This window comes from Phasianus colchicus, chromosome 3 (genome assembly GCF_987193195.1).
Source record: "Phasianus colchicus chromosome 3, bPhaCol1.hap1.1, whole genome shotgun sequence".
In the NCBI taxonomy this organism is placed as follows: Eukaryota; Metazoa; Chordata; class Aves; order Galliformes; family Phasianidae; genus Phasianus; species Phasianus colchicus.
In genome coordinates this window covers 22,086,907-22,158,995 of record NC_143438.1, presented here as the reverse complement: position 1 = coordinate 22,158,995, position 72,089 = coordinate 22,086,907, and positions in this window count along the sequence as shown.

Here is a 72,089-nt window from a genome sequence, read left to right as displayed (position 1 = left end):
ACCTGCAGATCCTGTTAGGAGAGATTACTGGATTGCACACATACTCACAGTGAGGTCTAACTAAAAATATCCATAACCATTTTAAACATTTGTTGAATCTTCTCGTGTTTAGTGATATAACTTAAATCATTCTGCAGATGATGTAAAATCTTTTTTTTTTCTTTCTGGTCTAGTTGTAGGTGTTCCTGTTCATTGCAGGACAGTTGGACTAGGTGACCTTCAAGGGTCCCTTCCAACTCAAATGATTCTGTGATTCTATGATTAATGTCTATTTAGAATCTTCTTCCCTGTAATTATTTTAGAGACTTGTCTGTGTTCCAGATTAAATTATCATTAAATGACTCTGCCCTTGGTAGTACTTCACCTATGTCTAAGAGATACATATTTATGAACATGTTTGAATCTATTTTTTTAGTTTATTTAATTGTGCAGTGATATGTACAAAAAGTTCTAGTGAGAATAGTACCCTGGAAATTCTAACTTTGTGGAACTCCATGGCTGATCTGAAGCTCAGCTACTACTGCTTCTGATAAACCACCAAGCTTTGCCTCACTGCATTCTAAGGGTGATATTTCTCTTCATGATTGTGTATTTGGGGAAAGTTTAAGTTTCCCTTTCACTTGCCGTAAAATTACTGCCGACAGTTTCAGTTCTTAACATAAGCTGTTTTAGGAAAATGAGAACCTTAAAATAGCTCTAAAATGTTGCATTGGCAAGTTTTTAAAAAAGTGAACTGAGTTCTGTGGTTGCTTTCAATATTTGGGCACTCTTTTCTATATACCAACATAGGTTGGGAATGTTGAGAAAATTCACAGACTGTTCTTTCAGCCCAACTGGCAGGACTCTGTTCCGGCAAGGAGGAGGGGCAGCTTGGCTCTTTTGATGGTGTGAAGTTGGGAAGCACACAGATCTAGAGCTTGTAGAGTTCCCATGTCCTGTAGTGTACATGTATTCCATGAACCAGACTTTCCAGATGTTGAACCTGTCTGCATGTTGTGCTGTGGTCCCAGTTGTTGAACCACAGATGTGTTGAATCCTTTTGATCCTGAAAAGTGACTAAGCATTTTTCACACATGTGGCTTGTTTCTCAGCAGTTCCTTCTTTAATTGGAAAACCACTTCCTGACACTTTTTTTTTTTTTTTTTTTTTGTGGCAGAAGATCTGTATAATGGCATTATACAGACTTTGTAACTAATACTACTGCCCTCATCTTTGTTGCATTTTTTATCTTACTGGAAAATCCTGATTCAGTTTTACACTTGAAGCAAGATACCTCTTCTGGCTTTTTTTTTAATTTCTTTTTTCTTTTTCTTTTTTTAATTTGACCTTTGATCTAAACCTAAAGCTTTTGGTTACGTATTGGTTTCTGTTATCTGTCCATATACTTCCAGACAGGAAATGCCAGCCTGGGGCAATCCTTTTTTCTTCTTTAGTATTTTGGCAGACATTCAGAATGAATAGATTTACTAGTACTAGGGTTTTAACTAGGATGGAATGACTTAGTAGGTTCTCTTTGATTGTTCCACTGTAATTTCTTAGCTAGTGTCAAGGTGTCAAGCTTCAGCTTCAAAACGAACTTCTAAAGCTATCCTGATGATTTAAGTGTAAACATAACATGCCATCCACAAAACTGAGGTGGGACTTTAAAGCAAATTACAAAGATATGGAACTCTGTTTCTTTAGATGTTGAGAGAGAGGCTGATGGAGTAGTAGAAAATATACAAAAGAAATAATTTGGGCTGACAGGGCTAGATGACCAAATAATATTTTCTATTTCTGACTAGTGAAAACATAAATATCTCCATATATGAGAGAAACCTAACACCATTAACCTGAACATAAACTCATGAAGGGCACAACAGAGTTGAGATTTCGCATCTGGTTGAAGTGGGGGTGGTGGGTCTGTATTAAAACAGTACTTTGAGCTTATAAATCATATTTCACCCTAATATTTATACATAGCTTGTTTTTCCAAAAAGGTTTTCTGAAAAAGGGAGAAAAAAAGGAGGAAAAAAAATGCTTTACATAAAAGGAATCCAGCTGTACATTCAAAAGAGTTGGCCATCTCATCAACTGGTTTAAATCAGGGTAATTCCATGGATTTGTAGCAGCTGGGAATCTGGCCCAGAGATTTGTCTAATCTCAGACCCAAGTGCTGATAGATAAGGAATTCCCATCAAAGAATTTGAAGCTCATGTTCTTTTTTTTTTTAATTATGAAAGTTCTGCAAAAATAGGCTGGAGAAAGATCTAAAACATTCAGCTTTTCCTAATTATGTTTTCCTTTGTTCCAGCTACTTTTAAAGGAACTTCTGTGTTTATTTCCTATTTGATATCTAACACATACAATTACTTACTAAGCAGAACAGTAAAATGTGTGTATTTTCCCTCTGGGGACTTTGTGTCCAGAATTGGACACAAAGACAACTGTGTTGCAAAGAGCTTTTAATGCCATAAGTTCAGCTGGAGGATTTGGTTCATGCTTTCTCATTCTGCTAGCCATCACTTACAAATCTCTATTTGATTTCTTATTCTGTTCTCTTTTCCTTCTTCCTGTAGACATGGTCTCACTGAACCGTGGAAATGATATATCTTCTACTGAATCAATTTCTTCTGCAATTTTTATAATAAACTGTGTAAATAGCTGTGAAATGGCAGTATTGTTTGTCATATTTTGGTGTAGAATGCTGGATTTGTCAGTCAAGTGAGAGTTTATGTGTGTTGTCATACACAAATATACTACATGCCAAACAGGATTGTCTGGGTGTAGCAAAAATGAAAATCAAAAAGTAAAGTAAAAAGATCCAAACTATATTTTTCCCTTGAGGTGCTGAATTCTCACAGTGACAGGGATGTTACAAGTGTTTTGAATTAAGAAAACTTAAGTGAAAAAGATGTGCTGATTCGCAATGATTTTGAAATGACAGGGAAATAGGGATTTCTTAGAAGCTTAGAAATATATTTAGAGACATTTTGAAATAATTTTCAACCAATTGTGTATGTCTTTCCTCCTGGACACAGCTATATATTAATATTGCAACTTATGTTTTACATGCGTACTCATTTGTATGTAAAAATATAGAAATATTGTTCCATAAAGTTACTTTCCTCAGAAAAAAAAGATACTCTTAAGGTAAGCTTAAATATTGTATCCAGTGACGATGGTTGAATTCTCAAAGTTCTTTTCTTTTGGCTTGGATTTATAGTATACAGATACGAATGTTTTATGACATCGAGTTAAGAATTGGGACAGCTGAGGAATCAACTCATATCTGTTCTGCCACCCCCATTACAGCTGGAGGTCATAGCATTCTGAGTCTGCCTAAACTCATCTTTAAACCCTATTATTATTAGAATTTAAACATGTGCTCGTGTGTCAAATCAAGCACTAGACAAGCCAGTGGGGTGGCTTACACTATGGAAAGGTAAACAGGTGTGTAAATATTCTCAGTATTGGGTTCCTTGTGGAGGAATGTCCTTTTTTTTTTTTTTTTTTTTCATGGGGAAGGTGATAGAATGAGCACTGGTATGTTAATTTTCTAGTCATTCTTCTAAACAAGTTGCAATATATCTCTGGTACATGATAGATATATCACTGAGAAATGTTTGGGTAATATATCTGGAAAAGGGTAGTATTGCTTATAAGAAAAGGGAAAGAAGGAGTGAATTGCCATAGGCACATGTGGAGGAACTGTTGACTGCATTTTCAGTACTTGAGAAGTTCTGGGCAGCTGATGTTTGAATAATTTTGAGAGCTTTGCTAGAGTATGTGTCAGCCTCTATGACACATTTTATCTTGGAGCAATGTCAGAGAAGGATGTCTTGAAAGAAAATTTAGCTGCTGTGATTAAACGAATCATACAGCTAACATAAAAGCAGGTACCATGAGACTTAGCACAGCACTGAAACATACAGTGAAAAGGAATACATAAAAAGGCAAGGAATTCTATTTCTAATCTACCACTAAGATTATGTTTGAAGAATGCTTATTTGTGACCCTCGCTGGCCTACTAAGATGATTAAAGGTGTTAGGAATATAATTGCAGATTGCTACTCCATAAGTTATGGCTGTTGGTTGACTGAAGAAGCCAGGGATGTTCCACTTGTATGGGTACAAATCCTCTATAGGAGTAATTTTGCAAGCTTTCATGTGGAAAGCATTAAAGAATTAAGGCTCTTTTAATTTATTTTGTTAATGAAGGAATATTTTCTTCAATGTTTATATTGCTGCTTCCACAAAACTTTTGGTGAGAAATCTAGAAATTAAATATTTGGCTGAAGCTTATCTTTGTTTTAACAAATCTTTTTATTTTATGGCTAGTTGTTTGTAAAGTTCCTTTGCAGCTTCTTTTCTGATTCCTTGATCTTAGTGAAATCTGAAGTAACCTCTTGCCTTCTACCTTCTCACACTGGGTGGAGTAAAATGCTTGTTCCCTTATGCTTACTGTAAAGGAATAGATAGAAGAAAAAGTGCTCTTTTATATTCTTCTTTTCCTGTGACAGAATTACATTAATTCCTACACTCCCAGCATTGCAGCTTTGTACGTTCTTCCTTGATAAATCAGGACAATAAAAAATATATTTAATTATGAACTTTATTTTAAAATATTTTCCAGTCTTAGGAATGAAGAAGTATATTAATCAGCTCATCATTACTTTTGAAAGCTTGTTGTCAAGTGAAAGGTCTATTAAATAAGAGAACTGCTCAATAACACATCAGAAGTAATGTCATATGTACTGTCATCAAGGCGTCAATCACCAGATCAGCTTTTGTCCATTATTTTTTTTTAACAAACAGAGTGTGAGTGGCACCTCAATTTCTCAGCTACAAGTATCTGAAATACTATTTGGAGTTTGACTACTATTGAGAATTAAAATCAGGGCGCAGCGGAGCTGGCTAAACACAATATTAGGAAAGAGATACCTACTGAGAGAAAAGCAGAGTTGCCTGTTTTTTCAGTAGTTTCTAGGACCTTTCTGGTGGTGTCCAAGTCAGGAAAGGGTGATTCCAATGTTCAGCAAGTGTTGATGAATGTCAGTGGGTGCCTTTTTTTCCACATGGAGGAATTCAATTATATATCTTTGCTTCATATGCACTTGCACATCAAATGCCATTCTGTCAGACTGCCCCTCAGCTGCTGTCCATCACACAGCAACAAAATGTAACTGAATATTGATGGGAGGTTTCAGCTTCTACTGCAGTGCCACCAACATAGCTCTGACAACATGGGCTAATATAATAAAATTGAAGGCATTACTTTTGGAGCAGCCTTCGTCTAATACTGCACATAACTTAACTTTCTTTTCTCTCATCACCTCTCATTTTGTGTGATATTTAAAAGATTTTATTAAATGTTAATGTGTAGTTATTCTTCCTTCTGTTTTATCAATCTTTTTTAAACTTTTTTTTTTTTTTTTTTTTTTTTGTCTTACAAGTTTATCAGAGCCCTACAGCTCAGTCAGTTTTCCTTCCTTTCTTTCTTCAAATGAATGCTGGCTTGCATAAATCACTATATGTCCCCCAGCTCTGGGATGTATTTGAAAATGCCATTGTCTTTTTTTTTCTGTAGAAAAGTGACAGACATTGCTTTCTTGAAGATTTCTGGCTTTTTTTTCTATTAAGGATTTCAGCCTAGTCTCCTGGCATTCCTATGGGTGGTAAGTTTGCTGGGAAAAAAAAAAAAAAAAAAAAAAAAAACCTGAAGGTACATTCAATTTCCTTGAGAAGAGAATTTCATAAGGAGAACTTGCTCTTTGAAAAACTCAGGTATGTGCCCCTAGACAAAAGCTCACATCATGGAGGAAAAAAGAGTCACGTTAACACCAGTTGCTATAACAATGACTCCCACTGTTTCACCAGAGATAACATTACTTTAAATATATCATGAATGTTACAGAAGTGTCATTAATCTCCATTGGAGAGAAAGATTTTCTATCACCAGGATAAGAATCTGACTGTTGTCCCCATTTTAACACCATTTAATGCAGATATAAGTAATTCTACTAAAACATTATGTTTTACACTAGGTCTGTCTTAAGATGTACTGCATGGCTAAAATTCCGTATTTCTTCATATAATTCTTTCTCAGAATGACCATTAAATTCTGAGGTTCTTAGAAGAAGACACAGTTGTTAATGGGCATTTCCCTGAATAACAGCTCACAGATTTGTCATGTTAGGAATGCCAATTTAGGTAATCAGTATTATATATATATTTGTGGAAGAAAAGCCCTGTTGCTCAGAAATAGTGAAAGGCCAATCTTTTTTTGATGGCAATACTACCATCCATTTTAGCAGTTGTGAGTCCACTATGCAAAAATGTAAAGACTTATTTCTTGTCTTAGGGAGTGGATAGATATTGGCTTAGTTTTGAACAAGAGTTATTCCTTCATGTGGTTTTCATTAAAGGAGTTACATCATAGAAGACTGTCAAATCCTTAATGTGACTTCAGCAGAGTTCATAGTGTGGAGAATTAGGTGTGAAGGTCGTCCGTCTGTCAGGTAAATAGCAGACAATCTCCACAATAAAATGGTAAGACAAATAAAAAAGAAAAGTTTTTTTTTTAAAAAAAAGGAGACTACATGAGTGTACAAGATTATTTATTTCTGATTGGAAGTAGGTGAGCACTCAATCTTATGTTACCTTAGAAGCATATTTGGCAGAATAAGTTTTTTTCCTTAAGTGTAGAGTACCAGTTTGCATCATTTAATTCCATTTTAAGAGCTCTAAACAACTTGAAAAGATTTTCAGCTTAACTAGAACACTTTTTTCTTCTACTTTACCTCTTAACTTGCATGTATTGGAAAAATTAAAGATTATTTTTAAGTATATTTATTCCAAAAAATGAAGTGTTAGCATTTAGGATTAAAACAAACAAACAAACCCAAAAAACTAAGGCTATTTTTTAAAAAACTATTTTTTTTTTTTTTTAACTGAAGAATTTAAAGCCACAACTATTTGTTTCGGTTTTCAGAGACTTCTCTGAAAGACACTGTAGGCTGCTCCATAGGAGAAGATTGTCAGATTGATTATTTTTGATTTTGTGCCATATGGACATCAGAAAATGGCTTGGAGTGAACAGCAATATGGTCACTGGCTTCTCTGAACAAATAAGATCCCTCCTATGGAGTTGTGCATCAGACTACATTTCAGGCAAGACCTCCTACTATTCCCAGAGTGATAAAAATACATGGAAACCTCACTAGCTACTGAAAAGTCTTGTAATAACTCTTGCCTTACTGTGTCAGTGCACTTAGAAGAGACAGTCTTGGCCTTTCACTGATGTGCAGCAAGTCCCTTCCACAGCCAGTTCTCTGTCTAAGAAAGACATCCAAGGTGGTTCACCTTTATGTGATTAGATGATCAGATTATTAGAGGACCATCAGGATAATTTATAATGCCAGTAGCCCAATCCTGAGCAAAGAAACTGGCAGAAAGCTGTGGCTGGATCTATTCTCTTGCTGCTGCTCTGAAAATGATACAGAGGTGTTAATATGAATAGAAATCAGGCATGTATCTCTTTTTCTCTTACAGTCTCAGAAAGAAAGAAGCAGGTCTCCTTTATTATCTTTTTCCTGCTCATATAATAAATAGGAAGAATCTCAAAAGGCGCCATGAGTTGTCAGCCAAAAAAATTATTTTCAGTCTATTTATAATCTTAAAACCATACAACCAGAAATGATAGGATGTACTAATCTAAATCATTATCTTAGCCACTGGTAGGTGCTTCTAAGCCACCTCCTCTGTTCAATAAGAATAAAGAATATATAAATATATACATCTTGAGACACATTCTTTACATATATACCTGTGATTAACTTTAACTTCTTTAAAGGACAATGAATCTAAAGTTTATGAGGAGCAGCAGTATTCAAAAGTAATTCGCCTAGCACAGTGTGTAATGCTTTTGCTGACAGAGAAGTTTGTCACTGATGCTCTTAACACTTTTGACAAAACTGCTGTCTCTGAGAGATTCTGTTTTATAAATCATCAGTTGCCTAATGGAAGTTATTACCTTTTATTTTTCTGTCAACTTTATCACAGCAGAACCGGCAGATTTGCAGAACTGACAAGCTCGGGGTCAGGCTCTAGATTCTCCTTTGTGTCTCTCTGTAGGCATAAACAGCTGCTTTGGTACATATGTGCAAGCAACCTGGGAATTTATGGTAAGCCCAGAACCTTTTGACAACTTAATCTGCTTGCTATCATATCTGTGAATATTTTTGTCATGGTTTTATGATTTTTGGTTATTGGTATTCCACATCATAACATCATGTAATGCACTGGGGGTTTGACTGTTGATGCTCAAGTTCTGGATGCCTGTCCGGAGGAGAAGAACTACATTCCCCAGGGAGCTTTGCGGTCAGCGAGGAGATGTAACTTCCAGCAAGGTCACTTGATGCTCTCTTCTTTGTCTGCTCTTCTTCTCCTGCACTCCGTCATCTGCTCTTCTCCGTCTGCTTTTCTTCATCGGCTCAACTGGACTGCACTTCTCACCTCAGCGTTGTGATGAGGCCTATCCACCTTTTGGACACACTCTCTCTCTCTCATTATATTTTGATTTATTAGCTTCAATTCCATTATATCGCATTATCTTACATTCTGATACTATATTTAGTAAATTAGTTGGTTTCACCTCAGATCGTTGCCACTGTTTTCAATTATTTTGGGGTCCCCTGTTTCCCTTTTCCAGAGGCACAGATTTGCAGATCCCTCCGCCCTGCTACTTATGGAACCGGGCCGAACCAGCCCGTAAACTGTTGACAATTTTACAGGTTTGCAATGAGCTTATTAGGAAAATATGTGAGGGAGATAGGTTCTGTTTTGTACATAGCATCCAAAACCAGAAGCTCATAACAAGGATGTTCATTTCTTAGATACATCCTGAGCAAGTTCTTCTTGCTCAGTTTTGGAGTTTTGGAGAGGAAATAGCTTGTTAAAACACAGATTGTAAAAGGCAATGATTTCACTAGATTTTCATATAGAAATGGTCATTAGTGGATCATGCCAGATGTATCAAGAACTTATCTTGTAAAACAGCAGATGATAAGCCCAGATTAATTTTTCTTTCCCAGGCACTTGGACATTTGTTGTGCCATGTGAGTTAAAGCAAACACCACTGCTGGGAGAAAAGATAGTTGAATCATCAGGGCACTAGCCTGCTTTTGATCTTACTTATATTTGTACTTGTGACCTTGATTAAACTATTTCTTTCCATTCTGACTACGAATCATAAGCTATAATTTAGTTTATAGACAGTATTTTTTTGTGCCAAATCTGAAGTTTTTACAATGATCTCTTGTAGCTTCATGATGTCACATAATTATATTGGCAGTACCTGAGATGCACCAGTTATTAGACTGCTCAAGGAAGAAGGAAAAATGTTCCCCTGCAACATATATCATATTCTTGAGATTCTTTCAGAATTCCAGTCAATTCTTGCTATAATCAGATTAACAAGTGTAATAGCTCTCCCTTTAAGTATTATTTAACTTTAAACTATGATCAACCAAGTGGTTTTTCATAGTTCTCTTCTGTCTGTAGACTTACAAGCCTGTGTCTAAAGCTTTTATGATGAAATTCCTTGCTTGGTAACACCACATTAAATCTAGTGCAATTGTACTACACCATTACAACCAAAATGAGAATATACCTTCTAGTATGCAAAAATTATGAAGTTTAATGAACATAGATTTTTTTCCCATGAAAGATCACTTTCTAAAGCAATGATATTAGTTAAAAAAATCATTTGAGATGAAGCAGTAGTCTAGTGGACAATAGCAGTTTCACTGAAATTCATACACTGTGAGACACTGCAATTCATGTACAGCTTCTGAAGTACAATACACCATTCTCTTTAGCAGAGAGTAGTAATTTCTTTGCTCAGAGTTTATTATGTGCAAATGAAAAGTCTGTTTGGAAGCAGTTGTTTAGCTATTGCATCTAAACTGAGATATCTGTGGACACCTGTTAAAATCAGAATTGTTATATGTATAATTGCACTGTGCCATATCATCCTTCCTACCACCGCTCAGTAGAGTTATTTTTGTAATGTTCCGGCTTTAGACTGCTCTCTTCATTAGCGTTGTTGTTTGAAGAATTATGGGAAGTTAGCAGTGGCTTCAGCCAGTTAAATCAAAGTAATCTTGGATTAAAATTCTACCTTAATGTCCTGTGCTGTGCTGCTGTTAAGTGTTGAGTGCTTCATTTAAAAGGAACTGAGTGCTTAATGTGTGTTCTCCTATCAGAAGCCTTCATCTCCTTCTTGTTGACAACCTATGTTTGTATTTGTATGTGAAATATAATTTCAGTTTTTGGCAAAATCAAAGAAGCATCACTAGTTCATTCTCTTTAAGGTGTATACAGTTTTCTAGCAATTATTTATGTATTTTCCCCTCTGTATGGCTGCCTCAAATAATTTGCAGCTGTTACTTGAACAGAGTAAAAATGTTTCTCTTTTTTCAGGCATCTTGTTCTCATGTCACTGTGATGAAAAGACAATATTTCTTATCTGGTTTTACCTAACATACCTCTGTTTGTACTTGTAGGCTTCTACCAGAGGTCTCTTGAACTTAAGTAAGACTGTATGGAGTATAATAACAAATATATGAAGAGCTTTAGAAATATTTCAGGTGGTATTTTCTTCAAACAGATTTCTTTATTTTGAAAGAATTTAAAGTAGCTTTAGAAGATTCCTGTGGTTCTTTGTGTTGCTCTGCATGTTAAAGCTTTTTCCTCTCCATGGTCTCTGTGGCTCTATCTGGAAGGAGTTGAGTAAGTATTCAGCTTCAGTTTGAAGTATATTATTTGCATTTATTGTGTTCAGGTGGGCACAGCTCTCTTTTCCTGAGTTGTTTGCCCAGCCATACACCAAAACAATTCAGTAAAACAATAGGAAAATTATGTTTATGTGATCCTGTGTTAAGTACAAGCAAGAGTGTCTAGATTATCCAGAAGAATGTACTAAAGTAACAAACTGTGAGTTGCGTTTTCCATGGAAACTAGTTGTCAATATTCTCTTTGATATTTCTGGGTATTTTTTAGTCTCGGATGGTTGACTGTGATCCATCTCTCTTTGAGGGAGAGAAGCCATTCTGAAAGAAAAGTCTGTCCCTCCAAAGACTGGATGAATTACCTTCCATTGTCAAGTGATGAAGTGAGATGGAGAGGTCTTAGGAGTGCTGATGAGGAGCTTAAGCCAGGCCTGTAATATTTATGCAGTTAGCAGTAAAAGAAATGAGCTTTTACACCCATGTGCAAGAATACTATAATGCTGGTTGAATAAGATTTTTCTATTCCTTGTTCCACTGTAACTTTCAATACACTGTGTGGGGACTTTCCATCTGCCAAAGGTCAGTGAACTCGTTTTGGTAAGGAATGTTAATCAGCCAGAGGTGGAAAATGATGAAAATCTTTTTTTTTTTTTAGGATGCACAGTAATATTAGATGTGAATTGTGAAGAGATCTATGCTACTGGAGCAGAGACAGTGATAATAAATGTGTCTGTCTGACATTTGCATGTTCCAGAAATTCATAATTACCACAAAATAAAATCATCTGAATTTTTTTTCTTCCCAGAGAAAAAAAGAAAAATGAAGATCAGGCCTGGCTTCTGTTAAAGCAACCAAACAATTGTAATGGAGTTAGAGGAAGGGAAATTTTACATTATAATAGATTAAGCAATTGTTGTGCCTTCAAAAATCTGATCTGCATTGCTGTTCACCTAAAAGTGGAAATAAGCATGTGACTAAAGCAGCTCATGGGATAGATAAGCATCAGATGATTTTACTTCTGCTTCTATATTAGACTTTTAGGCACTAAATTACTGTTTCCTGGTGTATTTTTAGGAAATTGCAGCTTTTGGATAGTTCCTCACAGAGCTAGATCCTTTTTTACAATGTGAAAAGTTCACTCTGTTTCTTCAGTAAAAGGAATTAGATTTTATTATCGTGAACTTTGAAATCTCTGAATTGTGAGTTTTAAATTTTTTTTTTTTGTTTTAGAGACTAACAACTGAGAGCTGATTACATTTTCTTTTTGTCACAGTTTCTGGCGAAGGGAATATTTCCTAAAATATATAAAAATAATATCATGAAAATGATACTACAAGGAAGTCTAATAGCAGTGTGCTGTTCCTTTCAGCAGGAAGATACTTTTCAACTGGAAACTTGAGAGAATCCATACTAAGAACGGAAAACTTCCTCTCTTTCTTTCTCTCATACTGAAACTTTTGCATTCCTAAAACAAATCCTACAGGTAATATTCAGGGGGTGAAATACAAGAGACCCATTGACTGAAGAAAAGCTGTAAGAACAGATATCGCAAACTGCTCTGTCTAAACTGTAATTCAAACTAATTAGCTCAGGTATTTTCATCATCTCCTTGTAGGCACCTCTCCAGAGGATAAGGCAGGGCTGAATAAAGACAGTCTCTGTGGTCCTGGGAATAGGATGGCTGTGCCAACATTGCTTCAAGCTTTGCAATTGGCTTGTATTTTGGCACTAGTCTTGCTGTGTAGTAAAGACTTGACACTGGTATTCTGTCTATGCCTACTGTGGGCCGTGCACAGCCATTGGCATAATACTCTGGCTGATATTCTCATCACTGTTAGCCAGTCTTCTGGCTTTTGAGTGGAGTAAGAAGAGGAAGCACAATCACAGCTTCCTATCTCACATCTTGCATGTAGCAATGATCACGCTGTTCACTCCAAGTGAGACCAGGTATGATCAGTCTGCATCAAGATGAGGTAATGTGAAGAAGGCTTACTTCTTTCTTGACTATTACATTTTTCTCTTCACTGTCTTGCTACTTGAAATTTCAGAACATTTAGATGGTCTTTTTTTCCTGGAAAGTAATCTTGGTCTTGTAGACTTTGCTTCTCTTCCCTTGTTGCTTCCCTCCTTGGAGTGAGAGAGAACATTTCTAATAACGGTCAGTGCTGAAGAAGGAAACAAAGCAGATATGAAAATCAACTCTGAGAATGAAGACAAAAAGAAGTCTTTCAAGGTCTCACTCTGACCTCAGAAAATACTGGAGTCACACTATTCCTTTTTTAATTTGTCTTGATATAATTTTCTCATCTTCTTCCCTTTTTCCAATCCATATAAACTAAAAAAGTAGATGTGAAATCATGGAATTGCATATTATATTTAAAGCAATGCAGATCTAAGTCTGCCTAAAAGCTTTTGGCAGGTACAGGAGGTTCATAGAAGCTGAAGCTGTCAGTATAAAGCCTTCTTGTCAAGGCTAGAGCTATGTTGCCAAGAACTGTTGAGTGAATAATGTTGGTGTTGGATAGAAAGGAAAGATCCATTTAAAACTTTATTCCTCTGACTACTTTTGTTTTGTATTCAAGGGTGCTTTTAGTATGCTGAGGCCTCTGGATCCTTAAATCCAACTGGTACTCAAGGATGCTATAGTCATGATTTCAGTATACAGTAGAAAGAAGTGCCTATGCAGAGAGTGCCCCTGTTGGCAGGCATGTATGGGAATGAACAAGCTCTGCCTTCCCTGCTCCTGCCAACTCTAGTTTGAAAAGCATGTCAGGCCTTGCTGAGAAGTACTTTATCACTATGCCAAAAGCCACAAAGCTGCATTAACTCTCATCCATGTGTCACTTGGGCTTATAAGAATGCACGTCTTTGTACATTCCTGCAGCTTTCTACCTTTAGAGACATATTTATTATCTATGCCTTTATGTGTGTGTGAAGATCATTTTGTCTGAATTTTCTTATTCCCTGCATATTCTTATCATTGTGGTGTTGTACTCTTGTGAAATGCCTGGCCTTTGAGAGTCATTATGATAGGGGGGATCTATTCAGTATAACAGATATTGAGATGCAGGAGAGACTATTGATTTCTCTCTCCTGCATCATAAATTCAGGATGCTGTTGGGACTCAGACCTCAGGTTCTTCCTAACTCTAGACTTCTTTGAGTTATTGTTGTTTTATAATATGATTAATAAACTCTTCTTTATAGAAGTAACATTTCTTTATAAAAGTAACATGTCCTTCCAGCACCAAAAGTCATGAGCAGAATCAAGGTTGAGATTACAATCATTTATGATTGCTCCCACTTTTTACTCATTGTTACTTCCAAGTAATTAAACTGTTCAATCCAATTTTGGCTCTAATTGTTATTACTAGTACTGTGGTGCAGTGTTTTACAGTTTGCTTACAGTCATCTATCACATCTTCTGAAACACGCAGGATGTGGTTTTAGGCTGTGGTAAAGTTTAGCAACTTTAGAGAAATTGCTCATTTTAGAAGATAGGAGGTATTTTCCTTTAGATAAAGTATAAAATAATAAATACATACACAGAGTTGCAATATTTTAAATTATTTTTACTAATACCATGTATTTATAAATGTGGAACCTTCTGAAGGACATTATGCCATTTACAGAATGTCAGAGTTCCACCTAAAGTCAGGAGTGTAGTGTTTTCTTTCAGCAGGCCCCAAGTATCTTTCTAGTTAAGAAGGAACCTAGCCTTCCTTAATTAAGCTCTTTGAATTATTAGTTGTGTTCTTTTCTGCCTTCTGACCAGAATCAGGAATGTAGATGAAATTAAAGCCAACTGATTATTTTTTCAAGCCAGAAGTATAAATTTACAATAAATTCACAAATTTACAATTGTGTCTACAATGTATCTAGATGTAATATGTTTCAGGAAAGAAAAGCTCTGGATAGCTTTCTTTCAGGAAAGAAAAACACTGGATAACCCATCTAGAATAAAAAGGCAGTAGGCCTGATTTTTTTTTCCCCTAGTTTCATTTTTAGTATCTTCATGTTCAGTGCATAGGAGAGTATGCATAATACTCAAGAAACACACTGAGGGCCAAAATAAGAAATTGCTTTAGAAATAGCCTGAATAATGTAGCTTGAATTGTGATGTGGATTCTGAATGTGAGGTTTGATCAAAACAAAGAAGTAACAGATCAAATGTGAACTCTTGCTATTCTTCTCTTCAGATTTGTATTTGCTTAAATTCTTACATTCCTTTTCCCATAACATTTCTTCCTACCTTTACTTAAGTCTCAAATTCTTGTTTTTCCCAGAGAATTTTTAGACCACTTGTGTCTGCTTGGATTAAACAAACTCTCTGCTACTTTGAAATTTCTGAGTACTGCTGGGCTTTCACCACTATGAGAAAAAAAATCCAGCCTGCTGACTGTAAAAATGACATTGAAAGGGAGTCAACACCTGTTCAGGATTCTAGAGAGAAAAGGGAGCTTCTATGGTGTTTAAGTTAGCAACTTTTGAAGTGTGGCTGTTTTTTTTTAAACTGCAACCTAAGATCTGTCTGGCTCATCCCCCTGCTAACTCTCCTATTCTACTTCTCAAACTCATATTCTGTCTTGCAAGGATAGATAACATATCTGTGAAGCCAGGTGCTTCCTTAGGAGAATAGCTGCTACTTAATAAAATTATCTTCTCCTACATTTTTTATGTCATGTTGACCTACAAAATAAAAATGGCAAATGGCCACGTTACAGATTGTGCTGGATACTTGCAACTCTGCCAAGATCAGTGCTGTATAATATTCATTCATCAGTGCATGAGGTCCAATAATTTCAATTTATTTCTTTGAAGTGGCATATCTTTTGTGCCAACTTACTAAACTAGTCATAAATGTTTTCTGTAAATACTGGTGTATTTACACATCCACATAAAATGTGTTGTTTGAATGTGGTAGACCAAAAAAAACCCTAAACTTACAGGTTCACAGTGAAGCACTCCTTTAGGAAACTTTATAGATGGCCAGCTGTATTCACGGAATTTTTACTGCAAAAACCTTGATAATTCGAATTGCTGTAATTGCCACTGGAAATTTTATCACCAGAAACAGTTCTAAAACAGAAGTTGGTGTGGAAGCATTTTTCTTAACTCCCTTACTTTTTAGTGGTCACTGCTTTAAAAAGTTAAAATGATTGCTTTTGACTTAACTAAAGGAAGACTTTTTTTAAAGAAAAACAATTCTGTTTGAACAAAAGAAAATAAGCTATTGTTCAGTATTGAGTTTAAAGGATATAGATATTTTCTTAGATCACTTTAATCTGAAAATATCTCAGAAAAGGTTTAAGATTCATACCACTTTAGGTAATATGCTGAATATATATGTAGTAGATATACTTTTCATCATCTTTTTCAGTTTCACAGCTGTTTTTTGTTTTGCGTCATTTCAGGCCTTGGCTTACTCTAGCTGTAATCTACTTTGAACATTTTCTCTGCCTGAAAAACAACCTTCTATTCCCTTGAAGTAAAGAACTTTTTTCCCTCTTGCCTTTAAACTTGAGGTCCTGGCACTTTGTCTATTTATTTTATTTATTTCATCTATGCTTTCTATTCAGAACGAAATGATTTTTTTTTTTTCTTTCATAAAATGCTGGAGCCATTTCTGCCAAATTACATTACAGATGGAGAATCCAGTGGGTAAGGAAGTTCAGGTTACACGTGTTTTTGTCTTGTGAAACTTAAGACCATCTCAACTCATGGTGGTTCCCCAGTCCCTTTTAAAAATGGAATGTTAAATATTTTTCTTTCAGGAGGGGAAAAAAAAAAAAAAAAGCCTGACAGAAAATCACTTTACCTCAGTTAGCCAAATAGCTGCTGTAAAAGTCAAGCAGATACATGTGGACTGCAATGTACTGTCTTGTTAAGTGTTTCTCTGCTTTGGTACTTTCAGCCTGTAATCTGCAAAATTTGTATTTTGTTTCTTTTCTATTTCTCATGGGAAGAAAAAAAAAGTCTGTTTTTAAATTACTCTTCTCATAGCTGTAGAGAGAAATCAATCGCCTCAGTTTGTGAGAATATCTAAATATTGCTCTACTGAGCAATGAAGTTTTTCCATAGTGCATTTGATATCCCTCATCCCTCAATGAATGGAGACTTCCGACTTACAAAGATGTCCCCAAAGACTTACAAACAAACTGGGTGCTGCCATTGATTGCTGTGAGATTCAAGGGAAAGGGCAATCCTTAGTCCAGTACTTCCCAAATGGAAAAATCAATTTCAAGTGGAATTGCAGCCAAGTGGGCAAATGTCTGCTGAGAAGAGATTGTGATTATGGTAGTAATCTGGAAGGGAGGTTGCTATTAGAGAAGTTCTGTTTCTGCTAAATTCCCTCAACATCATTCTGTAGCCTGTATAATGCATAGTTTATAGAAGCACATTATTATGGTTATTGTGGACCTCAGAAAGGCCAGAGACTGGAACCAGATCTTTCATTATTCTTTTTCCTCAGAAACCATCCCACAAGGATAAGGTTGAAACATGCTTGAACAATGGAGTCAAGTTAGAACTGGCTGTACCATGGAAAAATAGATCTATAGTTTTTTATGTTGTCAGTCTTATTTATTTCATCAGCAGTGAAAGAAAAACAAACATGAAAGGTAACTGCACTGCTAGTTTGCTTCATGAACGATCTTCAAAATCATTTTAATTCCTGTCTTTGCATTCTGCTTGCTGATTTCTGGCAAGAAATACATTTTAAAAAAAGAGATTACTTTGCCTATTTATAAAGAGAGCTGCTGCTCTATCTATTAACCAAATAGTGTTTATTCTCTTGTTTTAGGACAAAGTTAGAGGTTTAAATCATATAAGGTGACAATATGTAGAGCACTCTACTTAAGGACTTTGTCAATGAATACGTTCCTTGCATCATATTACCCTTTAATAAATAGTAGTTTTGTGAGTGCTTTCACATGACTATAGTTATTTTTCATTGGACTTAGCAACAGATTTTCAAGTTGTTTAATAAATAAAATAACAACAGTAGTAGCCAAAGTGGAGGTTTCTGAGTACAGAGCAAATAAGGACAATGCTTTCTTTGTGGTACGTATTTCAGTTGCTTTCAAAAGAAGCAGTGCTTCAGAACTTCTTTAGCAATTACAAGTGTTGGGATAGTCAGCAAGGGTGAATTTTGTGCTTTTGAAGGGCCATGTTTCATTGGCGATTGGAATTCAAATAATATTTGCAGTATGCAGTAGTGTATCCTGAAAACTCCTAAGTAGCATCTGAAAGGGAAATTAGGTTTTTTAAAAATGAGATTTTAGATAGAAAAAAGGTTTTGATTCCTTTCTTTTTGCAGCTGAGAGAGCTTTCAGATATTGCACAAGTTAAAATGTTGTCAACTGCTTGACTGAAAACTTCAGAGTACTCCTCAAATCAAGATAAATATGAAATGATAGACTGAAATTGAAACTAGATGTGAATTTTTTCCTCTGACTCAACCTGTATTATGGGATAGAAGCTGTATCAAAGGAGTAAAATCCAGCAAAGAACAAAAGCAAAATATGATCTAGAAGCATTTGCTTAAAATCACCCTGTAGAAACAGCAATATACTTACTGATTTGGGGTGTTCATGTAATTTTGCAGAATACTCACCTAAATGTTCATGCATATGTTGAAGCCTAAAGAGGGTTTGATCCAGATTCAAGGCAGATGTATACAGTTACTTGCATTGCACATATCAGGTGATTTTTTTTATCAGACTATGTTGTCAGAATGACCTTTTCCTGAGAATATTTTATAAAAATGAGCTAGTATTTGGTCAGTGTGTCTCTCAGCACATTTTATTCAAATAGATTAAAGACTGATGTTTAGTATAGAGCAGATTTTCAGAAGCAATCAATCTGCAGTTCCGTGTCAACTTTTCATGGAGGAACTTAGTAACTACATGAGTGGATAGATCTCTAGAAGGCTCCTATTGCGCTGTGAGATTTTCCATATAATGTGATTGAAAATGTGACAATGTGAATATCTGAAATTTCTTTAAAACTCTCTCCTTGTTTAGAAGAATTGGACTAATTTGAAAATCTTGTCCTGCATTTTGTTGTCCTGATTACATGGAGGGTGAACACATTTTACTTTATTGAAGCTCATTTTGCTGGTTTTGGTAGATGGATAGGTTTGAATATGCACTTTAATATGGCATGAGATCCTTCTGAAATCAGGGATGGAACTGTCATACAGAAGTGTGCTTACAGCTGTAATTAATATTTACAGAACACTTGAAAATCAGTGGATCGAAGTAGTTCAAAGCATTACCATTTGTGCTTAAGATATGAACATGTTTACTCATCTCTCTGACCTGCTCAAGGTTACACTGCAGTCTTGATGAGCTGAAGGTGTAGGCAAGAGAAAACTCCCTTTAGTAAAACACAGAGCATGGATTAATCTTACCTCTGCTCTGCACTTTCACTCATGCCTGAACACTTTTCCTATCAAAGGTGAAGCTGCAGTCCCTTGTCTACTAAGTACACAATTTCTCTGAGGTTTATTCTTAATGATAACATGGGCAGTTTAGAAAAGTAGGAGGAAAAACCTCACTTTTGCCTGGGTAACTACTGAAAACACTCTCAAATTGCTGATGAAAAGAGTGCAGAAGTTCTCTCTTTAAGGGAAAGTACAATTCGTACCACGACAAAGTAGAATACAGTAACTCTGAGCATGGAATACATGAAAACAAAAAGACCTTTACTGATTGTGTTTTTAAACAGTGGAATTATATTCAGCTTGGCTGCATTTCCAGCAAAATAACTTCAGTGGTTTCTGGCTAGATATAAATCAGTCTTCTGCTGGATGGGCTAATACAGGTACTGTGATTTCACTTAATGTAGCAACTTGTTATTGAAATTGGAGATCATGATCTATCTGCCAAAGCTCCACAAAAATCTTGAGCAAAATCACTGATTTTTTTTCTTCACAAGAGTCTGGTATGTTTTTCTTTTGATACAGAAGAAAAATAGGCTAAAGTATGGAGGAAGCTGCATATGGTAATTAATTTTTTGGCCTTTTCTTAACTCATTTAAATGCCTTTTAAATATTCCAAATTATTTTCTTTTTCTTTTGTGTAAAATAATGTTCATCCAGATAAACAAATGAATAAGCAGCAAACCAGGCGCACTTCACATGTGGTCCTAAACAACAATTCTCAGAGAATTTCCAAATTCCCAGAATTTCCCTCTGGAGATCAGCAGCGTTTATGCATATGGATCACAGAAAACATAATACTTCATTGCCAGTTTGTCTTAGTATTTTGTCTTTAACTTTTTTTTCTTCTGGAAGTTGACATTTTCTTCTTTGGTATTGATTTATGGGCATCATTTTGATTAAAAGTCTTCTAAGGGCAACAAACTGGTTGTTGGGGCAGGCTTCTTCCAGGTATCCTCAGAGGACAGGGTGAAATTTCTCATCTTCAAATCCAACTACTGATAATGTTCTTCCTTGTTCTACCTTGTGCTCACCATGTCCACAACACTGTTAGAAGTCATGTTCTGGGGAGTTTCAGGAGCTTGAGGCTGCCTTTCAGATACGTTGGTCTTGGTTCCACCAGCAGTTGCAACTAAACAGTGACTAGATGTTAAACTGACTCCGGTAGATGGTGTGGAAGGGTTGCAGAGCCAATTTAGTGGCTTATTTTTGGCTTCCTGTGTTCAGATGAAGCAGGATCTGTTGATTTCTTGAGAATATTTTGTTAGGAAACAATTTAGTGTAGCCCTCATCTTCTTGAAAGTTCATCTTGAAAAGTGAACTGGCAGAATCTTTCTATGCATAGAAGGTACTTTTTATGACATTCATCAGCATTCACCCTTTCTTGACTGAAGAGAAACCAAGCTGGGAAGGTCTCTCATTGCTGTCACACACAAAACCAGAATCATGGCTGACTTTACTTGATCTAATGGGTGAGTTTGTACTTTTCAAAACCATTTTCCCAGCTGTCCACTTAAGGAAATAGTATTTTTGGAAGTTAAATATTTTAAAAATCATCTTGCCTGCAATTTCATTACTTTTCTACCCCCAAAACCTGTAGCTTGCCTCAACTGGCTGACTGGAAATGGTTGATCCATATTTTATGGTCAGTCCATTCTAATTGTAAAACCAGGAAATTGTTGTGGTCCCCACATCAGGTCAGGCAAGGATGTAGAGTCTCACTGCATTCAGTCTTATATTTATAAGCATTTGTACAGGTCCACTCATAGTTGTGGTTTAATCTACACTATATTTTATAGACCCATACTCCATGAGAAATATCACTGAAATCAAGCAGGAATTCTTAAAACACAGGAGACTATATAAAAGACCTTAAAAATGTACAAGACCTTATGCATCATTTTTCTGATTCTGTGCCAGTGCTGTGGTTCTTGGACATCATTAGCATACCTATGTGGTGAGGTTACTTTAATTGCCTTCCTTTTGCAGACTTCAAACTAATGAGATCACTACTCAAATAACACATCTCCTCAGAATTCTGGGAACCAACCAGTCAGCATTTTAATTTAGGTAAACAGGGAGATATTGTCACATCTGGTGCATCTTTTGGTTCTTTTGTGGTTGTGTGAGGTGATGTTTTTGCTTTTATTTTAATTCTGTCTTAAGTTCAGGAGAATTTGTTTGGGGGTTAATACAGTTCTCACCTTCTACACAGCCCAGAACCTCATTTCATCCTAGCTTGGGGACATTAGTCAGAACCTGCGCCAGAACTCTTTTAGGTCTTAATTCTCTCTCCTTCTGCCCTGGCTCAGAGTAGATTTGCTCAGTGGACCTGATCTGCCTTGTAGGCATATTTCTCTCTAGAAGTATTTCCAGTCTTCTCTCCTGAATGGACCTTGAACCTCTTTTCCAGACCTGTCTCTATATATGGCCTCTAAGAGAAGTGGAGACTGTTGCTGGAAGTATTCCTCAGCCATCTTTCTCCACAGTGTTTTCAGTTTTGGGTATATTTGTTGGGACCACTAATGTTTGCAGTGATATTTCATAAACGTACAATTAGAAAATGAAATATGGTCAGTTTGGATTTTTTTTTTTTTTTGTCAGTTCAGCACACACAAGAATATGTATTATCTAATGTAAATGTGCTGTGTCACCATCTGAGTCACTGTTGCTAGGATTGTTTGTATGAACAACACTCCACAAATTGGATCTGATTTATACTATTGCATTCTAACTGAAGAACACTGTAGACAAGGAATAAGATCATCTCTGATTCTAAAGAAATTACTGTTGCTGACGATTTGAGACTTGCTATTGTATCAGCAAGGCTCTGGTGTAGAGCACCACAATTAAGTTAATAGCTTACATTAAGTACTCCTTTTTCATATCCTGTGTTGTATTAAAAATGAAAAAAAAAAAAAAAAAAAAAAAAAGGCAGTATAGCTAGACTCTAGTACTAGGAATTTAAGAGGTGTAAGATCAGTTAGCTGAATAATAAGGTTTAAAAAGCCTCAAACAACCTGATGTGCTCTGCTTCAGGTTATGATTATACAGGACAGAAGCATTAGGGATTTTCACTTGTGATGATGATCGTACTTGTATGTAACAAAACTCAGATCTCACCAAGATGCTCCACAATCACTGTTCAATTATTCTTTAATGTTAGAAGGGACAAAACCAGATTAAGCCTTTCCAGAACAGAGAAAATCCATCTTCTCTCTACCAGGGAAGTGGTGAAGTCACCGTCCCTAGAGATGTTTAGGACGTTGTTGCTGTGATGGACATGGTTAGTGGGCATGGTAATGATGAGTTGGACTAATTGATTTTAGTAGTCTTTATTAACCTTAATAATTCTATGATTCTACCAACTCTGATTTATAAATCCTGAAAATATACAATAAAGGAACTAATTCTTTTGCACATTTTCTGATGCCTACTTCCATAATGCATTATATTTTAAAGTTTTTAAAATAAAGTTGCTTACTGAAAGGGTATCAGCAAAATTAGAAAAAGTAGGCTATGTTTTTAAACTACCTGCCAAGATAAGCATGGTCTCTGAAGCTTAATTTAAGAGTACATGAATTTTGACAAACTTTTTTATTCTTCTCCTCTACCCAAGAATTTTACCAATTTATCTATGGTTTTGAAACGAGAGGAGGAAAAAAACAAACAAACAAACAAACAAAAAAAAAAACACAACAAAGCTGCCAGCTAGTAAGACATTGCGTTTTTGCAGTTCTATTTTTATTTTTAATTGAATTTCAATTGATTGGTGGAAGTGCAACAGAAATAGAAGTCCACTCAATAAAGCAAGTACAGAATCACATCAGAAATGAAAAAAAAAAGAAAAAAGAAAAGAAAAATAACACCACCACCACCATCAAAAAAACATCAAAGTATTTATTTTACTTTTTGCTAGTGTGTGCATGTGCTTTTATTAATGGCAGACTTGCCATGTAATTCATTCTCTGGTTTATTTATCACGTGTGTCAACTGTGATAGTAATTAGGATAGATTGTAATAGTGAGTTTAACTATCTGGATGCTTGTATATTAGGAAGGGGGTAATGTGATTAATAATTTCTGTTTGCTAGTGATCCAGTGTTTTGTATTACTTAGAGCTTTAATTTTTATCTACCATTTTTGAGCATGATGAGTCCATTTAAACCATTATGCCTTTCAGTGGAATAATCAATGCTAAAAGTTTCAGGAAATGATTTATCTCTCATGTACAATTCTTGTTTTCTGGAAACACATTCCACCTCTGTCCCTTTTTGTCTATATAGATTTGCATGTGATTAATTCTCATTGCCTTTTTTTTTTTTTTTTTTTTAATTATTATTATTATCAGTATGATTTATTGTATTTTAAGGTATAATAGTCTGCAGGCCTGTTTTGAGGAACTGAAGTAGACTAAAGTCTCTCTGGACAAGAAAAACTGAATAGGTATTTTTCCCTGTTTGTTGTCACCATGCTACTCCATTTTTATTGTGTGCAATTACTGTGACTTTAATTAGCAGAAAAAGAAAACCAGAAATCAGCACATCTTAGATGCTCTAAACATCCGTAACAGAGGTGCTCATGCATAGTAAAATGGATGAAGTGTTTCTCTGCTTGTGCTTACTAACTAAACCTATGTTTCAGAACATAAAATCTTTATAAGATAGACTCAACATAAAACAGATGGTGCCTAATTCAGACAACTCCTATTCAAAGCAGTCATTGCGTGGTTTTATAAAGAGAATGAGTAGACACGTGGACAGAAGGGAAAAGAAGTGATGAGTAAGGACCTGTAATGCGATGCCACAAAGTAACAGCCTGCTAAGTGGGTTGGTATTAGTTCTGTCACAACAGTTTGAACATGTAGTTATAGGATCTCTCTCTCCTTCTGGAAATAGCCATAAGCAGATCAGGTCTTTAGTTATATTCAGAGTTGTAATTTAACATTTAAAAAATCTTTTCTTAGTGTTCTGTACCTGGGAACTCTATTAGCTCTCTTTCACTTGTCAACAATGTGACACAAAGGAGTTTCTGCTCTGTGACTGAATGGATACATGATATTTCTTGTAAAAATCTTAGATACATTGCTGGTTGTGAACAATACGTATATGCTTTTTTATTAACTTTTTCTGGGTAGAAAACTTAGAAATATGTCATTCACAGAAAGTAGGCACAAGACCTATATGGCTACGGTAAACAGACATTTAAATGCCTGGCAGTTATTTTTGTCATTCGTCCAACTTTAATTATACACTTTAGCCTTTGAAAAATAAGTATGCCTCTAGAACAAAGTGAATATGTGTATCTATAAGTGCACTACTGAGTGATATGTTCACATTTTCACATAAGTAATGAACCTAATATTCAAGAAGATGTAGAAATAGCAACTTTCAGTTTTGCTGTTTTAAGCTGTACATAGATGTGCAGTTAAGTTCAAATTTGTGACAATCGTTGTGGAAGGAGAGAGTGTTCAGTCTTGTGTCGTGCAAGCTAATGCTGAAGATGCAGAAGGTAAGGGCAGTTACCCCTAGAGCTTCCATAGAGACTCCATCTTTTCTCCAAAGGGCTTATAATCTCCATGAGAATCTATTTTAGGAATAGATAAAACTATAAAAGCTGGAAGAGTCTGTTTGGATCTAAGCAGGTGCATCTGTGAATTGAACTGAACTGCTTGGGAACTGTGGCTCAGGAACTTCTTCAAACAAGATGTTTGGAAGTGACTGGACCTACAAAACTGCTGGCATCCTGGAAAAAGCTCTTCTATTTGATTTGGTACCTTGCTATGGACTTCATGTAGATTGAAGATCTCTCCAGATATACAAAATTGCTTAGAACTGGGACAGAGTTCTCAACTTTATAATGATTAATCTGAAGTTTAACTTTTAAGTTTTTTTTATTCCATCTATCTTACTGAACTTATTGGTTATTTCGGAGCCTAAAATACTATTTGTTTAAAGAATAAATTTATCAGATGAAGATATGTTAATACATGTTAAAGAAAAAATTCTTGTCCATTAACAAACTGTTGGATGTGTTTAAATTCTAATCAACGTGTACTGAGATATATGTTTATTTGCAAGCAAGCAATCTCTGTGTGCCTACGCTGCTATGAAACCTTACTGAAATTTAAACAGAAACTGGGCCCTGATCCCAGCTAAACCACTGCTGCCAGAAAACAGTATACTGAAACATTATGCATAACACCAAATAGTCTTGTTAGCTTTGTGCTTATAAAATCATTTCTTATCAATAGTCTTTTAAGCCTCCTCTGACTGATTCTGCCTTTAGGAAATCATCCTTAGATGCTCTCTGCTGTGAGTTGTCCCGTGCTTTTCCAGTGTTCAGGCCTGCAAAACTAACATTTTACACTTATATTTTGGTTATGAAATATGTCCAAAGTCATTGAAAAATTGTCACTGAAATGATTTAGTTTCAATGATCGCTCTTCAGTTCCTCAGAAGGGAAGAATAGCAGGCACTCCACATAGTTCAGCCCCTTCTCCAAAAGGGAAAAAATCCAATATGTGTGTTATCTTTTCTTGAGGGGAAAAGAATTTCTTAGATCAATAGCGAGTAAGGCCAGCTGCAGGTGCTGCTGAGGTTTTTTAGGGAAGATCATGCAATGAGTAGTGTTCAACAAATAATTATACACTTTTTGCATGGTTTCTTTGATGCCTTTGAATGCAAAAACAAAGCCTGTGGTTGCCTCTATTCATTTGTTGTTTTTTTCCCCTCCTGTTTACAAATGATTGACTCGGCTACTCTGTGATCCTAAGGGGTGTACAATCTAACAATGGAGTGAATCAGCCAAAACAGCCACGTCCTGCTTTAAAAGAGCAGACCGTGCATATTCAGAAACACCTAGGCTTCAAAAAGCAAAATGCCTGCGTTGCTGAATGTTAGATCACAGGGAAAGGGGTCTGCCTTGTGATAAAAGGCTGGTGATACAGTTTAGTAAGGATTTTAGTATTTCTACCCTGTGTTATTTGCAAGCTACTGAGATGTCTTGCAGGAAGCAGATATTTTCAGGTACATTTGAATATATGGAAAGTTGGCATAGTCTAGCACACGCTGTGAAATCAGATCAAATGCAAAAGCTGAGCTGCAGTGCAGGAGCAGAGGATAATGAAGACATCATTAATTAAGCAGTGTTGGTGGTAGGTGGTTAGGAAGGCCATGTGTGATGTGGTTTGGTTTTACAGAAGGAAAATATAGTTTTATTTGTGACAATGCAGTTTTATTTTTGTTTCATCTCAACTGTATATCATGCAGGACTTTGAAATTTCTGCGCAGTCAAAATACAACAGTGAATGTATAAATTTGAAATTTTGTATTCCAGTCTCAGCCTAGAATTTCCCATAGTTTTAAGTTTTTCTTCTTCTTTCTTTTTGTCTGATAGTAACACTTGCACAAGTTTCACTTTCAGTGCGTGGTTTTTTTTTCAGTGTGGATATAGAGTGGATAAATCAACTGTGGATCAGATGATCGTAGAATCATAAAATCATTAAGGTTGGAAAAGACTGCTAAGACCATCCAACTACCGATGCATCCCCTCCATGCCCATTAACTCATGTTGCTCAGTGCCACATCTACACATTTCTTGAACATCTCCAGGAACGGTGACTCCACCACCTCCCTGGGCAGTCCTTTCCAGTGCCTCACATCATCAGTGGTTTATTGGCATCTTAAGATAATACCAGCTAGAAATTGACAGCAATAACACTCAAACAGGATATCAAAACCAGATATGATAGAAGCACAACATCAACTAAATACAACACATCATTGACTAATTTCCTATTTTCTTGCACCTTGTAAAATGCTGTTGTAAAATGCTTCCCATCAGAGTATGAATGTTTTATAGAATCAACAAACAGAAGAATTAAAAGTGATCTCATCTTGAGGAATTGGACAAACAAAACAGTTTTTAAAGATTGATTTCAGACTCTTTATATCTTCCAGGACTAACATTATATGTAGGCAAATAAGCATGTATTCAACAGAGTGGCATACAGGCTGGACAACGAAAGTTTCATCCTTAAAAAGATGATCTTCTACTGCTTAGGAATTTGCAAAATAATCTAAATTGAAAATCTGTATTCACCCTTGTAAATTGAGGCTCTTACATAGAAGCCTTTATGAAAATACTGGAAAGATGATATCTGAAAATGAATTCCTGAGTATTTCTGGTAAAGCAGGACTATATGAAATTTGATGGCTTAAACTAACGTTACTGTAATTCTTCAGAGTATAAAGCAGCTAAGAACTGTTCACTTGAAGACTCTGGATGTGCTAACTCCAGCTAAATTTACTCACCAATGCAAAAATTATCATTCAACTTTTTAACTTGATATTTCAGAAACACTAACTGCCTTTTTTTTATCCTCTGATTATCCTTTTACAGTCAAAAGAATGAAGTACAGTTATTTAGAGAGAGACTTCAAAAGCAGAAACTACATTAAACTGTTTTTTTTTTATTATTGTGACACCTACACCAAATCAACTGAGTGAAGCCATAGGACATTTAGTAATTTCTAGACTTTTGCCTTCACTTGCATGCTGATACTTGGACTATCATTCGCAGTCATATGCCTTTTTTTCATTACATACCAAGGTTTTATTTATTTAGGAATATAAAGAATTAATTCACTTGGTATAAAAATTTAAACTAAAAAAAAAAATTTAACTTATAAACTAAATGTTACAAACTCTGTATGATGAATTAGTAGGGGGGTTATGCCATTAATTTGATTCATTGTTTTCATTAACAAAGAGGAGCCTCAATCAAGTAATATGACATGCACAAGAAAAACTAGACCCTGCTATGAAGAACTTAGGCTGGTAGCCTACATCAAATAATACAGACAAACAAATGAAGAAAGGGCTTGTGGAAGAAGTCATGAAATGATATTTACCAGTTACACAGAAGCCATGAAACAATGGTATCAGGCCATTCCTATACCAAGCTGTGAGCAAAGCTTTTCTGGAGGGAGTTCAATCTGCTTGAATTTGCACATTGAAAACCTGTTTCTGGTTAGTCCTGTCTTGTTTATCTTCTTCTCCTAGGATCTCCTCAGATCTGAACTGAGATGCTGCCCTCAGCTAACCTAGAAGTCTCTCCTAGTTCAGCCTGTATTGTGGTTCTTGCCATGCTCACGTGCTCCTCCTTGGGAACAGGATGAGACTAAGACATGTCACTTACATTCTGTTTGGCAAGTCATTGGTTTCAACCAATAATATTGTAAATAGGTAATATTGTGTTACCTATTAACAATCAGACAGTCAGTCATTCTTCTGGATTCCCAAATCTCTTTTAAGTTTGATTAAGCAGAGGAAACACTTTAGGATGAGCTGTGAGGATAATGTCTGCCTGACATGTCATATACTATGACAGTAGATACTTCAATCAGAGCTTTTCACCATGACTGAGTTAGTTTGTAAGGTATATTTACTTATTTGGGGTACAGTGGGAGTCTATTTCAGCTACTGGGTAGCACAATAGAGCTAAATGTTCTAAAAGAACAAACAGAGATCTCAGACTCTGATGACTGCAGAATTGCTGCACAAGAATCTCTTCTTCAAATTGTGTTTAACTGGTTTTGTTGTTGTTATTGACCAACTCCTTACAAGTATCTCCTGCTTAGCACTTTGTGCTTTCTGTTAGTCACAATTTGTAATAAACTGGCTTAGAGACGAATTTACCAGTGGGTTTGTTTCCTCATACAGGCTAAAGTCTCAAGCAGCCTTAAAAGCCTCACCAGTTCTTTTTTTTTTATCTTACAAGTAGGCATTCTCATCTGTCTTTGTGAAACTGACTTCTGCAAGAATTTTCTGGCAGCAGATATAGAATCCCTCCTGTGAATCCTACCTTGCAAATCTGTAGTTCTGACTATTCAATTATATATCATATTCTAACAGATTTAAATTCCAAAATTCTGGTGGAAATGCAGGAATTATCTTGCATAGAATGTATCATCTTCTATCTGCCTTTATGTACTTAACTTGACTTTTTTCACCCTGTAGCATTTTATACAGAGAATGTGGAAAAGTACAGTATTTCATGATCACCTCACTGCAAAAACAAACAAACGAACAAAAAAACCCAATCAGATAGGATGTCTCCTTACTGTTTTACATCAAAGACAATAAACTTGAAGAGAAAAAGTAAGAGTAAATCCCAGCTCCAGAGTGGTCTGTCCCACTCTAGTTTGCTATTCTACCCTTGCCTCCTCCATCTGCTCCTTACAGACATTCCTTCCTTTAAGAAAGCATAGTCTTGCTCTTTTTTTTTTTTTTTTTTCTTTAATTTTAGCCCAGTCCAGTCACACAAACTCTGCATGAGTTGAAAAGATTCATATCCCTTCTTCTTTTCTGAGGCCACCACTCAGTCAAATCCCTCATGAACTTCTGGCAGCAAATTGAGTTGCGTATTCTTAGTGCCTCTGGCCAACGCGTTGCATTCAGCCAGTACATCTCTTCAGCTTTCTTGATATGGGTCTGTCTCTGAAGAGCCATAATTTAGCCACAATTCTGTCACTCTGCTTCATAACATTTGTCTAGATTGAATTAGCTTCTCTGCAGGTGGTCTGTCTCCAGCTACGCTGTAATGAAATGGAAAGGGGCTGAAAGCAACTGAGCGAACTAACAATTTTTCAGGGAATGAGCAAGGCCAAAGTACTCTCTAAATAGTAGAGCTGGCTCCAAAAATTGCAGCCACAAAGGCTTTTTTTTTTTTTTTTTTTTTTTTTTTTACGTCAAACTCTTTAACCCTACTGTTTGATGAACTATTGCTAGGAATTTGTGTACATTCAGCCTAGTTCTACTCATTCTCACCTTGAAGTGCATAAGCAAATAACTGAATTTTCATCAAGATCATGAAAAAACAACACTTTGGGGACATTTCACTGCCTCAGTATAGACATTTTCTTTTCCTTACTTTCCCCTATATCATCTTCTCCCTCTCTTCTCCTTCTCACTGATTCTTTTATCTAAGATACAGTCTTGGTCTTTTATTCTAAGAATGGCTCCCAACCTCTTACGCAAAAGGTGAAAAAAGGTGTTTACAGTCCTTTGAACACATTAATTTGCAGCAGTTTAAAATGAATTTGAACTTCATTCATAAGCCCACTTTGTGGATAATTTCCTAAAGGAGAGTGCAAATAAAGGTCTTGGTTATGTATCCTGAGTATTGGTAAGAAATCCAAGGGTACTCAAGACATCCACATTAGGAGAGAAAAAAACAGTGTATTTCTGTTTGAACTTAGCTGTTTAGGCCTCAGATATTTTAGAAGGGATTAAATACTTATTGGAAATTTAGCCCTATGTATCCTTCAGTTAGCCCTGCCCTGCCTATTTGAGTCTTTTTCCATATACATCTCTTCTAGAAAAATAGGAAAAGTGAACATGCATAACAAACATCAAGAAAGCTCTTACTCTGTGTGCTTCAGATGGACTCAGACGTGTACTGATATAGCTGTGCCTTGCCAAAACCACCTGCCTTTGCAGGACAGGATTGGTACCAGAGTATCTAAATACTGTGTGTATAGCTCTGAGATAAACATGATCTGAGGCATCCATTTCTAATTCTCTACAAAGGATAGAGGATTTAAACTGGTAGCATATTTTCAGTATGTATTTTCTGACCACCAACATAATGTATGAGAAGTTGGTGCACTGAGGGAATTGCCTTTTCTAGTCCTTCGATGAAAGTCCCCATTGCTTTTCACTTTCCTTTTTAAAGGGAAAGTCTTAGACATCCATGTCAAAACAGGCCTTAAGGCTATGAATCCCACAGGAGATCCTCAAAGATATTTCTCTACAGTTTAGAATAAAATGTGTATTTTGTAAAAGATGAGGGACTAAAGAAACGTAGCTGTCCTTATTAGCTTCCATTGGCTGACTGCTCAGTATGCTTGCTTTGAAGTTCCCTCCTTGTGTGGAGTAGCGTCTAGCATGCTGCGAAGCCTCTCACTGGAGACAGAATGATATGAAATGATACTGTGATGTTTCAATTTCACTTGTAAATGTAGCTGACAATGGTACATCTTTTCCTTTCTGAGGCCCAAACTGGTTTGTTGAACACCTCAGTGATTTTCAGAGTAGCACATGCTGTAATGCAGTCCACTTGTTCAGTAACATTATGTCTAAGCAGCTTCATTTAGGTTGCAGAAGTGATGTTCACTCTCAGACACCCTTACTTCGCTTAACTTGAAAAAAATGATAATACTTGAAAGAATATTTCACTGAAGAAATTTGTATGAAATTCAAATGCGGGAGGAGTACCAGAAACTAAACATCTCAAAAGAGTGGAGATGATTACCTCACAGACTTCAAGCTTGAGACCAATTTTTGGTGGGCATGCACATGGTGTGGAGATTAGGTTGTTGGTGACTCTACAGCAACCAAATGGATTAGCACAAATGGCAGTAAAGATTGCTGTGTTATCCCTGTTAGCATTAACCATGTGAAGGTGAAGCCTTGGAGGTAAGGGCAAACATGGCTGAAAATGGCTGCTATGCTTTCATGGGATCACTGAGAGCAGAACATGTTCCGTGCTATATCCCATAGAGCACAGGCTGCTTCAGATGCTGCTCAGGGGGAGAGACGGGGGCAGGAGGGTTTACAGTCGACATATTCTCTCCGTGCACCTGGTGCTTGAGTGTCTGTTTGACGCTTGTGTAAATTTCATTGCAAGACTGTACTTAATTACTGGCCTCACTACAAACATTTTCTTAATTCAAAATGTTTTGCAGAGAGAGATGTCAAATTTGACCTCCCAGCTTCTCTGTCAGAATAGTAACCTGTGTTTGATCAGTAATCATTTTGAGGCTGTCAGTTCTGTGCTCCCAGAATGTCATTTCTCTCTTCAATATTTTTATTTTTTTCCTGCTCAAACTCCCTATGGCACAGTGTTTCTATTTATTTATTTATTTGTTTGGGTTTTTCTCTGTAGCTTTTTTTTTTTAATGTTTCTTGCCTGCATCTCTGAGGCTTCCAGAGCAGCGACAGTGAATCTCACAACTGAATGACAAATGACATCCAGGGCAGTGTGTGTGTTTAGAGTGAGAGTGAGGAGGTCTGATAACGCTTTATACAAAGGGATTTTTCATTTCACAGAGTGGTAGGACACAATGCACATATCTTCCTCTGGGAGAAGTGGGCTTCAAAGCGTTATTTTAATGCTGGCAAAAATGCTTGTATAGCTAAAACCTTACATTTTCTTTGCAATGGTAACAATTTGTTCCAAAATAAAAAATAAAAACAAAACAAAACAAAAAACTGCTTTTGAATATGGCAGTTTCTTTGTACTGAAGCTCTTAAAGGATGCACTGCAGCAGTGATTGCTTTTGTGCTAATGACTGCAACAAGGAAGGACTTAATTTTGTGATGCATAAATATCATTAAAGTCTAATTTATAAACACGATCTTTTCAAGATATAAAGTACCCAATCAGGCCAAAGCAATTAGAATTTCTGCGTTGTGGTGTTTTTAGTATAAATTCATTATGTATGATGTCTGCACATTTTCAATCGTATGGTTGCCATTAGGCTGTATTAATGAGAACACAACACTGAGCCTATCTTAGCAACAGCAGCTGTACCAACAAAATCCTCTCCTGAGGAATATTGATTTCCCTTCTTGAATGTACTTAAATAAAGGCTGCTGCTGCAGACATAACTTGAGTGTGCTTCAGTGTTCTGAATATTACTGCACTATTGCCTTTTATTTAAGGGAGAGAATCATTTTGACAGAGATGCTATCTGAGATGCATAGCCTTAATTGGCTATTTAATGATAGCTAAAGTGTAGATAAGCAAGGTTAAGCATTTTTTAAAAATATGCTTTTCCAAGGAGACTATTTCTGCAATTGTATTTTTGACATTAAAAAGTAGTAATACTCATCCAAAACAAACAAACAAACAAACAAAAAACCCAACAGATAAACAAATAAAAAAAAAAAAATAGTAATGGTGTGAAGGAAAGGAGGACACAGAATACTACTAAGCTCCTGGCAGAAGAAAGTGGTCTTTTTCCCATTAAAAATCCTTGGATTTTCAGCAAACGTTTCAGACAGGCGACCAAAATGGCTGCTTGTGATTCTCAGTGTTTGCTGCCTTTGCTGCAGGAGAGTCTATCAGCTGTGCTTACGTTTAAAGATTAGTGGAGAACTGAGCAAACACAGGATGGCAAAAATTGATAACTCTTCTTGAAAATGAAGTCTATGCATTTGTCCTACTGGCATTTGTAACATTTCATGCTCTGCATACAGCGTGAGCATGTACTGTTTTATCTGAATACAACTTCAAGAGTCTGAAAAGTGCATTGCATTTCAATGTGAATTAAATACCTCCCTCTGAGAAGCATGCTATGTTTCCACACAGGTGTTAGGAGGTAAAATCCGGAAGATCTGTATTACTCAGCAAATGAAAAACATTGTTTCAGATATGCTGAAGGGGACATCATCCAAATAGTGGCTTTTATGTGTGCCCATTCTGATACCTATATATAAGTGAAAAGTTAAAAAAAAATTGGTGCTTCTTGCTTTGGCCCAATCTGTAGGAATAACTGGACTGAGAAGTGGCTGCTAAAGCAAATAGCTATGGTGTTACTCTCAGTCTAAGATTTTCAGCATGATCAGAGCAGTCTTGTGGCATTTCAAGTGCTGAAGTTCTGCTGTCCATAGAGGCCCACTTGAGCTCTCATCAGCAGGTTAAATAGATGGTCAGCAGGAACATCAGTGCCAGAGTGAGAGCATGAAGAGAGTCGTGGCCTCTGCCATGTGTGACAGTGGAAAGCAGGGGATAGAGTACAAAGTGCAGGACAAGAGTCCTTGCTACTTGTTGAAGTTACATGCTCAGGATTTCAGCACAGTTAACAGGGATTCAAAGAGGCTACTCTGATGATGGAAAATCATGCTTAGGTTCCATGGTGGGTGCTCTTCGTTTTATATCTTTGAGCTTTATTTTGTTTCTAATCATAGGCAGTTATTAATTGCTTGCAGAGGCTGAGGATTTCTTGTCCTGACAGTTGTGTGCTGGGTTGTGTGGAGCCTTCTGAAGGAGAGGCTGACCCTCCACAGGGAGCAACCATGCATAGCTGGGGGGTACCCTTACTGAGAATGGAGTTGGGCCAGCAGAGTGCTGAGAGACAGCAAAGAGCCCAGAAGCCTACAGCAGAGGAGACAGTAGAAGACAGCTAGGAAAAACATGGAGCAGAAAAAGCCAAGCCCCAGGGGTCTTCAGATTTTCTTCCTCCAAGAGACCCAGAGGGAACTGCACAAACCTCACTACAGTGTAAATCTCTATTCAAAAAGCAACTGAGTTATTGAACTAAAACCCGATGAGCAGGGGAGACTTTTTTATAAAACATTTTTGCTTCTAATTAGTCTTATTCTGACCTTCCTCAGTTTTAAAATTTTTATTCTTGCTCATGTTGTGATGCAGCCTTTCTCTAGAGCTTGCAAAATACAGCATGGCTCTTGGGGCAGCTGCTCTGAGAAGCAGGTGCTGACAAACCCACATCCAGGTACTAGCCAACCAGTGCAACTCTTAATGACATCCAGGCAATCTGGTTCCAGCTTCAGAAGGAGCAGGATATCAGATGAGGAAATAAAATATTAAACTTATTAAGGCACTATGTGTGAGTTACTGGGCTAACCAGTCATTACTAATTCAGGCATATGATTATTTAGATTTGATTTAAAACATTATAGCTTTTACTTCTTCATTTGTCTCTTCCCCAGTCTCTTCTGCACACATTTCTCAATTTCCAGTCGATACACAATATCTGTATCTGTTTAAAAGAGAGGTTACATTTTGTTTGAATTTTAAATAATTGCCTTCTGGGGATGCTTTGAGTCTGGGTCTATTTTTACTTTCTATTAATAACTGGGCCAAGACCTATTGACTCCACTGTGCTTTCATTTAGGACACAGAAGTTTATTGTTCTGTAAATTCAACAGTGGAAGTCAGTATATGACAGTTTTACAGAACTTTTATTTTTTAAATTGAATAATAAAATATTGGCTCTGACATCTGATGCTGAGTTGTCAAGGGTTGCCTCATTTTGCAAGAACCTTCTGATTTTTTTCTGTTAAAGTACTTATAGTGTCAGTGATTTCTGAACTTCTTCTTTAAAACTAACTACAATAGAAACTTGTGTGTCACCTTATATTTTTCATGCCTTTTTGGTGCAATTGGGAGTTCTTTCTTTGTAATTTTTAGTGCACAATTTTTCTGCAGTTTTCCTGAGTTTGGCTGTTTTGCTCCTTGAGCCACATCGGTGATTAAATATGATTAAATGAAACTTTCTGTTTCAAGAATGAGATGAAGAGATAGGTCTGTTAAGAGGACTAATGAGGAGAATGAAGGTAGGAGTAGAAGTAGCAGGTGGATTTGTAACATTTCATCAGATGGAAGTAAAGTACTATAAATTAGAGTACTGAATTTTCAGTAATTCCAAAGAGGAAAATACATTTTGCTAGCCTATTTATCCAAATACCTTCAAAATAAACAAGCAAGAAAACAGAACATAATGCAAGAAAGTCTTAGGAGATCATTCTCTCCACAGCAAACATAAAATGAGCACTGGATGATTAGGATGACACAGTAATTTGTTCTAGGAAAATTTGGGCTTCATGTCTTCTAGTGTGGTCAAACTAGAGGTAGAAGTGATGTATGGCAGCAACATTGGGAATATATAAATGCATTATGCAAATGCATCCCTGGGCAGCCTGGTCTAGCATTAGATGAGATGGTTGGTGGCCCTGCGTGTGGCAGGGGGGTTGGAGATTCATGATCCTTGAGGTCTTTTCCAACCCTGGCAATTCTGTGATTCTGTGATTATGGATTGTTAAAAGAATATATATTTTCCTTGCTAGTTGATGTGCACTTCCAGATTCAAAACCAGGCTCAAGTGGGGGAGGTCTAGTTTTTGTTGTGGTAAAACCTTTAGGTCTTTTTGTTCTCCCTTCTTACTAGGGAAATGACTCTTCATGAGGTCAGTGATCTTCATAAGATCAGTGATCAAAAAACAACAAATATATCTGTGTCATCTGGAGTAGTTGCTATACTTTTTCAAGGACATTCCATATAGCACAGAGTGGGGAAAATGGATGAAATATGTTCTACTATGCAGCCATAACAAAATTCCTGTTCGTTTCTATACCTGTACCTTCAAGGAATCAATACTTTTCATTAAAGAGGAGTCATTAATTCATTTTATATAGAAACCTTAGGAGACAAGTTATAAGGCTTTCTTTGAAGAAAATTAAAATGTGTCATTGCATCCCCTTAGATCTATGTGAATTCAGTTTGCCAGTCCCATGATGGACTTTTTTTTTAACAATTCTGAGAGCTGACACTGTTATTCATTTTATTAAATTAATTGTGCTGTTCCATTTCTTATGTTTGCAAGCATTTAAACAGTACAGTAAATATGAAGTGAAAATGAAGAAGTGTTGTTATGCTGTTATTTTCATTAGAATACCTTATGTCCTGGAGCATATTTTGGATGTTTCTACGCATAACATAAAAAGGATGGACTCTGCAGTAACTCTCATTGTACTTCGGAAAAATGTGAATTCATTCTTATGAAACATTGAAAGGGTTGTCTGTTCTGGAGACTATTTATATTCATAAACAACTCTCTGTGTCGTTTTACAGTCAGTTCATTTTTTCTCTTCTTTCTTGTCCCAGTCCTTCCTTGTTCTTCATTCAAATATAGCCAGTATGCCCATGAATAATCTCAGCTCTGTGTAGGCCACTAAAATGTTTGCTTCTTTTCCCCTTAAAACTACATGTATCTATAAATACATTTTTTTTTTCTATTTATTTTAGTGCTTAGAAGTTGCCATATTGAACCTGATATGTGTGAATGGCCTGTTTTAGATAACTACAAGTCTTAGATGCTTCAGAAGATAAAATCCGTCAGTGTACAGGCAGAGCATAGCTCATCTGCTCCTTCTCTCCCCATTACAATTTGGCAGGTCTTTTCTAGCGGTTGTAAAAGGGAGTAAGTCCAGAGGCAAAATCCAGTAACTCTTTCTGGGTTTCACATATACTCACTGAACTAAGTTGTATGTATTAACACCTTAACAGTCTGAAATAATATGGGGTAATTGTCTCATTTTCCTTTTCCTCTTGAAAAAATCTACAAATTGGTAGTTGCAACTATAAACTGAGAAGTCTTTTGGCACATGGAAATCTTACTTATTTTTAGACACGGAATGGAAAAAGTTAATTTGCTTTTCACAGCATTATATGGCATAGATCACAGAGAATTTAAATGCTTTCACAGCATTATAAGGGCTGGACGAGATCTCCGGAGATCATCAAGTCCAATCCTCTGCTAAAGCAGGTTCCCTACAGTAGGTTACACAGGAAAGTGTCCAAGCAGGTTTTGAGTATCTCCAGAAGAGACTCCACAACCTCTCTGGGTGGCCTGTTCCAGTGCTCTGTCACCCTCACAGTAATCTGTAGTTCTTTCTCATATTTTTATGGAACTTCCTGTGTTGTAGTTTGTGCCCATTATCCCTTGTCTTGTTTCTGGGCAAAACTGAAAAAAGTCTGGCCTTATAAGTACTGATAAAGTCTTCTCTTTCCCAGGCTGAACAGCCCCAGGTCTCTCAGCCTTTCCTCGTAAGGGAGATGCTTTCAGGCCCCTCATCATTTCTGTGACCCTCTATTCAAATCTTTCCAGCAGTTTCCTGTCTACTTTGAACTGAGAAGCTGAGAACGCAGTACTCCAAGCTCAAAGCTTTCTTCCTAGGTCTGATAAATCAGTATATATTGGGATGTCCTTCCTCTTCTCTGTCAGATTCTGATCTCCAGTCAGTCATAAATCTTCTATCATAAACACCATCCCATGCTAATGAAAAATAAATACATCTATGTGTTCATATGAATGAGAGAAATATATATTTCTGGATGTTTGTAACACGAAATTTCCTGTATTTTCCACTACTGATATTTATATAACTAATTTGGCTTTGTATCTAATTCCTTGCAGTTTTAATATTAATAATATTTCTTTTATAAAGGATTGGCTGCAGATAGAGGAGGAAGGGTAGGGTGATTACTACTTCTGTAGGAGGGACTGGTTGTACTCTGCTTTTCAGAGAACGTGGTGTTAGGAGTGAAATTTGAGACTCTGCCACATAACAGTGAATGGCAGACTGCTGAGAAAGATAGGGAGCAGATGTGCTTATTACACATGTGCTCAAGCCTCAGTGCAATGGGAAGAAGGACATTATGTGAACATCCAAAGGTGCAAATTTGTTTACCAAAAAAAAAAAAAAAAAAAAAAAAAAAATCTGGCTTATTGTGCATTTTCTCCATTTCTTTATTTTCAGTTGTAATAGCTAATAAAGTCTTTGTCAGGTATACTTATTTTAAAGTAAAGACAATTACAAATAGCTCTGAGAAGTCAGTGACTTTCTAGCTCTTGTGATTTGTAAACTACTGGATATTTTCCAAGGAATTTTTTTTCCTAAAAACATCAGAAATGTAAATTTATGTATAGCATCTGCACCTTTTATTTTGTTACTCATGTCTCATGATCTTCTGGGAATTCATGGTTGGATCCCCAGACCATAGACTAGACTGTAACGCAGAAACAGAGCTCTAGAATTGATGTGACTTTTATTCCATGCAATTAGATGAGGGCTGCTCTGAAAGTAATGCTTCCTACTTTATTGTATCAGCCCACAAAGTCAGATGTGGATGTTGGCAGTATGGCAGAAGAGGATGAACCTTCCCATCAATATTCTTTACATGTTGCTGTAGTCTGACAGAATGGCATCTGACATGGAAGTGTGTATGAAGCAAAGGTGTGGCATTGAATTCCTCCATGCAGAAAAAATGGCCCCTACTGACATTCATCAACACTTTCTGAATGCTTATGGATACCAAATAGTGAATGTGAGCACTATGAGGCAGCAGGTAGTGTGTTTCAGCAGTGGTCACAGTGACTTGAAAGACAAGCCACGTTCCAGACGGACATGCTCAGCTGTCACACCACAAAATGAAGAGTGTTTTGATCAGCTTATTTATGCAAATTGTCTAATGGTGGTGAATATACTGAAAAAAAGTATTTTGTACCTGAGAATTTGCTCTATCAGTTAGTGTTCTTGTGCTCTTTATATCTGTTGTCATTTTCACAAAAATAAGTAGGGGGCATTACTTTTGGAGTGATTTATGTATTTCTTCTCTTCAGAATTTCATGTAGAGGTGATATAGGCATTGACAGAAATGTATCTGTCCAAAAGGAGACTGAGGCTGAACTCAAATTTGTAATCCTAAGCAATAATCTTGTGGCAATTTATCCCAAATGATAATCCTGTCAATTGCTGACATTTTTTTTAAGTGTTAAAATGTTTTGATTTGTTTTGTTTTTTAATATATAAACTATATATCAGGTTTATATAAGATTTTAGATTTTACTGAAAATCAGGTTTTGATTTTATCATCAGAGATTTTTTTTTTTTTTTTTTTTTTTCCAGAAAGAGCAAACAGAAATGTTTCCTATCCAGCTGTGGATAAAGCTTTCAAAACATTTCCAGTATTTCCTAAAAGTAGATAATAGAATGTACCAAACCTTCCCATTGCACTATGAACTCTGGGAAAACGTTAAAGAAAATCACTGAAGGGAAAAACAAAAATTGTAGGTGCTGAAATTGGCTTTTTAGCAAGGAACTGGCTTGCAATTTCTATCTATTGACTTCCTTATCTCTATTCTCTGAAAGCTAACTGATCTGAATCCTCAAAATAGAAGGATGCAAGGAAGAGGCAAGCCAAAAATTAGGTGTCACAGGCAAGCTTTCATCTTCCAGTACAGAGCTGTTCTGACGTCTTTAAGAAATTAGCATTTTTATTTATTTATTTACTTATTACTTCACAGCGTGAAAAAGGAAGAATCTTTAATGTAGGTGGTAGCAATAGCGAATACGAAAAAATCTGGAATCAAATAAGCATGAACATTCTTTGTGCTGTATTTTCTAACATCTCCCCCACAGTCAGAAATATTGCAGTTCATGTACTCTATTACTATTTTGTCCTGCTTAAATTTCCATGCTAGAAGACAAATTTATCATCCAAGATGACCTGATGCTTGATGATCCAAGATGCTTTTAATGGATATTAAAAGCAAGAGCTTGTGTCCTTTATTTTCTTTCATATTAAATATTCCAGGATTACTTTGCTGTTTGTTTTAGTAACTCAATGGTTATATAGAGCCCTGAGTTTTATAGACAGTTTACAAATAAATATGGTGCAATTGCTCATGAATTGAGTCAATCTATTGTTTGTATCTATTGAGTCTATATGAGTCTACTGTTGTTTAACAGTATTGGACGACTATTGATTCCTTCTGTTTGTTTGTTTGTTTGTAGTCCTGAAAGGTTGTTTCATTGTAGAAATATGAATATTATTTTACAATTATTGTTTTTTGTCACACTTATTCATTCAATAAGAGAGTATATAATTTATCACAGTATACAAGTAAGTGATAGTTGATGTAATATGATGTAAGATACCCATGTACAGAAGTTTTCATCACAGTATCTTGACTTATTCCTAAGTATACCCACATACCTGTAGAAATATGCTCCTGTGATCATTTTTACGGTTGTAAAATTCGTTGTAGACAAATTATACAGATATGTACATTTTTGTTGCTGAAGTCGTGTTGCTAACTGATTTCAATTCTAAGTGTCTTTTCGTATAATTACTTAAAGAATAACATTGATATAAGTAATGACTGCTTTCAGCTTCATTTATCTGTAAAGACAACTGGGTTTTGGGTTGGTACCCATTCCCCTAAAAGTGATTTCTTGTAAAATTTTTCTTGAAACTTCTTGCTTTTTTTTTTGTCATGGATACAGTTGGTGATTCTCTGGAAAGTGTAGTGAAAAGATGATGACAAATATTGAAAAGATGAGAATATTAAATTACAATTTGTGATATACTTTAACGACTACTATAAATACGACTTCCCCTCTCAGTTCTATGCTTTATGAAACAAAATATTTTTCTTGCATTCTTAAAAAGTCTTGGGACTCTTGGGATAGAGGAACTAAACAGACAAAATTGACGTTTTCCTTTTTTTTTTTATATCAAAAGGAAGCATTCAAGAGTTTTTACAGAGATAAAATCTTGTCAAAATTGGACCCATCATTATTGAAATACAGTTAACATGCACTTATATATATTACTACTTTCTTCTCTCATGCAACCCAAGAGAGAAAGACTCCTGAAAGAAATACAGATTAAATTCAAAATGGTGTGGGAATAAAGAAATTAGAGATATACAAACTTGTAAAGGAGAGACAGTTAAGGATACTTAAGACTGCTGTGAAATATTCATGAGTAAATTAATCTCTGCATGAAATCTTTATGTTAATTTTGCTGTAATTCAGCAGGGGAGGTGAAAAACTGAGGTTTTGCATGGTGGTAGTTCAGGTGCTTGAGAGTTACTGAGCAGCCATTTCAAGGGAAAGACAAGTGAATTGTAGAGTCCTCAAAAGCAATAGGAGTAGAATTCTTAGCAGAATCATAGGATCCTAGAATGGCCTGGGCTGGAAGGGACTCCAAGGATCATCAAGTTCCAACCCCCCTGCCACAGGCAGGGCCACCAACCTCCAGATCTGGTTGGTCTGGAGATAGACCAGATTGCCAACCTGGGATTGGGGTATCCACAGCCTCTTTGGGCAATTCGTAGTTTTGTGTTTTCTGGCTCTAGTCAGCTGAGTGTATGTGGTTCCAGTAAAGCACCATGTTTATACATGTTTTAGCATAATGTAACTCAGGGGGTGAGGCGAAATGGCAAATTGTGTTACAGCCTCAGGACTCTGACCTCCTTCTTGTCAAAAAGATGTGGAAGTGAGTGATATTATTTGTTGATCATTTGAAGTCTTTGGAGCCTCCAAAATTAACTCAAAGAATGAGAACTGCTCAAGATGAGTGCTAAAGTCGATGTCAGCACTAGTTGCAATTGTTTTGTTTACAAAATGAGTGTTTACTAAAAAGCATGTAACAAAAGCAGTTCTGATTGCCAGCCAGTAGCAATCAGCAGTTTTTCTTTTCTCTTTCATGGTTAATTTGGTATAGGTGGGTTTTTTTGTTTGTTTTTTTTGTTCTTTTGTCTACTTCTTCACTTATGGTCACCTAGGTTTTGCAAGAGATCTGCCTCTGGCCTGTATTTCAACTGTATTTGCATATAACACTACTGTTGTTAAATACAGAGCTCACTGAAATGGAGGAAAATCATGCTGGGTTTTCTTCCAGTACTTACTATAATATTAAGACCAAGTATGAAACGCTTAGTACTGTCTCAAGATTAAAGTTGATTTGGAATTTATGTTTAGCAAATAATCATAAGAAGATGGTTTATTAATCTAGACCATTCAATTTGCTGTATAACTTATTGAATCTTGAAACTACCATTTGGATTTCTTTTTTCAAAACAATTTTGGGAGTCCCACTGATTTCACATATAGGATAGAGAAAATAGCCACAGGCATCCATGCCTGTATGTGAGCCAATGATCTATCTCTCTGCAAATGACCTCTAGTTAACAAAGGATTCATGATTACTGTTCCTTTTAAGCCTATTTGAAGTGTCTTAAGCCTTTTACTAATGGACTTATTTTACTCGCAGTTTTGCTTTTTGTTACTGAGTTACATGGCGCTGCCTATGCGAACCTGCTCACAGCTGAAACAATAAGTTAAAGCAGTGTGTAAGAGCAATATACTCAACGATGTTGAGCACCTTTGTTAATTTTTTAGTAATGGACAAAAACATCAAAGGGTGTGCTGTTTAGAACATGAGGCTAATTATCTTTTACTTGGCCATTGTATGCCATTATTTTAAAGAATGTTATCTATCTCCACACGCAAGGGCACTTCACATGGGAGCAATTGGTGAAGTAATTTTGGCTGGGCTGCAATAGAACAGTTCCTTTGGATCTCAAAATCAGAACATCGCTCTACTGACCTTCTAACTGAGGTCAGTCTGATTTCTGACATTGACCTCAGCCAAAGAAAGACATCTGGCCTTTGGTAAATCACTCCAGCTTCTACTGAAATAGTCACATTTGGAATGAAAAGTCATCATATTCTTAGATGCAATGGGCACTGATTTGGTGTAGAGGAGTTCAGATTAAAATAGGAATACAGAGATCTCTACGCTGGAACAGACAAGCCCAGAGGCTAACAAAAAGGCGCAACTGCTAAAATTGCACTATTAGTTTAACTAAAAGGAATTTCAGCTTATATTCGTCTGAATGTCTGTACTGTAATATATGATATTGCAAGGACTTTCATAAAAGGCTGCTACCAACATAAAAATTATCAGTTAAAATGATTAGGAAGCAACATTTCTGTGACAAAATATATGCTAAAAGTATTGGCAAAGATGAATCCATGCCACTTTTTTGTAGTACTCAGCCTTCATTTACTCAGAATTTAAAATCAGTTGAAGAAAGTAAGAGGCAAATGAAACTGTGAAAAATGTTTTCTGAATATCTATAATTTAAAATAAAATTCCACTTCTGTTGTACTAGTCCTTGTTTTCTTAACTTTGAAACAATTCTCGGCATAACTATCAGCAATGAAATAGGAAATATTTACAAACTCAGCACTTTAACAGTGATCTGCAGTCATAAGCACATTTCAGAATCCTCAGATATTTTTTAAAAGATTACACATGCTAAGAGATTTTTTTAATTCCCAGGTTTTGCAAAATGGACTGCTGATCTATGGCAGTCATTTGTTTCATCAAACTGTAGTATTTTCATATTTTTTATTAGACTTTTTGATATCTCTGTTTCTCTTTTGCAGTCCCTTCCAAAGACAGAAAATGTATATCTCCATCTGTGAGGTGCACTTCAAAATCCATACCAATCAAGTGCCTTTTTTGAGCTACTTAGCTTTCTTCCCCTTTCTATTGATTTAAAAGCTGACAGTGTTAAATATCCTCAGAAAAATTAGTCTGCATGTTTTAGTAACATTTCTGTATATGTGCTCCCCTTTGCATTGCTTAGTCGATATTTTTTCACTTCCTGTTGCAAGCCATTGCAGGCTGTTAACATTTGCCATGTTTACTTTAGAGAAAGCAATAATTCAGAGTAGGACAAGATGTTTAATCTTTGTGCTATCCATAGAAGCTTGTAAAATTCTTTTAGCAACACTTTTTTTGGGAACCATTAGGCAAATGTGCTACCAAGTGTGTAAGTATAGGTATTTTTAAGAAGGTAAACCCACATGAAAAATGTGATTTATGCACTTTTAGAAGCCAAAATGTAATATCAGAGAATAAAATAGGAGCTCTTCTAGCTGAAGTTTCACTGTGCATTTCTCTGTAGGTCAACAAGCAAACTGTGGGGTGACAAGGATGGAGGGGGTGCCATCAGTGGAGAAGCTGAGGGTGGTAGTCACATAAATTTATTTAATTTCTCTTTTCATAGGGAACAAACGGAGTTCTGGTTCTCTTCAAAAGCTTTCCTGACAGTTATCTTTTTCCATTTGCCCAGTATCCCAGGATGTCTGCATATACTCCTTCCAGCTTCCACTGAATCTGTGTTTTTGTGTCAATGCTTGCACAAGGTGAAATTTACTTGGCTGCTGCTAACCTGGATTAATGTATTATTACCCTCTGCTTTTCATTAGCTCACTCTCTAGTTAGTTGGTTTGGTTCTTCCTTAACATAGTTCAGTGGAATGAATTTGAGCTAATGAATATTCAGAAAAATATTTACACGGTAGACCACAGCGCAATAACCCCAGAGAGCACTGAGATGTCCCAGAGCTGTGAGTGGGGGAGATGAACATTTAATCTAGATCAGCTCATAGCTGAGGAGGACATAAACTTTCTGGTTCTGTCAGCCTCTATGATTCATCTCAATCAATCGGTGAACCAGAGAAACCTCTATTTTCTCTGGGTTAATCAGCATTTGTTCAGGCCTTCTTATGTGGTCCAGAGACTGAGCAATGAAGTCTTTTGTTCCAGTACTTTTCTCTTATAAAGAAGGCTTAATTACTTCTCCCAGTTACCCAACATGCCATTTATTTTTATAGAAGTCTGCAATTGCCAACAGATCAAGGATAGTACTACTGGCAGATACCAACATCCTTCAGCATAAGAATGCTTAATAGACTAGTCTATATCATGACTGAAACTGTAGGATTTGTGAAATTTGATTATAGGGTATTTAGTCTCCTGTCCAGTGGAGTGTTTAATAGCTGGAAGATTGGCAGAATTCAGTTAATTTTAGTCTGTTTTAAGCTACAGTTTCAGAAAAAACTGTGCCAGGACTTCTGGAATTTTATATTGTGGAATAAAAGTGTTACTGTTGGGCTTCAAAAGCTAATTTTTTATTCAGCAGTAGTGCACCTGTAAGTGCTACACATTAATGGTTAATTTTTAGAAATCTGTTACAAAAAATTATGTCTAAAAGGAGTTTTGCTTTTGTTTTTCAATCTTAAAAATTAAAAAGAGGCAATAGTGCTGAGCCTGGGGTTTATGCTCAGACAGAATATGTCATCAATCCTTCTCAAAATGGCTGGAGAAGGCTTATGAACATTTCCTATTCCTGGGTTTCTAAAATTGCTTTTATAGTTTGCCAGCAGTGAAAGAAATGAATCAGACAACTGAGAATATTTTATACCTTCTTGCCTTTGAGAAAAGTCTTAATGTGACTAGGATAACTAGAATCACTTGGGTGTTATGAGTAATCTGAATACAAGAAGCAGTTAAGGTGTTTATGTTTTCTTATTAAATTCATTCATTTTCCCATATGTTAAAATAAGGAAGAATTAGACAACTGTATCTATGTAAGTAATGTTTTTAATAAAAACTTCCTGGTCTGGTTCACCCCTCTGATTATTATCCCTTACTGATAGTTCAGGCTGGCTGCGATGATGTTACTGAGAGAAGCATGAGGACTATCAAAAGGGATTCAGGGCAGTGGGGCAGTTAGTTGATGGAGCAGGTGTTCAGGTGGTAATGAGGAATAATGAGAAAACCAGGAAAACCCATGTCATAAAAATAAGGCTGAGAGGCTGGTGCAATCACAAGAATTTTTATCTATCTATCTGTCTGTCTGTCTGTCTATCTATCTATCTATCTATCTATCTATCTATCTATCTATCTATTTACCATGGGGTGGTTTACTCAGCATCTGGCCTTATGATTGCTGATAGGTCTCACTTGTCCCAAAGGGGGAAAATGGACCCAACCCCAGGAATTTGCAGGGCTAGTTGAGAAATCTTTAAACTAGATATGAAGGTGGAAAAGAATAAAACCAGGCTTGTTGGAGATGAACCTGAGGGAATTATGACAGGATTGGAGTTCACAAACAGTTTGCTGTTCACAAACAGAGAAGGACTGGTGAGAGTTGTGGAGACTGGGAGCTGTCTTGGGCAGAGCAACCATTAAATGGTTGAGTTCTATAATCTTGGTGAAGTCAGAAGGAAAGTCATGAAAACTGCTACCTTGGACTTCCTGAGGGTGGACTTTGAACTGTAAGGAAACTGGTAGGAAGAGTCTGTTGGGAGTCAGCCCTGAAGGGTAAGGGGGTCCAGGAAGGCTGGTCACTCCTCAAGATGGAAGTCTTAGAGGCACAGGAATAGGCAATCCCCCTGTGCTGTAATATGAGACATCAGGGAAGAAGACTAGCATGAAGGAATCAGGGAACTTTTTCTGAGGCTCCGGAAGAAAAAGAGAGCATCTACTGTGGAAGAAAGGACTGGTAATTTGGGGACAGTACAGAGTAGTTATTAGGATACGCAGGAAGAAAATTAGAAAGGCAAAAGACGAGCTCGAACTCAACCTGGCCACAGTGGTAAAAGGAAACAAAAAACTTTTAAATAAATATATTAACTGTAAGAGGAGGGCTAAGGAGAATCTCCACCTTTTACTGGATGCAGCAGGAAATGTGACCACCGAGAGTAAGGAAAAAAATGATATTCTCAATGCCTTCCTTGCATCTATCTTTAGAAGTCAGAGCAATTAACCCCTGGGTACCTTCAGAGGGATCTGGACAGTCTGGATTGCTTGGCTGAGGCCAGTAGGGTGAAGATCAAGACCAAATGCTAGGTGCTGCTCTTAGTCCTAGATGGACGATTGGACTGGATGAACTTGGAGGTATTTTCCAGCCTTCCTGATTCTATGATTCTCTCTTTTAATAACATTGCCATTCTGCACAATTTGTATGCATTGCAGCTATCTGCAAGTATACATATCAGACCCGCAATGAAAAATAAAATCCTCATTCATAACTGCAGTTCTGCTTGTTTATCAGCAAAACTGAAAATAAGCAAAAGCCAGGATTTGATGGGACAAAAAGGAACAGATCTCAATTTAAAATATTATGGAACCATCATTATTTTGAAGTGCTTACCTCAGATTCGTGTTACAATATTACCAAGAGGCAAGAAAAGCATGATAGCACTATTTCTATCATAAATTAGTAACAAGCCTGCAGCTGTGTAGCTCATTAAAAACTGTATCATTTAGGGATATTTTGAAAACACAGAGGTCCATTAAAAAGACTGGCAATGTACAGTTGTCAAACAGACATGCAATTATTGCCATAATATTGCCATCAATTGGATGGGAGAAATTACATGATGAACTGAGAAGCTGCTTTATATCCTTTTGAGATTTGTGAGCATAATTTTCCCTTTGTTCAGACTAGCTATCATCCATCTTTGAATCTTGAAATGTGAGGACTAAGAGTGTTTGCTGTAAAACTCCATGAGTTCCAAATATAACTTTTTCACTCCTGTTTCTGAGGGCAAAAGTATTTTGTTTCCAGTTTCTTACCAGAAATCTACAGCCGTTTATGCTACCCTGTCCAGCCTCAGAGACATGGTTGTCAAACAAAAATCTGAAAACATACTTCCCTGACATCCATGCCATTCTCCAAAGGTATTCTTGTCTTTCCATGCCGAATCTGATGGGGATAATCAAAGATGGGAATATTGCATCCCTCCTCTATGAGAATGGGAAAATACCTGCAGTGTCTGACACCCCGCAACACAGCTCTCATATGCCTAGAGTGCAAGTTATCCACGTGTTTAACCCTGAATTCACATGATTATTTCCAAAAGTCATTAGCACCCAAGCTTGTTAGCTCTGCCCAGGCATTTGACAACAGCTGCCTGAGCTGTTGCTCACCCTCCTGTTGAGGTTTGTGCATATGGCTTTAAGGCAAACCTTCCTCGTGTCTATCCACGGCTCCCTTGTCTGCCTCACAGGAAGCTGAGGCATGCTTCATATGCACTTTCCTCTTTCTTTGTTTCTTATTGGCATAAACTGCCTCAAGGCAAGCAAAACACACACTAGTTCCCGACTGACATCTACCTCCTGCACTGCAGTGTTAAGAAACTGCTTGTAAGAGATGAGACTGGGCTGGGCCAAGGGGGCAATAGGGCAGGGGGAAACCACCTGGTAGCTGTGGGAAGCATTAGGAAACTTAAGGAAAAGTGGCAACATCACTCTTATAACCTTAAGTCACCTGCCTTTTCTCTCCATTATGCCTCCTACACTTTCCTGCTCATTCTCAGTGTACGGGACTTCTACATGTGACTCCAATATCCTTCCCTCTCCAGGACTTAGCCTTTCGCATTTCTCAGCCACAGCAAACACTAGAACCATTCTTCTCACCTGCCCAGAGGTCAGCTATCACTATTATTTTATCAACTGCTCTTAGTAGCCAATAAAAGAATGAAGAGTATATAGGATGAGGGCGAAGCCAGACCCTGCTATATTGGAAGAAAAATGAGGGGTAGAGTTAAGATCTACAGGGATAATTTTTGTTCTTATTGCAACTGGAAGGAGTCATTTGCTCCTGGTAATAAATACAACTCCCATCCTATTATCCTCTCTCAATCAATTCACCAGCAGGAGGTGAAATGAGTTTATATTTTAGTTGATCTTATTTCTCTTTCCTCAGACAGAACAGATATTTACCTTGTTTGCCCATGTACCCCTGCCTGAATGTGGTAAAACATTTGTTCATATGAAGGTGGAAAAAAAATCAAGGTCTTGCGTCAGTGACTACTTCATGTAGCCAGTTTTTCTGGAAAGGAAAGAAAGGAAGTTTTCTACTTCATGTCACTGAAAGAAATACTGTTTTTCATCAGGTAGGACTGACTACCTAAGACAAGAAGACAGAATAAGGATATGCAATCTAATTTAATTTTATGGTAACTATTGATCTCATTTTCTCTGTATCACATGAATATATAGCTGGCTGGCAAACTGGAAAAAAACAGTATGATGTCTACAAATCAAGCTCTTCTTGTTTCATGACAATTTTTTTTTGATAGATACAATATTTTTCCACGTATTTTCAGATGTTTATGTGTGGAGTTGCTATGATACAGTTATTTCTTATGTATTTTTGCTTAGAAGAAGTTATTTGCAGTATGTGATTTTATGAGAATTATAGACTTGATGTTCAAATACTGTTTGTAGACTTTGCGGACCCCTTAATGACAGCAATTTGTAGTGTTGATATTGTAGAAGATTTTCACAGAATGGTCACAAAAAGCTCCTTTTCAGTTAAATTCATTTGCCACATCTATGTATACAAATTGGATAGGCTCTCAATAGCAGCGTCACCAGCATTCAGCTCCTGTCCTCATTCTTGCTTTGTTTTTTTTGTGAGGCGCTTTTGGGAACTGGGAACTAACAGGAAGACAAGGAATCCTTTTTATTAAGCACTTTTCATTTCAGTAGTTCATCCATTCAAAACTATGCTACTAATAGGCTTTTTGTTTGTTTGTTTTTACTAGCATTTTTATTTTCTAAAGTAATCAACTTAATAACATGGTGCTATCTTGTCTTACTAGTTTTGCTTCTGCAATTTTGGAGTATCAGAGTTCACAAATTAAAGATATAACAAAATTACACCAAGTCACCAACTGTAACCCTATCTTCAAGTAGAAATAGATTGTATGGACTGTTTGTGTTTTTGAATAATGAAAACAAAAGGTGAAGGAATGTTTTCATGGCTTTGAAGGTCCTTTGAGTTTGGAGAGATTACCCTTCTCATTGGTAAAGCCAAGTGTCTAGGGATAACCCCAGAGAAGAAAAGAAGAGTGCCAGCTGACACTAATGTGATGCCTTAGATGGGTGCACATTTTAATAAATGCAGCAAGAATAGGCAGGAGAAGAGCAGAAAATATATGGATGAGGGAAGAACTGAAACCTTTTCAGGAGGAATCAGGAATGCAGCCTCACATCATGCCTTATGGTCCTGGGTAGGTTTCAACAGTTGTGCCTCTGTCCAGCAGCACTGATTGTTGTGTAAAACAGACATCCACAATATGCCTGCTCCTCTTGGCCTTGTTTTATGCTGTTATGGTAAAGATCTGGGATTTTGGAAGATTTTTGGGATAAGACATCATCTGGACTTGTGTGTTAAATACTGTCCACATTGTCAGCTCCTGCATGATTCATGAGTCATGTGCTTGTTAAGAAACAGAATGGAGATGTAAAATAAGAACTTACTAAAGTTGCCTGCAGGGCTTGCTTTGATGATTTGTTTGTGCATTTTCTGCAACACCTTTTTTTTAACAGTTTTAAAATGTGACTGAAACTGGCACTGATCTATCTGACTGTTGTTCCAACTGCAAAGCTTTTGTTTTTCTTCCAGAAACATACTTGTGAGATAAATTAAAACTCTGTTCTGTTAGCTTCCTAAAAACTCAGCTGTTCTTGTCATGGGATTTTCAAGAAGAAGCAGAGCTTCAGTCCAGTCAATGTCATTGAAAAATTATTTTCCCAAAACTCCAACCAGATACCAAAGTTCCTCTGCAAACCCAGCCCCTAAATAACAGTTCATTTCTTTAGACTTTATCTATAACTTTACTATTCAGGACATTCTTTCATCATCCTCTAAATTTTGTGATAATGTAATGTCAGAAATACTGGGCCAAGAAAATCCAGGATTTTACTTCCAACATTTCTTCTAAATGAACAATGGAGACTGGCTATTCCCAATAAATACTTGAATGGTTCTGATGGCTCATTAAAATCTTGCCTTAAAAAGGGTTTTTCTCTTCTTCTCTAACCACTACCAATATCCATTTTATAAGTGCAATGTTGTTTTTTTTTGTTTTAACACCCACTTTCAGTAAATTTCACCACTTTGAGGCATGGAGAAATGGGAAGATTTCTGTAGGCCCTGTGCTTCTCAGAAGCTTTTCTGTATCTTTAGCATCAGTGTACAAGCTATTTTTTTATTCATATGTTGCTACACTTTAGTGAATATTTTAAAAGTAATGCAGGAGATCTAGCACAGCCCTCTTGTAAAAATCAAGTATGATGATAAAGTGATGGAATGTTATTAACTGACTGTATACTTATTGGAAAATGTCAATTTGTCTTTTTGCTGTATCTGGTATGTTCAAATGGATCATATTTACTGGTGGATTATTTTTTCTACCTAAAGCATTTTCACAGTTTAAGTAAAATGACACATAGTATGTTATTACTCTGCAATCTCTTTTTCTTAAGTATGGATAATTTAATCAGATTTATTTTGGTACAATCTATTTTTGCCCCTTTTTTCATTTTTATCACTTACCATAAATATGCTGATGATCTGGCAAAAATTTTATCTCCTGGACAAAAACATCACTGATGTTAGATTTTGATGTTATTTTAGTCTTAAGTTCAAGTTCTGTGCACCCAAGCTCAGAGATGTAAAAAAAAAAAAAAAAAAAAAAAAGTCTTTCAAGATAAAACACATTGCTTTCTATATCTAGCATTTTAAACGATGTGATTTCTACTGTAAAACTACATCTATAGCGTCACTGCAGCATTAATACTGAGGTGCAAGGCCATGCTTATGTATAGTGGCATTGCAAGTGGTAGCGATGATCACATACTAGTGCACAGAGATATTTTGGATACTGTAAATTGTCATGTCTTGACTTGTTCTTACTCTGCAGTGCAGTTTGAAATAGTACATCATTGTTACATTCTGCTAGAAATGCTTCAGGGTTGCCCATGAATCTCATAAACACTTAAAAAAGGCTTTTCATCTTTATACTGGACCTTGTTTTGTCTCCTTTAATAAATAGGATTTTTTGTTGATTCTTCTGGGAAAATGACCATACTAATATTTCATGATGCAATAATAGTCTTTCTTCATCAGAGTTCTTATTAAAATCAAAGGAAATCCATAGGTTATATGTAATAACATGATCTTCCATATTCTGTGGATAAATGATTTTGGGGGAACACCACAGTCAAAGATACAGGTTTGTCTTCTCTTTATTGACAGAGCATAAGTTTCCAGAACAGCATTTTGGGAAGGAATAATAGTGCTCAGAGCCAAGGCTTAAAGGCTTATAAGTGTGAAGTTCAAACTTCAGGAAACCCCTGTTTATGCTTTGCTTGCACAAGTCAAGGGGGCTGTAGGGTCAGGTAGTTATCAGTGAACCCAACTGATACCAATTACTTACCCTCCAAAGTTGTAATAGGATTCAGCAACAGGTAAATTTAAACAGTGGAGATCTGTGGTGTTGAGCAGAGACCAAACCTTGTTTTAGAACATTGAGGTTAGACAAAAATATATGCACTAACTTTCAAAATCATGGCTTGTGACATATTTGTCACTTATCAGGCTCATAGCATCAATCAAATCTTGCAGCCAGTGACTGACTAGAGTAATTATCTTGTCCACTGCTGTCCTAATTATTTTAAGAGACATTTTCAGGACACAAAGGATGTAAAATGTTTTACATCAGAGTTATATGGAAGCAAATACATTCAACAAGACTACATCTTTAAGATTTTGTGCCTTTTATATATAATGTATTGAATTGCATTAAGTGTTTTACAGAGGTGCTGATTACTAATGTACACATATTTGTCTCTGTCATTACTACTTGTGCCAGAAGTCTTTCTCTCTTTCACTCTACGTGTTCTTCCATTTTGTACCAGTTGTATGTATTGTGTGAATGCATATGGTAAGTACCCAGGAAGAAGTATGCTTTGTACTGCCTGTTCCACTCAATCTGAGATCCTTCAGAAGTCTCCGTACTCTGATATTTGTGTGTAATATTTTGTACCTGAGGAGGACTGTAGTAAGTATTTGAAGGCAAATAGAGTTATAATGTGTCTTTGCAGTAAATCTTCTAGCATCTATCAAAAGGCATAAAGTCAATCTGCCTCATATAGCAAGCAACAATAACAAGTGTCTAGTGTTCATTTCTGTTTAGTAAACATGCGAGCAGAAACAGTGTTTGACTAAGGTGTGAATGAGGAGGGGAGAGCGAAAAAAGAGGAAAGATAGCTGTAGCAGGGGCATATACCAGTGGAACGAGTGGAATTATCTACCATGGAAAGAGGTACCTGAAGCAGGAAGGGAATAGAAATCTGATTTCAGTATGGGGGACAAAAGAACACAGTTCTGCCAAAAGGATTTGGGGGTACTGGCAGCTGGCAAGCTGGACATGAGCCAGCAATGTGCCCTCACAGCCCAGAAAGCCAACCATATCCTGGGCTGCATCAAAAGAAGCATGGCCAGCAAGGTGAGAGAGGTGGTCCTGCCCCTCACCTGAAGTACTGCGTCCAGACAGAGTCATCAATACAGGAAAGATGTGGACTTGTTAGAGTGTGTCAGGAGAAGGACCACAAAAACGATCCAAGTGATAAAACACCTCACTTATGAGGACCTAATGAGAAAGCTGAGGCTGTTCAGCCTGAGGAAGAGAAAGCTCCAGAAAGACCTCATAGCAGCGTTTCAGTATCTAAAGTAGGGGCTGTAAGAGGGAAGGGGACAGATACTTTAACAGAGACTACTGTAGCAGGGCAATGGCAAATGGTTTCAAACTGAAAGTGGGGAGATTTAAATTGGATATAAGGGAGAAGTTTTCTACAGTAAGGGTATTGAGGCACTGAGACATTGCCTAGACAGACAGTGTAAGCTCTGTCCCTGAAAATGCTTAAGATCAAGCTGAACGGGGCTCTGAGAATCTGACCCAGCTGTAGGCACCCCTGCTTAATGTAGGGGAATTGGACTAGACAACCTCTAAATGTCTCCTCTAACTGAAATGATTCTGATTCCACACTGAGGTTCAACTCAGTGCTCATTTGTCAGAAATGGAAATGTTTTCAGGTATATTTTCAGAGCACAGAATTTAGCTGTACTGATTAGGAGTATCTTGGTCCTCCCAACTCTTCCTTATCAGGGAAAGAGAAGAAAAGGAAGGAATATTGGAAGACTTGCACTTCCTGGGGACAGGCTAGGCTTTTGTTTTGGAAGCAAAACCAAGAACACCTTGTCTATAGGAGGGGCTGGGTTTGGGTTATGAATAGTAAAGTTAGCGCAAAGATAAAACTGATTTTTTTATTTTTTTTTTAAGCAATCTTTTATTATATTAGTATGACCAAAGCAGATGAGAAGTTATCTAGTTTTTGCTTTTGAGGAAGAAAGGGAAAAAATATTGCTGAATTACACATTATGTCCTATGACTAGAATTCCTGCTGGGGACTGTTGACATGTAATAAAGCATTTTTTCTATTAAGATTACTGGGCTGCTACTAGAGTCAGTGTTGACAGTTTAGACTCAGCAGTTTATCTGAGTATTCAGTACAGATGTGCATTTAACACAACGAGATCCAACATAGTTGAGATTTAGTCAAAGACTTAACTTTGATGATGAGAGACTTACAAATTAACTTTTGGAAAAATAAAATAAAAAGGAGGTTAGCTGCAGCAGACTTTTGACTCCGCTTAAGAGTGATCTTATTTAGACATGCCAGAAAAGAAATCAAAAACACAGAGTAGATCATATAGATGATTCAACAGTGATATGATAGGTTAGAGTGATTTTTCTTTAGAGTGAACTTTAGCATTATTAAAGTGAAATTTAATGATGGTTTAAACAGTAAGGGTTTATGATCCGCCTCGTTCCTTTCTCTTTTGGTTTCCATACCAATTTTTCTCCTCCGTTTTCTTCTCATCTACCCATTATTGGATTAATTATTGGGACCTTACTCTTCACAACTATTACAGATCTTAGTCAGTTTACCTGGCTAAAGGGAAACAATAATGCTTTGGATCTGTATACAGTTAGAAGAGTAGCACGGTTAGGATGGTACATTACAGGTGTTGCAGTTGGAAAGACTATTGTGGTGGAAAAGAAACAACCAAGAACAAAATGCTTACCCATATCCAAGGTTCTAGGCTCACAGTGGAAAACTCCAACAGGAAGGATCTCCAGAAAGAGATCCTTCACCAGTGGCAGTCAGTCCTCAAATGGGGTCTAGGAGCCAGGCTCCACCCTTTCCAGTCACACAGCTGAATTGCCTTCACCTGTCCTCCCACAGCTGACCCAGTCCTTGTGACATGTCAGACAGTTGCATGGGCAGCCCTCATTCTTTAGCAGCTGCCCACATTGTTTTTTGTCTAGCATGCCATAGCTTCTGATGTCACCAACAGGTGATGTCCTCAGATAGTGAATTCTCAATCCATTGAACTTGGGCCAGTGTGTCCACTTCATTATTTCCCAGCAATTGTAACAGTTGGTGACCAGAAACACGGTAGACACATACAGTCCTGTTTGACTATTTTCCATATATCTAACCACATATCTTTGTCCCAGATTGGTTGGGTGTGGATAGTCCATTCTTGGGTGGCCAGCTGCACAATCCAAAGAGTGAGCCTCCAGTACACAGCCCAACTATCTGTACAGATATTCAGGTTACCATCACCAGATTCTTAGGTTATAACCATCCACATGGCTCAGAGTTCTGTCCATTGGCTGCTCTGACCATCCCCCCCATCAAACCAGATTGTCTTGGTGGAGGGATGGTATGCTATCGCTCTCCACTTGCTTAGGTTGCCCTTGCTGGACTCACCTGCATAGCAGGCATCTTCAGGAATAGATTATTTCCCCTCTTGAACAGGACTCTTCTCTGGTAGAGGAACTAATGTTTAATGTGCTGTGATGAGCCTGAAGTGAGCATCACTGTGATACATCACTGGGCCTAGACCCATAATGCCATCATTTGTACTCAGGCAACCCTCATCTTAGGAAGGTGGGTCAGATCTATCAACCATCCTTGAATCAGCAGGGTGGTCTTAACAATGATTTCAGCTGTTTGGGTTATTGGCTCTCTCACCTGTAATGCGAAGTAGGCAACCAATAACTGTTTTTCGATCATACTATATCTTCCTTCTGCTCCATGCCAGACCTGAGAACAGAATCCAATGGGGGTCCAAACAGAACTCTAGGGTTACCACCAGCCCCAGCCAAAGCCATCCTGAGTGATGTGAACGTCCAACTCAGCTGGGAGAAGAGGATCATAGTATAAATAGTATTTTACAGGTTTATAGTTAGAAACATTATTGTGGTAGAAAAAGACAATAAAAAAATAAATGAAGTACTCACCTATGTCCTAGGCTCACAAGAGAAAATTCCAAAGGAAGAGATCTCCAGAAAGACATCCTTCCCTATTGGCAGTCAGCCTTTAAATGGGGTCTAGGAGAGGTGCAGCCAGGCTCCATCTCTTCTGGTCACACAGCTGAATTGCCTTCATCTGTGCTCCTATGGCTGACTCAGTACTTGCCTCAGGTGATCAATCAGTGGTTCAGGCTGTGACACAACAGTTCCCATACAACATATTTTCTACCTTAAGAGGGAAGATTAATTTATTTTGTCCTTTTGTGTTTATTTTTCAAGCTTGATAAAGCACATATTCTCAAGGAGGGTTACTTACATATACAGACTACTATTCCAATACTCCGTATGTGTTTTTATCTACCTTGAAATCATGTGTGGTGCTAATTTCATTTGATACATCACTTTGATTTCTAAATGTAAATTGAATGTTTCTCAGAGTAATTAACTTCTTCACAGTACTAAGTAAAATGTGGCTTAAAAATCAACACTTATCATCGTATTTATCTTCTAATAATCTATATGTTATTAAAGAATCTTCATGCTGGCATTTTAAATACATAACACATTTTACATAAGTGAACAAAGGGTACTGAAAATTATATTTTTGTAGTGGTTGTGTTTGCAGATGACTTTTTGGAAACAGATTTAACATAGGAAATATTTTGAAACCTTAATGTAGAGACTAGTACCAGCAGTAAAACAACAAATTGTGGTTTTTGATTATATTGCTCATCCTTGCCATAGCAAGTCTTCAAAAACCACATCAGAATATTCAGTGGCTATAATCTAGCTACTGTCTCATCCTGAGAATTAGATGCAAACATATGGAAAAAGGAGATCTTGGCTTTCACACATTTTAAGACCAAACCAGACCAGTCTTTTTGTGTACCTACCAAGGAAAGCGCTCATTGCTGGCATTGATAATGACAATGGGAAGAAAGCATTAATTTCTTTGAGTGGCATTAGAGTATAGGGCTCCCACAGTGCTCACCAGTTACTCACTTGGCACAGCTGCCTTCTCAGCTGGGGGCTCTGAATCAGTTCTGGGGGACTGATAGTGATGACCATAATGTATTTGTTCTTCACAGCAATTTTCTTCATAATGGTCAAAAGGTACTGTACAGATTATACATCTGTATTTTTTTTTCCACTTCAGTAATTCTTATTTTTCCCTATCAGAGCATGAAATCAGTCAACTGAAGGTGTAAGCGGTCTGATCTTTGGGTAGCATTACAAAAGACAAAAAAAAAAAAAAAAAAAAAAAAAAAGAATCAATTATCACAAACCAGGTGTGCTTTATTTTTATTCAAATGTGTTTCCTCCTTCCCTACCATGCTCAATATATTTGAAGTTACAGTTGGTCAAATTCTGCTCAGATTCATGGCAAGAGAGAAAAGTATCCTTGAAACTCACAATTATCTAATACTGCTAGATATTTTTTGGGCACAGTGAATCTCTTCCACTCTAGATATTTGCTATCCTGCAGCCTGAAAGATCAAACAGGGACATGGGAGATGGAATTTGTCTCCATAAATATTAGGCATTTACAGATCAGTTGAATCCTTCTGAAGTAGTTAGCTATATTGTTGGCAGTAAGTGGAGAAAAAAGTCTTTCCAGGAGTTCTTATCTTTCATCTGATTTTCAGAAATCTACCTTCAGACAAAATGAGTTGTGCATAATAAGCTTCCCTTTTCTGACTTCACTGACTTCGATAAAAAGGGAGTCAGTGGCTAGCTCATAATAAATCCCTAGGTTAGGGAACACAAATACTTACTGAGGCTCTGTTACCTGGAGATTCCTTTTAGCTAGATTAATTTTTTTATAATCTTAATTTCTGCTCTTTGAATAAATAAGGTGTGATATAGGTGGTTGAAACCTTTGGAAATATAGCAGCAAGTGTTCCATAATGCCACCCATGGGCATTAGTTCTCTGCAAGTTAATGAGGGATGTGGAACTTCTAAATAAATCCCCATCTTGGCCATGAAGTTTGTTCACAAAATGTTTCAGGTCAAGGAAAGATATTCCAGTACTTTGGAAAGACCTTCTAGCTTTTGCTTTGCTTCAGTCTTTAAGCATAGGATGACAGTGAGTTTGGTAGTGTGGATCTGTTGGATGTGGACACAGGTTTTGAGAGGATATGTATGTATGTTTTCAAATTACACATACTTTAAAAATAATTTATATTGAAATTTTCATCTGAAAATATGCATAAATATTATCTACCTGTTTTTTTTTTTTTCTTTTTCAACTTATGTTAGTTATCTTACTTCACAACCAGTGTTACATTGTAGTGTGCTATCTAGATGGGATTTTTGATGGATATCAGCCAAATACTTTTAAAAGAACTTGTCAAATCACACAGATAGCTTAACATAACTGGAAACTACTTAAGGTGCAACTGGTGGGATTAGATTTTGTGTAGTATAAACAGCAAAATACTTAATTGTATGGGAACTGCTGAATCACGGCCTGACCCTCTGATTGATCACCTGAGACAAGCAATGAGTCAGCCCAGGGAGCACAGGTGAAGGCAATTCACCTGTGGTAGCGAAAGGGTCCACCCCTGGCTAGACTCATTTAACAGCTGACTACGAGTGGGGAAGGATCTCTTGTGGAGATCCCTTCTCTGGAGTGTTGTAGCAAGCCCAGGATGTGGGTAAGCTTTCTATCTATTCTCTTTTTGTTATTATAATCTGCTAACCTCTCTTGTTTATTTCATAATTGTAAAATTTTTATATTCATTGACTATATGTTAATTAACTGTTCTTTTAGATACCATTAAAGCATCTTATTAATGCTTATTTTTCCTGAAAAACAATGGTGGGAGCAGTTCTTACAATCTATACTTGGGAAGAACTCTTCCGATGTGTATTGCGATGTGTCCTTCTCTTAGTGGCAACTGTAGAAGTTATCTAATGTTCCTGCCAGGAAAGTTCTCCATGCCTTTCTATTCCTATTAGTGAAAAGGAATGAAAACTATAAACAGTGTTTATCAGTAAGACGGGAGAAGTAGTAACAAGGGTATTAATCTGAGTCTTAGGAGACCCTGTTTAATATCTTTGCTCCAGTATTTACTTCTTGTTTGTTTCTGGATTTTTTTTCTTTTTTGGGGGGCTCAGGTTCACTCAATATGTTTGTTTTGGTAAATCCTGAAGAAAAACAGAACAGAGTTTGGCCTAACTTCCACCTGGAATTTTGGTTTCATCACAAAATCATCGAAAGCTCTGTTTTTCTGATTTCTAGCCAAACTTTGGCCAGTATTCCTCCCTTCAGCGGTAGAGCATAGTAGCACAACACAAATGACTATTAACATTGTTACAAATCGCCCAAACTCAAATATATCAACAATCCCGTAAGGCCTGTCATCTTGACACTAAGCATACTCAGGAAAAAAAAGAAAAAAATACAAGTAACTTTCAATCCTTTTGTGGATGGAAGTATAAACTGTTATGGTTTGCATGTCAGTATTTTCACTGCGATTTGTTTTTTAGCATAGCTCAAGCAGACCGTTCGTTCTGTGCCTCAGTTTTCCTTAAGCTTTTTTGATCTCAGCGTGCAGGGTCCTTCACTTACAGCCTGATGCAGGCAGATGAGATGTGAAGAAGTGCCTTGCTGTGTAAAGGAGCTGGAATTAAATGTGCTGTCATGAGCCTGCAGTGAGCATCATGAGAAGGCTGGGAACGAGGAGAGGAGGAGAGAAATCGTGTCTGCATCAAGGTTATAAAGTCATGATGGATACAGATGCACCTGGTGTGACAGAGCAGTCCCACATCATTTCTTCTTGAGGGCTATCGTAGAGAAACAATACAATAACTGAATGTCTACTATCCTATGGTCAATAATTCTGTCAGATGTCATTAGTTATATAGGAATAGATTGTTTCATTATAAAGAAATTAAGCACAATTCTGCACTTCGATAACACAAAGATTCTGAAGCACAATCTATGGCAGGATTTTTGTGTGCAGCCATTTCATGTGCCCTGCTGATGCTCTGTGTGGTACCCTGACCCGTGGTGGGCCCTGAGTGCCTGCTGTTCCCTTGCTTGGCTACAGCCAACCTGTAGGTCTTGAGACTCAAGGGATTTGGGGTTGTGGTTGTGAGAGCTAGGAGCTGCTATATGATCTGCATCCAAATGGCTCTGAATCCTCATGTCAGGACTGAATCCTCCCAGCAGGGCCTGAGGAGAATATAAAACACATTTTGATTTGTCGCATTTATGAGGGAAGTGTGAGGAAAAGGTGAAATTTCACTTTAAATCTGGAGCGAGGGCTTGGGGAGAAAGCCTTGTGAAGTGGTACAGAAAGGGTCACGCAAGAGAGCTCCAGCACCTGCTGGGATCAGGAGAGTATCACAACAGTTCATGCTATCAGCAGGAGGCAGCTCCTCCACCCCTGCAGGGGTGGGCTAGCTCACCCCACGGCCATGCCAGCTGGGAGCAGAGGCCTCCCTTCTCCTGCAATGGCTGCGAGTCAGCAGGGCTGTGAGGAAGGAGCCCTGCTCCCTCCCAGCTTCTCTGCAGTGCCTTCACAGGTTTGCAGGCTGAGCTGCGCAGATGCTGTTTATTGTGCAAAATATAGAAGGGCATTTGTACATAAGTACAGTGATAGATTTTTGTGTATGCATTCGTATGTGCATGTGTAATATTTTAAGCTGTCTGGCACATTAATTTAGCCACCTGTTCTAGCCTCTTTCTGCTGCACAAATTAGATGGTCTCAAGGGAGCCTGTGCAGCTGATTGGGTCTGCCTTGTTACTAAGGCAACCTTCTTACTTGCTGCTCTATGCTTTATAGCTCAGATTCAGCAGGCAAAAAAACGGAAGAAAAAAAATTGCTTCAGACCCTGGGGATACCAGTACTTAATAGATGCTCTTAGCAGACTTATTTATTCAGACAAGAATACAGTTTCTAAATGTGAAAGAGTGTTGAAGCAAGCAAAATCAAACATAACAGTACTATATGAAGGAGATGATAAAGACTGAATTAAAGGCTTGTGCAAACACCATATGAATCTGAAATTAGCAATGCTGTGTGTAGTTGATGTAAAGGTATCATGATGATGTATATCAGCTGTTATTGCTTTGAAGGTCATCTCCGATTATGAGAAACAACAAAAACTCTCTACGCTAAAAAGAGCCACAAATGCAGGAAGGAGTTCTTATTTCGGATTGCCTAAAGCCCAAATAATGTTTTATGTTCATTTCTGGGATCAAAATTATTAGTTTGTTCCCGCTTCCTGCTTCTAGATGGTTTGTATTGATTGAATACACCACAGATGTGGCACACATTTTATGCTGAAGAAGGGCATGATTTAGTCTTTACAAGAGGGTTTCTCTTTTCTCATTAAATTTTCAACACTGAATCCTGCAAAATTCTAAACAAGATAAAAGTGATTATCCTCAAGGACAGATAGCTGATCAAGGTAATTGTATATGTAAATGAGAAGTATTGATGGATCTTTAAATTCTGTCTCAACCTTTTTCTCTGATGTGTTCTAGTGTGCATATATGTGCACATAGGACTGGCTCAGGTAATGTGCATTTAGGTATATTGTACAATTTACATGTTTATCTTTTCATCTTGCGGCCAGTTCATTACTTGTTGATAATGGTCTTTGTAATTTAATGCTGAGAGGATCCAGTGGTGTTTTGTTCAGATATTTGGAAACCTATGTGTACGTTGGATTGAAGATTTTTTGAGTGAGTAGAATCATTTATAAATGGATTTAGATACTCATCTGTAGGAATGAGTATCTAAATCTGTGGGAAATATTCAGACTTGGTAACTATTAATCAAAATAGAAAAAGGGGGGTGGAGGGAAGGAGCAGTGAAGTGCTAAAGGAAATAAACCAGAGTGAATTTTGTAGGCAAAGAGCTTGTTTTGCAGCATATCAAATAGCTAAATCCCTTCTCTGTTGCCATTTGTGCTCGTATTACAGGCAACATTCATCTCAAAGCAGAAGCCCTGACAAACTCCACTGCATATGGATTTGGTGAGGGGAACGTAATCTGTCCTGCATGAGCCAATATCCTGGCCCTCCTAAATTGAGGTTGGCACTAATGGTGCCCGCATGCACTGTGCTTCAGAGTGGTCACCCCCCTTCACACGTGCTCAATAGAAACCAGTGCTGTCAAACAAATGATATGTACTTGTGATTCCATGAAACACAAGAGAATCTTTTTATTACATTTGCAGCAATGCAGGTCGTACTGATCATAAGAAAATCAAGTCTTGTTAAAATTTAGACAGAGTATTTGATGCATTATCCTTTCTATGCTAGGCTGCACAACAAAATATCTTTTTACTTGTTTAGAAGGCATTATGAGTTAGTTTTAATAGGACCTTTCACTTTTAATTCAAACCAAAGTAAATAAAATGTTATTGGATTCAAACTACTCTAATATTCCTCTCTCAATTTTCCATGCATCTAAATTTGTCTTCTGCTGCTCGCTTCTGCTTTTACTTATTTTGATTTAAAGTGTTTATTAAAACAGTAAGAAGAAAATAAATTGCCAAAAAGTGGCATTCTGCAATGTCCTTTTTTTGTGCATTTAGCACAGCCTTAGCTTCACTGTAGTTCTGACAATGTTAGGCATTTGGACCTTGAACACTAATTGGAGGCCTGCTGTTTTTTGGTATTAGTGGATTTTTATCATATTAAATTAGTTTGCTCATTCTGTTTTCAAATTTTCCTTTGTATACAGGATGAGTATTTTCATTCAGGCAATGAACTATTGTTAGGGCTTACAGGCGTAATAAAATGGTTAAATCTAAATTTAAAAATGTTACTGTTTTACATAAAGGATTACAAACCTATACTGCTTGATGTTCTACAAAAATACCTTGAAATTTAATCAGTTTTAATTAACAAAACGTAAGTGCTCACAAATGATAGTTAAAAGTTTGTCTCATAGATAGATGCAGTAGTTGGCTGGATTAGATCAGAACAGAACCTTGTTGGTTAGATCAGAACAGAAAAGATGTTATGAAGTTGCTGTGTGAGGTATGCTTCATCTCTGCCTGAATAGAAGTCCTAGAAAATCTGTTTTTTTTCCACTCAAATTAGCAGCTTATCCGTAAGGCGTTATGACATTACATTTCTAAATGTTATTGGACATGTACAAGTTTTATTACAGGCTTACACAAAAAATGATTACTATTAGGCCATTTCTTTGTGCATTAAATGGAAAATGACTTCTGCACTATATTACTGCAGTTTGAAAAAAGGAATGTTTGTTACATGAACAAACATGTTATACCACCTCTTTATCTGTCCGTGCCAGAAGAGACCATAAATTTGATTCTCAGCCTGATTTCATGGCAGGTACATTTATCTCTGGATGAAATACTATTCTAATTACTTCATAAAGTACAGATTGCTACTACATACCTAAAAGAGCTGGAACAGTGATAGGTGTGAAGTGTTTATGAAGGTGATTCAGTGGAGCAGTATGGAAGATCTCAATGTGGTATCTGTGGCTTCACAGAAGTGGGGAAAAGTAATATGAGGAATTTGAATCTGAAGAAAAGTCTCCTGGAAGTGTCTTGTAGAATAGTATTGGGAAGCAGGTCCTGCTGTGAAGGCTGATCCAGGGCAGTATTACACAATCAAACAATTACCAGGAGAAGACTTATCTCTGAAGACAGTATATTGATTGGGTAGATATCAAACAGTGAAGTCTAGTTTTATTATCTATGTTTTATAAGGGTATTGAATGATTGACAGGTTGTAGAGAGAAATGCAGAAGCATCTTAAATTTTAAATGTAGAGTTCCAGAGAGCTCAGTCAACTTAGCTTAGTCACAAGAGGATGTGAAGATTTAAATGTTAGATTAGAAAGCTTGGGCTAAGTTTGGAGATTCACCTCAGAAAATGGAAAAAGAAATCTGTATTTGGAAATAGAAAACAGTAATAAGAAAAGAACACACATAGGTAACAGCATGCCTAATTTGCGGTCAGAACAACTGTTCTGTCTCTTAATTTTATCAAGGCATGTTTTTTGAAGAGAACTCTGTGCTTCGGTCATTTATATATTATCAAGTCCAGTTTTGAACAAAGAGATATGTACAGACCTAAAGAGCAAGTTAGTTATATTTGTCCTTTCAGACTTTGCATTCAATGAATATAAATTATCTTCCATAATGGTAAACTGGAAATCTTCACTTTATGTGGTAATGAAGGTGCAAACTATGACTTCAGCTTCCAATGATCTTAAATGAAATCTAGCTTACCATTAGCGAGTCTGTGATTTTTATCAGAGAATTAATGAGTCACCTTGTAGAAATCACACTTATTCAGAGAGTAGTGTGCCCCAAGGAATTACAAGATGTCTTGAGTATCGGGCCTTTTCCTCTTTCTCTGCAGTGTTTTCATGCAGCAAACCTTCAGCGTTATGTAAAAAGTTTTTTTTTTAATCAGAGGCACTTAGTATTTAGCAAGGTTGAAGTGTAATGGGATGCCCAGAGCCAGTGGTTTAGAGTCCAATTATCTTTTTTTATTGTTACCACAATGTGATCAAACAGTACTTAAAAAAACAAACAAACAACAACAAAAAAAACCACATTTGTCAGGTTTCTTGTTCCTCCAGCCCAGGCTGATCCTGTGGGAAAACAGTGTCCAACTTTATTATTCTGCTGCCTAGAAAGCATATTAATTCCCAGTTTGCAATGTTTTTTTGTGTGTGTTGACATAGTTGTTTAACTTCTCTCCTCCTTATTCTTAATCACTTAATGGATCTATGGAAGACAGTCTGAGCTCTCTTAACCTGATCTATAAAATAGCTTATCCACTCTCTTAAACCTCTCCTGAGTAACCTGAATACATCTTTCCTGTATGTGGGTGATCAGAAACACAAAAAATCACGTCTGAGTCTTAGTAATATCTAGTATACAAATGTAAGTACCCCTGTAAATCTACTGAGAAATACTCCATTTAATTTGTACTAAGGTGCTGATATCACATTTGCTCTCTGCTAGGCTCATTACAGCCATCTTTGAATTTATGTTCTTCAGATCTTATTAGCTGATGACCTCTAGCTGACAGGATCCCGTAACTTCTGTGTGATGTGGCATTTGGTATAATTAAGTGTATTCTGTTTCTTGTTCCACTTTTGCTAAGGAAAATTCCTTTTATCCTTTTATTTTGTCACCTGCTAATTTCAGTAGCAAAATCTTACTTTAAAAATCTAGGTCAAGAGTAAAAATATTAATGAAGCTTCGATTTTGGTGCTGAAAATGTCATGATCTCTGTGAGCAGAGCTGAATTCTGTGTAAGTCATCAAGTGAGGACTTCTGACAGCCTTCTGCAAGCACTTTCCTCCTTGTAAAACTGAAAGTCTTTGGTAAACTTAGTTCTAGTAATTTTTCTTTCAAAGAAGCTGCTGTGGTTTTCTGTTTCCCTCAGATCCTTGAAGACCTTAAAAATTATACATCTGTTGAAGAACCCATGCTTACTAACCAATGCTTTCCCATAAACTGAAGTATTAAAACTGTTAATGAACTTTAAATGAAATCTTATCTTTAATATACCCTGTAAAAACCCATTTGTGTGCTCATCATTCTCACTGTACTTACAGGACAAGTACATATTTCTAGTCATTCCCTTCCATTGCTTAATTTTTGTGTACTGCCTTTGATACCGTCCAAATTTTTAAGTGGATTAAACACAGTATTTCATTGTCTGCATAACTGACTGCAGACATAGTAAAATGCTTTTCAAAGAAACACAGATATATTCTGGAAAATGTCTTGCTTTGCCAAAGTCACTACTTGGAGCCGCATCAAATTCATTATTCCTCTTGTTATCAAAAGAAACTGCAGAAAAAGTTCTCTGCACTGCGTGCACAGTTCCTAAAGACCAGTTTGCTGTCTCAGATATCAAGAATACCTTCCCATCAAGCTTGGAAACATCACTGTCCTTTTATGCTTAGTTTTCAGAAGTATAGGGCTACAGTCAGATGGTGACATGTTCATGGGGGGGGGGAATAGCTTTCTTCCTAACAATGCTTGGCTAGAAAGCTGTTGTTCATAGAAAGTATGACTGAATTAAATCTTAGATTAAAAAAAAAAAAAAAATTCAGAGATCGTTTTTGTCTGGGCTTTCTCTAGGTTTATCACTCTTTTTTTTTTGCCTATCCTTTAAATGTATTTAAACACTTTTTTTTTTTTTTTTTTTAGTCTGTCTGGCATTTGAAAGCTGCTATTCAATATAAACATGGAGAGAGAAAGCAATGGACACAGGCTGTAATTTAATACTGATACTCTGTAATAGTTAGGCAGAGTGATTTAATTAAATTCTAGTGGAAAGGTACTTAACCTTTTTTATTAAACAGAAATTTATGCACAAAATGCAAAGACAAAGGCAGTTTGCTTTAAACATTAATTTCATCTAACTAAAGAGCCATGGAGAGATTGATTGCATTTGCTTAAGAGGAAGCAATGCTGCAAAATGTCTTAATTCAAGTGAATTCTGTTTAATTGTCAAGTGGCTCCAGAAAAGAAACCACTAGCTGAGTAGAAATGAGGTTCCTGCAATCCCTGTGCACTGCAAGAATTGTTCCTAGGAAACCTTTGTTTCTGCTGATTCCCAGGAACCCATGTTTGTAATTGCAGCTTGTGGGAGATTTGTACAGTACAAGTAAATTGAGTTTATTGATTTGATGTCCAAATAGCCGTATCCATATTGAGAGAAGTAGAGAGGGAAATTTATATATGTATCCCTATCCAGCATTCCCTTGACCACAGAGGGATAATATTTTAGCTATGGGGAAATAGTTATCCTCCTCTTCAGTGCAGTGTAAGCTCACCTGTCAGGCAGACTTTCTTCCTTTGGCCACTGTTACTAAGGAAACCACCTCTTGTGCATGAATGCATTGCAGGTACCTCTTTTTGGTACTGAATATGAGATTACATCCAGATATAATTTATGAATTCACGATTGTATTGCAGTTTATTTAACCCCGACATGACCAGAGATATATATTACACAGTATAATTAGTTGCCTTTCCCTTTGCACCAGAGAAGCTACTGAAGGATAAGATCTTCAGCAAGGGCGTGCCAAGAAAAGCTCCTTTCCTTTCTGCTTTTAAAGAGTGGCTAACAATGCAAGTCACACCTGTGGCACGCTGGGAAGAGACTGATTTAAGTATACTTGGAAAATCACTGATATTACAGCTAAGAAGTGCATTAAAATATCTTGCATTAATCACTGAAGGTATCAAGACAATTGTAAAAAGAATTTCATAATTGGTGAAGTTATTTATAAATTTGTCACGCGAGATGAGCTAGCATCTTCAGATAAGATTATATATGAACTTGGATTATCTCTGGTACGTTCATTCAAACAATGTCTTGAATGTACAAATTCCATGATTCCAGACACTGTGCCTTAAAACATCACTGCAGCTGCTGTATAAAACTACTAATTTAAAATTCCTTTGTTCACACAAAAACAGAAAAGGTATTCATAATTCCAGTGAAATAAGTCTTTAATGCGTTACAGATGTATGTACAGATGTGAGGATTAGTTCAAGCTTAATAAAGGCATGTTATATATTAAATATAGAAAATTTACACATGAGAATACCTGTAACACTGACATCACTGTCCAAAGCATTGAAATAATGATTAATTGGTCAATGGGTGGATCTGCGGGCTTTCTAGCAGAGCTCAGACTGTGCCTTAACTTCCATGAAGGTTAACAATGTGGTCTGCAGGGTGCAAATATTATTAGTACTTGTAAAGTCAAGAGTTAGAATTGGGGCATACTAACCTGATACCTTCAAAGGAGTGCCAGAGTTAGCTCCCTTTGCCTTACTATACAACTTCGGAGACAAAATGCACATACAGTTTTAGACTCCAACTCCCACACAAGTATGGAGCTTCTTACAAATTTCAGCACAAGTTCAGTGCTTGGTAGTTTTGTGTACATGGCACTGAAACCTTTCTGCTTTTTTTCCTGTGTTATAGGGAGGCCAAGAAAAGATTGAACAACTCCAATTAATGTAAGTTGTTAATGCCTGATTTGGTATTTTTTTTTTTGTTAGAATTTAATAAATTTCTATCTTTATAACATCTTGTTGGCTAAAATACAAAATAATCCAATTTATTTTCATTTTACATTTTTGAAAGGCACAAAACATTGGCACACAATGCTGTCTATATTCTTACACAAATGTAAGTTGTTAAGTATTTTGCGATCAGTGATCAAAATAGATAGGTATAGACAGTACCTGAATTTATTGTGATTACTGGATAGGAGGGAATGATGGTTCTCAAGCAAGCCTTGTAAACATTAACACTGTTACTCAAGCTATAGTCAAAATATGATGTTAGTCCTCAGCAAATCAAAGCTCTAATAGCATACACATACTCCCCTTGAGGAACCAGCACCATCTGCATACATCTACAAGGAAACATAAATATATATGGAATCCTTTCCTCCTACCTTACCTCTGATTAGATGGTAACTCTCAAGGGAAGGGTTTGTCTCTTTTGTATGCTCACACAGTGACTAGTACAATAGGCCACTGATCTCAGCTGTGGTTTCTGTCTATGCCACAGTGTGATAGTCCTCATGAAAATCAGTAATTCATACTGAGCTTCCTGCACAACTGGAAAAGAACTTCATTGGCTATAAGTAGGTTATATGTTTATATTCTCTTCCTTTATGAGTTCCACACCATCAGTACTTGATATGTCAGCTATTTCTAAAACATACATGGTGTACGCTTAAGGAGCAGAGGACAGAGCATGCTAGTGGAATGTTGGACTGGAATTCCTCTTTGGGCTTTGAATTTCCTCACCTGACTGAAGAAATAGCTGAATGAGCTGTACAGCCAGATGGCCACTGTTTACTTACATCTTTCTTTCCTTCCCTTTGGCTAGGAGATTTACAAACATAAATAATCACATCAATTTCATTTGAATTTTGTTATTCATAGGACTTGCATCCAGAACTAAATATACTCCCTTTATAGCAGATACGTGTGATTATAATCCCTTCCAGCTCTTCTCTTTTGTTCTTGCTGCCTTGCTTGTTGTGTAGAGACATTTCAGATGGATCACTTGAAGCTAAATATATGAGAGTGCAGATGCACTTACGGGCATGTGATGGAGGAGGGAAAGGCTGGTGCACAATATCCTCAGCTTTTAGGAACAGATGAGTTGTTGCAAATACTTCTGATGCCTGCAATATGTCTTCAGTGTAAACAAGCAATTCTGCAAGCAGCTAATGAACTAATGAAGACAGATTTCCTACAGATTTATGTCTTTTGATTGACTTTTTAACTGAGGCACTGTTTCACATTGTCCTTAAAATATTCTAACTGCAGAGCATGTCAAAAGAGGGAGACCTGGGTTTTTTACTCTCTTTCAACATTACCTTCCATCAGATCTAGCAATCATATGGCCTCAAGCTGAATTCGAAAACTGATTCAATGTGTGTGCAGTGTTATTTCAGCTGGATCAATGAGCTGATTATCTCTGAGATCAGCACCTCTCTGTCAGGTTTGAAATGTAGTCAATAAACATTTTAGACATGAATGTGAATATGTGAGCCACTATATGCAGGTTGGAGTTATTTAAGTGGAATGACAATATGTGCCGCAGTCTAAGTTTTAAAGTAGAGTTGAATGTAGGATTATTTAGTAATTGAAATATCTCACAGTTTATACCTTGTGATGATACATGCCAGAGAAGTACAACATGTAATGCTTCAGGAGAAAAAAGACAATTGAAGATGCTGATATGCAACATGCAACACATCAAGTCTGGTTGCTGGCACACCTGTCATCTTCAGGGAAGTAGGTGGTGTGCATCCACTGCACTCTGATGGTGTGTAAATGTCACTTGTGTCAAGATGTTTTTTCACTTGATGTACACATAGAACAGAAACTGATAAAAAGAAATCATTTTTCTTTCTGCAGTAAGATCAGTACTAGCACCTGTGCTGACTAGCAACATGCAGTCAAATGGAATAGCCAAAATATCTTCAGGAAAATCATAGCATAGAAATAATCAGCTACTCTGAGGCTGATTAATGACCTCTGAAACTACTATGAAGATCACTAACAGAAAAGCAGTCAAGTGTCTATATTTTGATGGATTTGCTTGAATTATCTGCATGTGGATCAATGAGCTATCACACTAGTTCCAGCAGCTGCCCTGAGAGATGCTGCAGTGTCTGTGATTCATGATGTTGACCTAAGGTAGTTTGGGAGACATTGCTTTATGGGCATTTGGTTTGCATTTGGAGATGAAGCAGAAAGAGTGTCTGAACTATGTGTAAGTGTACACACTGATGTGTTAAAATATGGCACTTTATTAGTTCTGGTCTTTATTCTCTGGTCCCTGCTTATGTTCTCACCATGTTTGTGTCATGGCTTATCACTGGTTCTGACAACCATTGGGCCAGTTCAGTGTTGTGCTGACCTTTTTAGGTGGGTGTTAATCTGGAGAGCTGTTGTCTTGCTTTTTCTTTAGCTCCTGTTTGAGATATGTGCAGCTCATTCGTTTCACAGTGCAACGTGAGCCATATGCCTTTTCCATCCCCCCCTCCCTTTATCCCTTGTGGATTGCACATCTGTGTGCTGGATGTGCATCGCAGCCTGCTGCACAGGATGAGGTTTGGAGAGCTGAATGCAAAGCCATCATCTGAAGTTGATGGTCTGACTTAATTACCAGTTTTCACCTTGGCAGTTTGAACCCTTGTAACAGAAAGACTACAGTGCTGACCTGATGTGTCCGGCATCAGGGCTCTAATCTCTTCTTGTCTAGTGGGCTTTCTCATGGCCCTAGCAGAATCACATTGGCTTTACTTCAGCATCTGCAAGATGAATGCACTATACCTCAGCTTTCTTCCCAAAGAACCTTGATCTATGCATGACAAGGTCTGGAAAACAATGGAACCAAACTACCATGATGCTTACATTTGTTCTGATCTACTTATTAATTAACTTTTCTGGCATAGTTAGAAGCAGGAAGCAAGTCTTTCACTGGCTGTCTTGAGTAATAGTACGAAGACATTTTGCCAATGTAGTTTTAATTTAATTTGTTTAATTGATTTAAGCAGTGGCAGTGCTTGTCTGCCTGTGGCCCTTCACCTTCCATAAACCTCTTTCTGAAAGGGATCACTGGTGTTTGTTGCAGGTTACTGTTCAAATATCATATTTGTTTCTGTAGTTTATGCTCATTTTCATTTTGATGAGTAGAGCTGCCCCCTTTCAGCCCTCCTTCTCTTCCCCTCTCTCCAGCGAGATCCAACAACAGACTTCCAAGCACTGGAAGGGGTTGGGGAGGGGAAACTGCCTGATGGAGTGCTTCATGTCTCTGTGAAGGTACGTTATGCAGCAAACAATAAAGAACATTTTAATATCAGCTGGCTCTTAATTGGCTTCTTATGGCAGTCATCTCAAAGATAGTTCTTAGTTACTTTTTTATGGAATAAATTTGCTTT